The sequence below is a fragment of the Vanacampus margaritifer genome, chromosome 13, assembly GCF_051991255.1.
Source record: "Vanacampus margaritifer isolate UIUO_Vmar chromosome 13, RoL_Vmar_1.0, whole genome shotgun sequence".
NCBI classification, from domain to species: domain Eukaryota; kingdom Metazoa; phylum Chordata; class Actinopteri; order Syngnathiformes; family Syngnathidae; genus Vanacampus; species Vanacampus margaritifer.
In genome coordinates this window covers 4,069,724-4,141,812 of record NC_135444.1, presented here as the reverse complement: position 1 = coordinate 4,141,812, position 72,089 = coordinate 4,069,724, and the positions used below count along the sequence as shown (strand labels likewise).

The 72,089-nt window shown below is 40.0% G+C and overlaps 1 protein-coding gene and 3 non-coding genes across 9 annotated transcripts in view; all 4 read right to left on the bottom strand.

Annotated features, from left to right (window-relative positions):
* Positions 1 to 8,807, bottom strand: part of lrp8 (low density lipoprotein receptor-related protein 8, apolipoprotein e receptor) — a 189,316-nt gene extending 180,509 nt beyond the window's left edge. For all 6 annotated transcript variants that reach the window (XM_077583300.1, XM_077583305.1, XM_077583301.1 and 3 more), the window contains exons 1-2: positions 8,596 to 8,807; positions 7,825 to 7,950 (exon numbers count right to left, since the gene is read on the bottom strand). In XM_077583300.1, the coding sequence (XP_077439426.1) occupies positions 7,825 to 7,950; positions 8,596 to 8,662 (193 nt within the window). In that variant the 5' untranslated portion in view covers positions 8,663 to 8,807. The remainder of the gene's footprint in view (positions 1 to 7,824; positions 7,951 to 8,595) is intronic.
* Positions 8,808 to 41,117: 32,310 nt separating this feature from the next.
* trnak-cuu (transfer RNA lysine (anticodon CUU)) lies at positions 41,118 to 41,190 on the bottom strand. Its single transcript has one exon. It is a non-coding gene; the product is annotated as a tRNA-Lys (tRNA).
* Positions 41,191 to 42,672: 1,482 nt separating this feature from the next.
* On the bottom strand, positions 42,673 to 42,745 carry trnak-cuu (transfer RNA lysine (anticodon CUU)). The gene has a single exon. It is a non-coding gene; the product is annotated as a tRNA-Lys (tRNA).
* Positions 42,746 to 43,016: 271 nt separating this feature from the next.
* trnak-cuu (transfer RNA lysine (anticodon CUU)) lies at positions 43,017 to 43,089 on the bottom strand. Its single transcript has one exon. It is a non-coding gene; the product is annotated as a tRNA-Lys (tRNA).
* Positions 43,090 to 72,089: the final 29,000 nt, after the last annotated feature.

Below are 72,089 nucleotides of genomic sequence, written 5' to 3'. Positions count from 1 at the left end.
AGATCTACAAAGACACAATGTGTGACAAGGGTAAGTCATTAATTTATTGAACGAATATTGTATCATGCTATGATAGGTGAATTAACCAGTGTGCACCCCCCTCAGCTGGTGAAAAATAAGCACTTGCTAAAAAGAAACATAAGGAGGGCTAGAAAAGTCAAGTGCTCACCTTCTTGACCCACATGGAAATGTCATATATCTGTTTCTCCAGCTCTATTTTGTTTGACCCTAATGACAGCGGCTGTGACCAACCAGAGGTTCCTACTGCTTGTTTTGCTGAGAGTGACGATGGCATCAGCAAAAGGCAGACACAGGCAAGACGATTTGTCACCTATCTTTCACAGCCCATCTTTGGCCGCAAGAACATCACATCTTTCATCTTTATTCCTGCCTCACTGTGAGATGTTCACCCACTGTTTTTGCGCTACAATGACAGATTTTGCCCTCAAATGCACAACTTTCCAAAAACTAAAATTTCACACTATAAAACAGCCTTTAAGAATTCAAGGTAATCCGAACACAACCAAACTGTGTGAGAGGAAAAAGCCTAAAGTACAACAATTTTTTTACACAAAAAACAATGCTAGCGATACTCCCCACAAGAATGAACGTAGTTCTCTAGCTCATACTATTTGCTTTACTTGTATGCGACTTGTTTCGATAAGTGCTGACATGATATAATCGTATTTTATAGGTATAATCAAACGTCCTTACAATTAATGGCTGCATGATTATTCCCGAACGCCTTTTTAGGGAAATACATCAATAAATAATATGACATGTTTTTTTAAAGGCTCTCAAACAACAGTCTTGATGTGTCAATACAACATCTAAACACAAAATCAGAAACCATCAAATTGCATTTGAACATTACAACATTTCATTAGCACACACAGACACACACGCGAAGGTCATATGCTTGCTGCACCGCATATATCCACAGCACCAAGGCAGGACAGAGATGTGTGACAGATGCAATGATAGGGGCAAAAGCTACAAATTGGGCCTAAAATGAGCAAGAGAGCAGCCAATACACAGAGCGAGACAGAATTGCCCTAGGCCAGCACTGACCTCAGCTAAAATTACCCCACTGCTGCTTTGCACTGCTGCACCCAACACCTATTCAGCACACTGAATACTGTTTTGATAGTGTGTGATACTAGGTTTGACAAAGGTGATGCTCTCACGCATTGTGGGCTTTTCATCTGACAAAATGATTGCAGCAGGCGGCAAACAAATGACTGTATTCAATATTATGACATTTTGAGTACAAATGTAAAAATAATTTAGTCATTATGGAAATGCAAAATACTGTTTTATCATGTAGAATACTGGAATATCATGATACAACCAGCTAGAGCTTAACTGTGTGTGTGTGTGTGTGTGTGTGTGTGTGTATATATATATAAAAGACAAGAAAAAATAACATGTTTTCAAAGAAAATTGTACATCTAGTATTGCTTTTAATAAAAACATACAGTGAAATCATGATTAAATATTAATTTAAAAAATATACATCTAGTATTTATTTTAATAAAACATAAAGTGAAATCATACAATTTAAAGAATTTAATAGTTTTGCATCCTGATTAATGAATTGTGCAGCTCTTTCCGGCATATATGTCTTGGCAAACAGGGTGTGGAATAAAATAGACTCAGTGATATATATGAAAATGGTAGGCTGCAACATAAAAAAAAATGTATGTGGAGAATAAGAAATATATGCCAGTGAGTTGCACTGTTGTTCAAATATCTGTTACTTGAATGGCTACAAGTTACAACACAGTGACACTGATGCTATTCATTCACTTTCTAGATACAGTACACTGCAGCTGCAAACACTTTATAGTTCACACAGATTCAAAAACATGGGTGCGTACCCACAATATCAGCAAACATGAGTGCTCTCATTTGAGTATCCGTGTTTAACATTTTAGTTTCAATTTATCTAATTTAGTGCTAACACTCCCTGCCTTTTCTTTTAAGTATGTGTCCTTCTATGTAATTAATTTAGACACCGCCACTGTTTACTTTGATCTCTTGACCTCACACTTTTAAGTCTGACCTCAGCTGTGTTACAGAGGATTGTGTCTGTGTGTGCATGTGTCAGCATGACACTGACCCCCCTATCTTGCACACTTACATGTAGAGCGGCAGCATGAAATGTGTTGTGATGTCCCCTCCATGGGAAGCTAGTGTATGACGCTGCCCCCCTTTGACCTGCCCAGGCTCATTGTCATGCAGTTGCACACATTGACATAGCCACTAATCAGTGTACATGTATGGTGGCTACACACTATTCATTCTGTTCATCTTGCATACTACTTTTCTGCAACAAAACAGACTTGATTTGTTTTTTTTTATAATACATATGGCTGTTCCCACTATTGCACTCTTCTGCACGGAGAAGCCATTTTTAAACAGTAGAAGGGACACACAACACAATGAGCAAGTGTACATGTTATGAAGAGGACAGTCAGTACATGCTTTTATTTTTGAAGTTGTTTTTGGCAGCACGTAGTGGCGTGGTGGCTGACTTGACTCCTCTTCTTGACTGATGGCAGTTACGCCCAATTCACACTGACTGCGGAATGGACGGCATCGGCACAGACTGCAATAAGTGAAGTGTGCATCTCGGACCGCGCAGTGCATTGCGGGATTGTGGGCAATGGCGCAGATGGGATTTTGGAACTGGGGGGGGACATGGACTAAAACATGTTATATACTATATATAGGGATGCGATCAAAAAATGGGAAAGATCTTTCTTCACGAAGGGGTCAATTGAGGCTGGAAGCAGGTTTACAAGTGTACACTTACGTCTTCTCGAGCTTTGCAACAGTGTTTTTTTGGCCTATTAACTCCATTAGGACAGTTAAAAATGGCACCAAGTGCACCTGTTTTTTTCTGCACCTTTTGTCACTTATGGCTGAAAGCCGTTTAAACAATGCTTGCAAGCTTTAAGGTGTGCAGTTACACAAACACTTTCAGCACTCCATTCGCCGCTATTCAAATGACGGCTTTGTTTGGTAGCAAGTTTTTTTTTTTTAACTTGATTTTCACGCATGCACAAATGTAATGCACACTTCGCTTATTCACGCCGCACGCGTTGAGTGAGCTGTCCGTGTCCGGAAATCTGCACCCGCTAGACCACAAGATCATGGGGGTTCACGCTGGAGAGTTGAGTTAATGCAATAACAACCGTGTATATAGAGTCCTATTGGTAAACAATAGCCACACTTGCCTGTTGTCACATCAATATGCCTTTTGGACATTATTTCTGGGACTTCTACCATGGCTCTTTTACCATGGGTAAGTACGTTTTGTGTTTAAATAGTGTATTGTGTCATGTTTAATTTATTCTGGGCTTGTTTTTTGTCTTAAATGTCCAACTCATGTCATACTATGTAGTTAGCTAGTTTCCCTCCCCCCAGAAATGAGTTTGTAAACGGTTTTATTTTTAAATATACTGGATCTACCTTGATGCCGATGCTCGGCTTCCTGTCTGGCTGCTGTAATTTCTTCAGCCTCATAAAAATTTGCATGAAGCGTCTGTAAAAAAAAAGAAGGCTTGCGTTTCTGCATATTTGGCATATGCTTTATGACATGAAGGCTCGCAAAAATACACGGAATGAGAGGGATGGTATGTACTCACCCCAATGGACGTAAACGTGCTTCAGTCGGGGCTCAGACCATGTATTTATTGGATGCTTCGTGTCGTCGTGCAATTGCCACAAGGTGGGCATTGTCAAAGACAGGAATTGCAGATTAACGGAAGTGCCCAGGTCTGTTTATTGACATCACAAAGTGTTGCTATAATCATCAACATGTCAGCCTGAAATCATGTTCAATCCCTTATTAAGGGCGTTAAAAAACATCTAATTATAGTGACAATGTATAGTGTGGCACCTGTTGCCAGCATTAGCGGCCAGTAACTAGCAGCTAGCTGCTAAGCGAGAGTCCCCAGCTGTCGGACTACTTTTCAAAGGCAGTTTAATAGGCGATAATAACTCAGCACACTTTGATGCTGACAGCCTGACACAGTTGCCGTTCCTACTGATCAATTTTACTGAAATGTGCTGTTTTAGCCGGCAGAAACGTGACTGGTTCTAAAGCACGGACTTATATATGACTGGACTGTCAATAGGAACCTTGTGGCTGAAGCCAGAGGGTCGTTTGTCTTCTGATGTCACTTCGTCTAATAGCCCAAGATCTCATTAATGTTTCTCGAGATTAAAATACATTTTGCTACTATTCACAGTTTAAGATAAAAATGTTGATTTTCTAAAAATGAAATGCAATTTGTCATTCAATATTAAGTGAAATGTGTTATTTTCTCTTCAGAGTCTCTTCTGAATCCAACCGAATAAAATGGTTTCACTTTAAAATTGAACCGTCCTTGAATCATATCACACCCCACATCGAGATACATATCAAATCAACTTTTATTGGAGACATGAACACCCCTAATATATATGTATGACAACATTTTAACCACATTTATTTCAAACTATACAAAAGTACAGAAGTAAAGAGTTGGTATGAACAATACATAGATTGTTTTTCATTAGGGTTACGCATCGAATGAACAAATTCATTGCTAGTTAAGGACGGCCAAGTACCGATACCAATGTCCATTCTTATTGCTGGCTAAGTGCACTACATTGAGGTAAATGAGTTTTTATTTTAAAAAACTAATTCTGTATTTGATTTTTCTTTCTATTACTCTCTTAAAATGATACCCGATATTGCATTATTATTAAATTACTTGTGATCAGGAATGATTGATGTTCAACAGTTTCTCACAGTTATGTAGGAAGCAAGTGAAAATGAAAGCCAACACCAGGTTCAGATAGATGATTTTTACTGTGGCATGTGGGATTAGGCATGTTTAAATCCACTTAAATCTGCTGTCAAAATGATAAGGCCTCTTTTCTCTGTATTTCCCATTTCAAATATAGGTCATACATAGCTATACAGAGGAGGAAACTTGCCATGTGTTCACAAATGTTGAGCAGTGCTGTATTCACAACAAAGAAAGCACACACATACTCAAAAAGCCCCACTACCATCAACAGCGCTTTGCCGTCTCCCTGGGCAACAAGAGAGGAATCTACGAAGAGGCATGTTGAGAATGGAGCTGGAGGAGAAAGAGGAGAGCATGATCGAAAGCACAAAAGACATCCCAGACTTCAGCAAGTATCTGTGCGAGACTTCTCAGATGCTGCAGTTGGAGGGGGGCAGTTGCTACAGTACTACTGTAACATACAGTACATACTGTATCTGCACTGACTGGTCATGTCATTAGGTACACCTGCAAAATCTAACTAGATCCAGTCCCAGAGTAGAGTCAAACAATTTTGCCTTTAACAAAGTTAGATGCCCCATTTGAATCCATGTTAATGTCTAAGGTGTAATGTGTTAATGCACTGAAATAAAGTGTTACTTTTTAACCATTCTTACTTTATCTAATTTACCAAATAAGTGGTGCTACCTCATATATTTATCTGAAACGTGTTTAACAAGTTGAATTACATGTTTATGTTCAATGAAGCCCAGTTCAGAATTGTTAAATTCCACACGAAAGTAAACCCACAACAACAAAAAGGAAGCGTTATAATATTGTAAATAATAATTAAAAAAAATAATATTGTAAAGCAACTCAAATTGAGTCGGTATGTCCCAAATGTACATCATGATCACCCAGTAAGAGCACTGCGAGGCATTGTATTGTACATTTTCATTTTCAAACATAGTTCTCTTTTCAATCTGCCACCAGGACCATTCTCCAAAATGACTTTTTATTCACATGAGCTCTGTTTGACATCATCCTGTTTCTTCTGATCTAAACTTATTCAATCATTTCCCAGATCCTCCTCCTTTTCACTGAGCTTTGCCAGTGATATTAGTTTGCAGGGACGGTGCACAGTGGTGGCATCTGTTGGAAGAGCTGGCATAGCGCCAGCCACTAAGCATCGCTCTGGCAACCAGGCTCATGCTACTGGATTTATCCTTGACCAACCTATCAGCTGATGCTCATTCTGTGCATAGTCTCTCTTGGCAATTTGGCACGGCATTATTTCCCACAGGATATTCAAATATGGTAGGTGTTACAATACTCAAGGAATGAGGTGTTTAGTCCCAAGGGCACTAAAGAGAGCATAGTTTCTGTCAAGTGGGAGCAAGTATAGCATAAATATATAAAAATGAATTATACAACACAGCTAGTCGGTGCATAGGTAAAATGTAAATCCAGACCAGAAGACAGAGAAAGTGAAAGAGGAGCACAAAAGCAAAATATAACCACATGCAGCAAATTGTTAAAATTTAAGTACACTGTAAAGAAGAAAAAAAACAGTAAAGCTTTTTTTACTCAGAAATAGTAAGAATATTTTCCAAGGAGAGTTTTGAGTACATTTTATTAGTTTATATATATATATATATTCTACCACCTGAGCCATGCCACTCCTTCTGTATGATAGTATATAGGTGGTATCAGGTGGAATCCTCGTACCGCCATGAGCAGTTTTGGTCTCATTTTGGACACAAGAGCAATACAGTGTAGTGGTAAACAGAAAGAGTGGCATGGCTTAAGTGGTAGCATGTTTGTCTACCAAGCTGAAGGTCATGAGTTTGATCTTCAACGTTTACATAGCTTCTTCTTTGTTTTAAATAAACTAGTAAAATGTACTCAAAATTTTCCTTGTAAAATGTACTTAGAATTTCTGAGTGAAAAAAAAACGTTACTATTTTTTTCAAGTAAATATTACTCCCTATTTTTTTACAGTATATTTCAGTTTTGAGTAACTCTTTCTACCAATGTAATCACTCCTATCCGACTCATTATAAATCTAACAACGCTTCCTTTCAGCTATTGCCCACAAGACACTGAATAATCCCAATCAGCGTGTGAGTGAAAATGTCACAGCAATCATTTCTGAAAGTCCTACAACATTCAAAGCCAGCAACGATTGTGGGTATGCAAAGTGAGAGAACGGTTGTGGTGGTGCACAAGACAAGTGATGAATCAATTGGCCACTAATATAACCATTCAAGCAATTAGAGCCATGACACATTTATAAGCGATAATTACTCGTCTGGTTGTCCATGCAATTTGCTAAAGGCATTCAGAAGCAGTACGAGGGGAAATAATGTGCTTTGGTCTGTTTCCCACTTTTTCTTGAGGACATTTGATTGATCGATGACAATAAGGTTTTCTGTATTATTGTCAGCCAACACACTAAAGCAAAAGCAACCTTGAAACAAAAAACAGCCAGTTATACTACAACCAAATCTAAAGCAGAAATATTTGCATGGAAATGAATTACTCACCAGGCTATGTAATGGCATACTGTATACTACTTGATTTGCATTCTTAATCCTATTTTAGGTGAAAATTACAAACAGTCCTGCATAGCAGCTGCAAGATAAAAGTAGTAATACGTAATTGTCCTGGTGTGACCTAACAGGGGCAAAACCCAAATTTGCACAGGAGAAAACATTATAAGAATTAAGCAAATTCCTGAGGTCATATGACCTTTTGTCTTAGGTTTTCCAAGTCCTGCACATTGATGTCTGCATGAGATTCCAAAGGGGCCCAGCAAGAAAAGTAGCTTATTTTCAGCATAACTTATTTAACATATGCAAGGTACCACTTGATATCCCAGAGCAAAGTGCTTCATGCTAGAAAATCATTGTAGGAAGTATGGTGGAGCGACATATGAAATTGTTTGGAAGGCCAGGTCCAGATAATAATGAATGATGGTAACATACACAGCAAACAATAGCATGAATGTATTTTTGTAGCTATGCACTAGGCTACTTACGACAGTTCTCCTCGTCGCTGTTGTCCGAGCAGTCATCATCATCATCACATCTCCAAAGGGTTGGGATGCACCTTCCATTGTTGCACTTAAACTGCCCAGCTTCACACTGTGATTCCGAATGAATTCCTGTTTTAATAAAACAGGGAGTCAGCAACCTTTAATTTCAGCACTGTAATAATGAAAATTAAAAGTGTCATTTTATAATATTATAATTAGCAGTGGTTCGATTTAATGGAAAGATGTTTTCACAACACTATATTTACTAGGACTGTAAACGGTGTAGTTTCATTCCGATTTAAATACCTTGCATGCAATGCGGTCTAAAGTTTTAGTTTCCGTTTGGTTTACACAACTGTCACTTCTATATTACAGACGTTTTATTTAACTGCATTAATATTTCTGACTGATTTGTCTTTTTTGTTTTGTTCAGTTGTGTCAGTGGACTACTTTTGCAGCACATATTTGGAATACTTATTTTTGGCAGATCTTACTACCACAAATTGTGTTCCTGTGCAAAAAGACAAAACAGATTGCAGCCCATAATGACACACATCCTCCACACACACGCTGCATGTATAACACGTGCGATCTGTGCCCACTCGCTTGTGTAGGCTACATCTGCCCCCCAGCACATTGTCACCTCCTGTCACTATTGTGGTTCTGTTTCATTTGCATGTACTGGCAAGTGTTTTCCAAAACATGAGAATCACACGTCCTGGTATTCTTGCGATGCGAGATGCCACTCGCTCCCAATGAGGCACAGCGTCTTACCTTTCGCGCATTGGAGCTCCATAAGCAGCAAATGAAACAGCATCAGCTTTCCGACTTCTTTCCACATCTTTAAGTCCTCTGGTTGTTCATGCAATAGAAACCCCGCCGAGTGACCCCCGAAATGTCGCTTTGTCTGGTGTTAAAGCTTGCTCTATGTTCCTCAGCCTACGTAAATCTGACCCGCTCGGCTCCCTCCTCGGCTCCCTCCTCTCTGTCTCTCTCTGTCTCTCTCTGTCTCTCTCTCGCTCTCTCATTCTCTTCCTCTCTCTCTGCCTCCGTTTGGATCGGTGACGTTTATGGGCGGGATAGCTGAAGCTGAGGGTGGTGTGTGGTAATTGGCAGTTGGTCTAAAAACCAGCTTGGGAGGTAGTACCTCCTGGCACTGCTCAGTCACGATGAGAGCGACGCATCCCGATTCCCAACAGTTACTAACTTTGAATGGCTACCTTTTTAGTCAAATTCATCTTGCAGTATTTGTAGGTGAACAAGTTACAACACAGTGAACATTTCCAAGTTGGTGAAAGAAACAGAAGTGGGGGTTAAGTCCCGTTTATGTTGATTCAAATATGAAAAATTGGACAGTCACCGAACATGTAATTTTTGCTTTGCGAATTATTTTGGAAAACTGTTTCATGATGTCAAGTCTATGTCGTAACATCTGATTCACAGCTTTCTTCATCACAATAGGCAGCCACTGTAAAAAGCGTGCAACTCCACCCACCGCACATCCTCCATCTTAATTATTTGTCGAGTGAGCACATGGACTTGCATATGAATGTACATAAAATCCATGAATGAGCATCGCAAAGCAGAGCTCAGATAATTCTGTGTAGCGAACACATTAAAATCAGAACCAAATTTCATGTAGAAATTGCAACAGTTGCTCAGAAATCAACATATTTTTCACATTTTAGGCCTTTATTTACTTTTTTGATACAAAGAATATGTACAAACTGTACAGTCTACCGCAATACCGAACTGTACAGATATACCTATAACAGCACCATACAGGCTTGTCTACATATTGAAGAATATCCAACGTTTTGACTAGTCAATAGTCATTTTCAAGGTGTAATGGTTACAGAAGTAGAAAATTAAGAATTTATAATGAAAATAAAATAAGTTAAATTTTTAACGTATTCACTTCATTTTGATGATAAATTCTTCGTGTTCGTCAATACATATGGCTGTGGTGCTCTTCAAATTCAAAAACTCTGCTTTTTGGACTTGTTCAACTCTGCACCCTTTTTACCAATTATCGGACGGTCATTGAAAATTATATGACATAATGAATATTGAGCGCATTTTTTGAACAAGGATTGGTATATCGACATTATATTATGAGTATCATAAAATGACAGAATTAATGTAGCTCTGGCATGGACTGGAGGAGTACATACTGAAAGTAAGCCTCGTACAACTGCCCTTGGGTTTTGATAGACGTGAGTCAAGCAGTTTTCTTTGAACTAGTACGCACAAACAAATAATCATCAGGAAGTAAAGGGGAGGACAAAGAAACAACACATAATTCACAAAGTTGATACTTTCCCATTCCCTTAACGAGTGACCTTACAACACTTTCAGAGATATACAAACAAACATTATTTTGTATCTCCTCAAGATGAAACCTTTGAATTGGTGTTGATGGCAATCAGCAGATTCCATATCTTCAATTCAAGTCAAGTTTATTTATATAGCCCTTAATCACACAAGAGTTTCAAAGGGCTTCACATGCCCACAGTTGACAAATTCAACGACATCCCCTGATCGAACCACAAGAGGGCAGGGGAAAAACTAAAAAAAAACATCAGGGGAAAAATGAGAAACCTTGAGAAGGGATCGCAAATGTGGTAATCCCTCTTCCAGGATGATCAGACTGCAATGGATGCCGAATGGGCAACAATTTACATAGTTTGTGATACTAAACAATATTAACAAGAATAGTGTGAAAGTCCATTTAAGAAGTTGAAGCACTGGAAGAAGACATTGTTAATGCCTAAATGAATTCACATCTTCGAATCGCAAAAGAAAGAAACTAAAACACAAAAGAAAGAAACTAAAACTTAACCACAAAGTTATGCTCTCTCTCTTTTTTCTGGATTAGGAAAGCCATACATTTTGACATATGTTCCCATTCGTTCATTAATCGTAGTAGAGCAAACTTGGACAATTGATGTCTTTTTTTTTTTAATGATCCATCATTCATTGCATGTTTATTTGTCAAAATCTATCGCAATATGAATTTGAAATGAACATGGAAGCAAATCTTCTCTCAACAAAACAATATGGCCACCATGGAAATTGCCGAGGTTTGCCGGACTTACCCGAAGGCGCCTATTCACTGCTCATTATTTATTCTGTGGTAATCACTGGATGTCGGTTGGTTGGTTGATATCAGTGTTGGGAATAACGGCCTTAAACTAACTAGCATTAGGTAAATCCGTTTTTTTCTTCATAAACGGACTAATTAACTAATTATGCTCTCTATATTTGAAATGCCGTTATCTTTATTGTATGTAAAATGCTTTGCGTTACAATTCATTTATTAGTATCAAAGCTCGAAGTATGCTAAAAGACGTTGCGTAGTCGTGTTGCTTTTTTGCGGAAATGTTGGTCTGAAAATGTCATTTGCGCACAGTTAGAGGCACTGTTGTTATCGGGCCTCGTCACAATAGAAGTATCTCGACAGCTAAAATCTATAGTGACTTTAATTTTGGAGGTGCCGCGGAAAGCGTGTCACGACGTGACAGACGTGTCTTCCTTCTGGACGTGTCTTCCTTCCTTAAGGCTTATCATTTTAGCAATAGTCCATGTCCCTCACCTGAAAGTGATTCGGGTTTGACAACTTTGACATGAGTGACATTAATCAAAATAACAAGCACCATAACAACGATAAAGAACAAGATACCGGTGTTTGGTAAGTCATAGTGACACGCTCGCCTCGTGTAATTAATAGCGCCAACAATTGTATTTCTCCTTTTTCAAGTGTTAGACAGAAAGTGTTGAAATAAATATCCAGTCTCGGCAAATCACACTGCCGGAGGGGATGGAGTCGAGGTCTGTAGTAATTGGTGAACAGTTATATAACATTTGAATGTGATTGAGGCATGCCTAGAGTTAGGCAGTTTTCTGATGTAAATCAATCATTATACATGTCTTTAAATGTGTAGAATTATAAACTGAAGATATATCACCATACTCTTGAAAGTGTACAAAAGTTTTTCAGAGCGATCAAGTGGAAGCTGATGATTTCGAGGAGGAAATGGAGAAGTAGTTATGGCAATGATTTTGGCCAGGATAGCATTAAGCACTGTATATTTCATAGCATTAGCAATTTCTTTTGTATATTATTGATTATGTTAGCCTGCAACAATCATAAAAAATGCCCATGAAATCCTGGAGAGACTGGTTAGGACTGTCTACAAATTAGAAATTACCTGTAGATGACATATGTGCCACAAATCACCATATATAAAGTATTTATTTTATATTGTTGTAGTAAAAATAGTATAATAATACATCACCACTCAAAATGTAATGACTTATTATTATTATTATTATTACTATTATCATTATTATTATTATTATTATTAGGAGTAGTAGTCTTTATGGAGTGAGGCCTTTATGGAGTGAGGCATTTGTGTGACATAAATATTTGCAAAAATAAATTAAAACACCCTATATAGGCCTGGACATAATTTGAATTACTTGTAATATAATAATAATAATAATAATAATAATAATAATAATAATAATAATAATAATAATGGGTGGTACGGTGGGTGACTGGTTAGCGCGTCCGCCTCCCAGTGCAGAGGACGTGAGATCGAGTCCGAGGCTTCGGCCTTCCTGGGTGGAGTTTGCATGTTCTCCCCGTGCTTGCGTGGGTTTTCGCCATGTACTCCGGTTTCCTCCCACATTCCAAAGACATGCATGTCAGGTTAATTGAACACTCTAAAGTGTCCCGAGGTGTGATTGTTTGTGTGGATGGTTGTTCCCTGGATTGGCTGGCAACTATTTCAGGGTGTACCCCGCTTACTACCCGTGTTACGGTCTGTCACGGTGCAGAGTTGAGTCTGTCACGAATGCGGAGTGGAGGACCCAAATGCAGGGAGGCAGGAGAAACACGGCAGGAATGTAGGTTATACTGACATACTTTATTTTACAAAAAGCACTAACGGGGATACTGGTTAGCATTAAATAAACAAAGATCTGAAAAGATCCAAAATCAAAGTAACAAACAGAACACCAGAGGTGACAGCGACAAGCAACAATGATCCCACAAGGACTGACCAAACCCAGGGAACTAAATACGCACAAACTAACGAGATAACAAGACACACCTGGGGCAAGACACAAGTGGCTGAGGGCACGGATTGGTCAACACGAGGAAGGGCAGGACCACACACAAGACCAATAGAGACACACAACCAAAACCAGAGCCCCAGACATGACAGAACCCCTCCCTCAAGGGACGGATCCCAGACGTCCTAAACAAAAGTCAAACATGGTAGTGGGACCAGGACGAGAGCATAGGCGTAGAGGCCAGGGGCTGCAGCGGCATAGGCGAACGGGCCAGGGGCTGCAGCGGCACAGGCGAACGGGCCAGGGGCTGCAGCGGCACACAGGCAAACGGGCCAGGGGCTGCAGCGGCACACAGGTGAACGGGCCAGGGGCTGCAGCGGCACACAGGCGAACGGGCCAGGGGCTGCAGCGGCACAGGCGAACGGGCCAGGGGCTGCAGCGGTACACAGGCAAACGGGCCAGGGGCTGCAGCGGCACACAGGCAAACGGGCCAGGTGCTGCAGCGGCACACAGGCGACCGGGCCAGGGGCTGCAGCGGCACACAGGCGAACGGGCCAGGGGCTGCAGCGGCACAGGCGAACGGGCCAGGGGCTGCAGCGGCACACAGGCGAACGGGCCAGGGGCTGCAGCGGCACAGGCGAACGGGCCAGGGGTTGCAGCGGCACAGGCGAACGGGCCAGGGGCTGCAGCGGCACACAGGCGAACGGGCCAGGGGCTGCAGCGGCACACAGGTGAACGGCCCAGGGGCTGCAGCGGCACACAGGCGAACGGGCCAGAGGCTGCATCCCTGCGCCTACTTCTCTCGTCGGCTCAACCAGGCGGACCGCAACTACGATGTGGGCAACCGTGAGCTGCTAATCATCATTTTGGCGTTACAGGAGTGGAGGCACTGGCTGGAGGGTGCGGCTGAACCCTTCCAGATCTTCACGGACCACAAAAACTTGGCGTACCTACGGTCCGCTCAGAGACTCAATCCTCGTCAAGCACGCTGGGCCCTGTTCTTGACACGTTTTGATTATGTCATCACTGGGAGCTACTGCTAGCCTGTCTTCGGGCTATCATCCCCAATAAGTTGGGCAAACGGAGAGAGCTAACCAGGACTTGGAGGCGGCGCTCCGATGTGTGTGCCATCAGCATCCTTCCTCGTGGGCGTCCCACCTTCCATGGATCGAATACGCCCACAACACCCTCATTTGCTCTGCCACAGGTTTGTCCCCGTTCAACACAGCTTATGGCTATCAACCCCCATTGTTCCCTTCCCAGGAGGGCAAGGTTGCCATTCCCTCGGTCCATATCCACCTCCGCCGGGCTCGCAGGGTTTGGCAGGACGCCAGGAAAGCCCTGTGCCGCACAATGGACCGCAACAGGCGACTCGTGGACAGGCACCGGATCCCAGCGCTGTCCTACCAACTGGGACAGAATGCATGGCTCTCCACTCGGGACCTACAGTTAGCTGGGAGTTCCAAGAAGCTGGGGCCTCGGATTATCGGCCCGTTTGAAGTTGATTAAAATTGAAGTGATCAACCCTGTGGCAGTTCGGCTCAACTTGCCTCCCACTCTCAAGGTGCACCCAGTCTTCCACACATTCTTGCTCAAGCCTGTCTCTGCCAGCCCATTGTGTCCGCCGTCCGCGCCCCCACCGCCTCCCCTGGTCATCAACGGTCAGCCTGTTTACACGGTTAGGGCCATACTGGACTCTCGAAAGCGTGGCAGTGGGATGCAGTTTCTGGTTGACTGGGAGGGGTACGGTCTAGAGGACCACCAGTAGATCCCCCGCTCCTGGGTTCTGGACCAGTCGCTTATCCGAGACTTCCATTCGTCGCACCCTTCTCTGCTAGGTGGTCCGCCAGGGGGCGTTCGTTAGTTGGGGGGTACTGTCATGTTTAGTTTTCAGCTGTTTCTGTTTTCCCTTGCAGTTGCTGGGGAAACAGCTGGAGGGCGGATCCTGCCAAACAGACCTGCTGCCCATTAGGTCATCAGGCCAAAATAAAAGCCTGGCTGCAACAGAGAAGAGTGTCGGGTTATTACTCCGTGACGCTACTCACCAGACCTGACGTGATTCTGCTACCGTTCTAGCTGCAATCTTTCCGGGTGTTGTGGACACCACTAGTGTTTTGACTAGTAGCGTTTTTCCGTGGATCTACTTTGTATTCCACACTCCTCTCTGTTTTTCCGCCCTCTGGCGTGATCTTGTGTTTTCTTGTTTTTGATTAAAATTAAGTTACCTGCATCCCTGCCATAGCTCTCCTACCTTCCTGCATTTGGGTCCTCCACTGCGCAACCGTGACAACCCGAAGCCAGCTGGGATAGGCTCCAGCGCCCCCCGCGACCCTTATGAGGACAAGTGGTTTAGAAAATGGATGGATGGATGTTATTGGATGCCATTGGACAGTGCAGGTGTCACTGGCATTGGCACTGTGGTGTTTTTAGTGTGAAATGACTTTGAGGACTAAGCGGTTAAGAAAATGGATGGATGAATAATAATAATAATAATAATAATGATAATAAAAATCCAAATTATTTGATATATAAAGTAGTGAAAATAATTACTTTGCCTGGTAAGGAGTTTATGAAGTAATTCAATTACTGATGCAGTTACTTTTTAAAGCAAGTAATGAGTAACTATAACTAATTACTTTTTTATAGGAACGTTCCCAACACTGGTTGATATTGAGTTGATGTTTGAAATAAATAACAGAGCATGTGGTTGGTTTACAAGCTTTAAGAGAAAACCTTAAGTGGCAGAGCATATACCTTTACTTTTATAACTGCCAATATTCTTGCAGGCAATGAAATTACTAGATGCTCAGTGAATGAAAAGTAGGATATGAACTAAATTATGCCTGTACTGCAGCACTAACATTTTCAGGCAGTTTGGGCTTACTGCAGCTCAGCTACAGCTCAACACGGCTCATGTTTAAAAATTACTTAATCACGTGAATAATACATGTAGGCCTAACTATTGTGCAAATGTACATTTAACACCATGATATTTCCCCTATAGGAGACTGGGGACAGTTCTAACACATGTTGCTTGTAACACTTGCAATTGTTCCAATCAGAAGCAACTAAGGAATCACCTGATTCACATTGCACATGCTTGGTTTAGTCCAGGCCACCCCAGTCCTGGTCCTCGGGTGGCCGGAGACCTGCAGATTTGAGATATTTCTGCCCTCCAACACACCTGATTAATTTAATCAGCTCATCAGCAAAATCTGCAAAAGCCTGATAATGAATCATGTGTGTTGGAGGGCAGAAATAACTTATAAAACGGCTTTGTAGTTGAACCCAATAAACATCCATCCAGCCATCAATCCATCCATCCAGCCATCAATCCATCCAGCCAGCCAGCCAGCTATCCATCCATCCACTATCTGAACCATATCATGTTAATTATGTGTCCGTTTAGCTACATTACATTGAGATTGATTGGTGTAATGTTTTAGCTGTTGGCTCTAAACCAAGCTAGCTCATTGCTAATGCACCCAGGAACAGTTGTAACAAACTTGCCTGGAGTTAAGTTGCAACATTTATTAAATTGGACAATTTACTACAAGCTTAATTTGACTTGAATTGTATCAGTACAAATTCCAATTTTATTGGAAACACAATTGGCCATACTATCCAGCCACATTTGAGGGTGAGTTTGCACCTTCACAATTAAGTAACAGATCCTCCAGGTCTATATCTAGCAAATAAACAACCCAAGCCACCAACCAAGCTTTTGTCTGTCTACTACAATGAACTAAGCTAAAAAAATAAATAAAAAATGACTGTGTCTACTGAAGAAACACTGTCTGCTGAAACACTGTCTTAACTTTAGCTCAACTGTTGTGACCCTTACCAATAGCTACAGCAATAACTGACACACGTGTCAAGTTGACACTGGAAGGAGTGCAGAAAATGTGTTCTGGGAAGGTGAAAAATAAAATACGCTAACAAAATTTGTTGTAGCAAGTGTACAGTGGCACCTTCTGTACAATTGTATTTATATAAAGATTCATGTTAGTGTATTTTAAGTCCTATACTCTGTAGAACCAAAAACTATTGTGTTTAAATGTTTTGAACAAAATACATTTCACCCCAATGTATTTTACAACTGACCTGAACCATGTGGTCATTTGTAACATTTCACTCCTTGTATTTGAGATATTTAAGCCATGCATTTTCTGATTGTGTTGCCCAGGTTTTTTCCGTGCCATTTATGAGTTTGAACACCCAAGGTTAGAGACATAAATGCCATAAAAGTTTCAATTGTCCCCAGTCTCCCCAACATAATAAACAAAAAATGAAAAAATTAATGTGAAACAAAATGTGCAAATTCAAAAGGCATGTCTTGTGAACATTTCAATGTTAAGTTATGAGTGTTGTTACAGTTTGAGAGGAAATATAGACCCATTGTTCCATGATATAACATTTTAAATCAGTTTACACAATTAAATGTTTTACTATCATGTTGGGTAAGTGATGTTATTGGTATGGAAATGCTGCTATAATCATCCACAATATATGAAAATGATAGCATTTCAGTCCAGTGATGATTGTTTATTCTGTGGGATGAACCAGAAACAATATGTGCACAGCTGGTATTGGCCTACATCCTCCCTGTTTTGAGTTGAGCGCAATATGATTCATGCAGGCAAAAGTACCACACATGTATACTGTGTCATCTCTCATCCATCAAGCCCAGAGGAATACACCATTTGTGCTGTACCTTCAGTGCTGCCCCGGAGAAGCAATGAGCTCCAAATCAGAAGGTGAACTAGAGCAGAAGAGCAAGTTCGCTGTGCAGACTCAGTTGACAACTGCCAAATGTTAAAAGAAAGTCTACAGGTTTTTAGTTCAATTATTAAACTCTTGTACATTATCAGACAACACATATATAGGTCTTCTACATGTCAATAGTCTGATTCAACCCAGTATCCGACAGGTACAATAACATGAATAACTGTCTGGAAAAATTGTAATTATAAGACTTCTAAATTGGCTCCAGCCTGGATTCACATCTCTGAATTTCCAGATCATTGCATTCAGTAGCTAAGGCTCATGGGCATCAGTATTGAGAGCACATCTGCTACCCCAACACTACCATTCACATTTTGTGAGGATATGTCTTGCCTTTCAATATATTGTGGCATTTTGTAGAAAAAATGTAACAAGCGTAATTGACAGTTAAGTTAAGCTTTGACCTTTGGCATACAAAAAGCCATAAACATCTTGTGAATGCATGTGACTTCCCGTGTCATCACTGTGACCTTTCACTTGTATCAATCATGCCATTCTATTGTCTAAGTAGATGTTTGAACTAATGTTAATGAACCGCATCAATGAGTGGTATCTTTTGTATGTATGACTGTAGACAATTTAGAAGAGTAATCCGAAACAAATGATAATCTAGCTAACAATCAAGTGAGATTCAACAGCAGAGCAGTAAGAATGCAGTTGCAAACAGTCAACGTATTTCCACACTCACACTGTTTTAGACCCTCCGCCCCCCTTGAGGTCACTGCTGAAATTGTGTTCATCGGTCATCCCTGCATATTGCATTCATCTTGGCTGCAGGACAGTGAGCAAGTCAGACTGATACCGACAGACCTTTAAGTGATTACTTTTCACTCTGTCTCTTTATCTGCCTCTATTTGTCTCTGTTCTCCTCTAGATCTGTTTCTCCCGCATCTACTCCATCCACCCCTAACTCTTTCCTCTCAGGCGTGTGGCTTACTGTGTAGTGTTGTTGGCGAAAGGCAACACATCTGGTGGTCAGAAAATTATCTATCTTTTCTGCAGTGTTGCTCCGTGTAAATAGTGTATTGGCACAGCGCTTATGTGTGTGGACTGAACACTGCTCTGCCATTACAGCTTGTGACCCAAAAACCATGATTGCGGTCTTGTTGATAGCTGGCCACGTGCCTGGTGCAGTTGAAATGCACTGTATGAAATGTGGACATCATTATCAACATTCTCACAACAAAATATTTACAAATTATTATGTTATTTTCTATGTTTGTACCTTAGAGTATTTTATTTTTCAATTTATCGTTATTGAGTTTTGCATCTATCTGAGAAAATGAAATATCAGAATACATTTACAATGTTAAACATGCTTAATAAATGGCATTTACCAGTCAATACATTACACCTTGCCTTGGCAAAGCAGGTTCATATCTACTGTATCTTGGCCCTAATAATCAGTCTTGTATAAATTGCCAGAAAACAATACTTGAGTAAAAAGTACTTTCAGAAAATAGCTTTGGTTGCAGTTTAAGCCAACTTGTAGTGTATTACTTGAGTAAGCCTTCTACAACCCGTGAGTTTTTTTTTTTTTACTAGTCTTGTGGTATCTGAGCACTAAATGGGCTCTGCTCTTGAAGTGTGATAACTAAGTCAATTATGAATGTATTTTTACTTTTTACTTTACTTACTAAAAACCAACATATATATATTTTTTAATATATAAATATTAAAGGAAAAAAAGAATCAAATTGGAATATTTCATATGAAAAGGTTAATACAATATAGCAGCAGATTTTTTTGTGCATGCCTGTTTTTTTGTCAATGGTTTACAGTATATAAAAATATATATGATTAAAATGTTAATCAATGTGACAGAAAATGGGCATTTTATAAAGAAACATGGTATAAATCTCTCTTTCTCCCCCCATTTGCAATACAGTGGTCCCTCGCTACTTCCCGGATCACTTATAGTGAATTCACTATATCGCTGATTTGTATTTGGGTCACAAATTTATATATTATGGAGTTTATCTTGGATTGTACCTTGCTGTATCGCGGGTTTTTCAGAGATTATATATAACACAGCGTGTGATGCAGTAGATTAGTAGTATATGGTACTTTGTATGTTGTTTGTATGTAATTTTAACTTGCTTTGTATTTTATGGGGACTACAGATGGAAACTAGCATTGTGCTAAATCTGGTGCAGCCATCTTTTTAATGTTACTGCTAAAGCTGTCAAACGATTACATTTCTCAATCAGATGAATCAAATTTTATAATTTTAATTAATCACGATTAATCAATTAATTAAAAAGCCTTTTTTATCAACAATTTGGCCCGCCAAATTTAAAGAGCACCTGCTATGTGTCAATTCTTTCAACCTTTAATGTTATGAGGACGTATTTTTTATCCACTGCACAGTGCATACGCTCATCCTCCTCTTTTTCTAATCAGTTAATTACTTGCATAATTTGAAATTGGCGGAAAATTACCCCAATAGTTTGACATGTAAAAATATTCTGAATGTCATATGCAAACATTTATTAAATACTTTAGTTTAATGCATGTACAGTACTCAAACACAACCTGTGCTACCTTTAACGTAACCATCCGCTGTCCGCTAAAGGATCATCTGCGGTCAAAATTAATAGTGTGATTAATCTGCATAAATACATAATTTTTTGTGATTAATTAATTAGTTAACACTTTAACTTTGATAGGACTAGTTACTGCACACTGTTCTTTTAATAAACTAAACTCAAACGCAACTCAGATCATAACATACTGTACTGTTTAACAGGTTGGAAACTTGGGTATGACTAAATAACCTTGCCAGCAAGATGAATTCTCGTGGTATTTGTGAGTTCAGAAACTCCGGAGAATACATCTTGTACCACTCCCGCTGATACGTTTGCAGCCGATCTTTTTCCGATCGGACCAATCAGGCGTTGTTTAGGCAGGACAAAATGAATAAGCGCCGATGGTGGGGGGAAACAAACAAACCTAACAGACGAATGGATGCTGCAATTAATTATGTTCTCGCAGAATTACTCACCGTTTCCTTGTTGAATATGAACAGTGAGCATGTGCTTTTATCTGCTAAAGATGTTCAGTCCTAAAATAGTTAATGTCCTAGATGCAGGAAATTAGTTATTTTGTGAATATTGGAAGCTTTGAAACTTGTGGGGGTCATTCAAGGGTCAGTCCTTGGACCTCTTTTGTTCAGCCTAGTGTATATGCTCCCCTTGGGTCAAATTCTGCCAATGCTAATTAACATGGCTAAGCAGATATGCAGCTATATTTATCAATGTCCCTAAATGACAACAATTCAATTAAGGTTCAATGTCTAAAACTAATTAATGACTGGATGAACCAGAATTGTCTTCAACAAAACCAAAACAAAGCAACGAAGAGGATTGCTGTTAGTAAACACTTGGAGTCACCATTCCAAACACCAAGTCCAAAAACGTGGGTACTGATTAAGTCAGATCTAACCTGAGCTAGTCATATCAAATCAATCACTAAAACAGTCTTTAACAGCTGGAATACATATCCAGATTGAGGGGTTGCATGCTTCAAGCAGACCAGGAGAAGCTTATCCATGTACAGTAGTAAAGTGTGCGGACCCGCACATTAGACAGTTGCTTTGGGCTAGTATTACTTAAACTTAACTGTTTTCTGGGTGTATCTCGGATCCATGCGGGATCCAGTAGGTCTTCTGCAATATTTGCGGTGGCTGTGATGTAATTCAACCGAAGATTCATCAGAGAAATCCACCTTCTGCCCAGAAAACAGTTAAGTTTGGTGACGGAAAAATCATGGTCTGGGGTTACATCCAGTATGGGGCCTTCAAGAGATTTGCAGGGTGGAAGGCAATATCAATAGCCTAAAATATCAAGACGTATTGGCTATCTTTTACATTCCCAACCATAAAAGGGGTCAAATTTTGCAGCAGGATGGCCCTCCATCACATACTTCCATCTCTACATCAAAGTTCCTCAAGGCGAAGAAGATCAAGGTGCTCCAAGACTGGCCAGACATGAACATCATTGAGCATGTATGGGGTAGAATGAAAGAGGAAGCATGGAAGACCAAACCAAAGAATCTTGATGAACTCTGGGAGGCATGTAAGACTGCTTTCTTTGCTATTCCTGATTACTTGTATGAATCATTGCCGAACCGCATGGATGCAGTCCTTCAAGCTCATGGAAGTCATACAAGATATTAGATATGGATCTCACAGCACCACTACTTCACTATCTGATGTTATGTAACTTTTTTTTGTATTTGAAGTCAATTATTTGTTCCATTTTCACATGACTTTTTGTAGGTAACAAAACTTTTGTCTTGCCAAAATCTGACCTTTCTGTGTTCATTAAATGATCAAAATTTCTTCAGTGAAGCAAATTTATTTTTTTTATATTAAACATCATTTGGGAGGGTTTTAGCTTTTATATGAGCAATTTCCAAAACCAATGGGTTAATTAAAAGTCAGGTTATAAGCTGGTGTTTCTACAAAATGGATAAGCGACAAGACTTTTGTCAGGGACTGTATGTAGACGAAGCGCAGCACTTTCCAATACATAGCCACGAGATTAGGCTTAATTCTAATACCGCCCCTTACCGATCGTCTTGTCTTTCAGCGCTCGTAATACGCGTTCACGATGACGAAGGAGTTTCCCAATTATATAATTATATATAGACGCCGACCTCCCTAGTTTCTCCCTAACTACAGTCACGCCCCGTCTGCAACACAGGTGGAAGCAATGGCGGAAGCAATGGCGACACTAGGAAATAACAAAAAGCAGGAGACACATAAATGTAAGTATGTTGATATTTATGGAATGTCATACATAGTAATGATAGTGGTTTTATCGAATGTTCTATGCTTTGACAGAAATTGCGTGTTTTGGTAAACGCTCAGTATTGTCGCTTCTGTTACGTCGTTACGGATAGCATTGTACGTTTTTTTTTTTGTCTTTGCCCTAACTCAAAGAAGTAGAAGGGAGAGGAGAGAGATAAACAAGACAAAGGATCCAGGGTGAAGAGGGAGTAATGGGACTGGGGGTAAGCCTCGGCTGGTTGATGTGCAGACTTAGCCGTCATCTTGAAAAGGTGCCCCGGTGATCATCATAATTCTTTACCGACTTTGACACAAATGAGTTTGTTAGAAACATCAGACATGCAGTTATAATAACGGGTATCTGGGTAATAATCAGGGTTTCATATTTTTTTCATATGAAGATAATGCTTTTTCATTTTATAAAAGAGAAATCAGGGGAAAAAAACAGCAACAATAATAAACTTGACTTTATGTTAAATGTTTGTTTGTTTTTCTTGTCAGATTGAACAGCGTGGCCTCACCAGGAATAAAGCTCACCAAGCGTCACTGTTCCTAATGACTGCTTTAATTAACAGTATCCCTATCCTCAGGACGGGCATGACTATATTCTTGCACTTTGTGCTCTACAGTTTAGGCATCACATCATCAAACAATGTATGCTGATTTTAATATGTACAAAGTAGAAATGAATAACAAAGTTGGTAAGGGGAACGTATCCAATTAAAACCTTACATTTTATTTGTGAAATGTAGTGTAGTAAAGGTGCAGCCTTACATGGGCACTGCTGCCCTCAAATTTGTCCTGTACTATTCTAGCTAGTGATGCACCGAATATTCGGCCACCGAAAATTGTCGGCCGAAAATGGCAAAAATATGCCTTTTCGGCATTCGGCCAAGATAAAATTAAAGACAAAAGAAAATGGCCAAAAGAGAATGTTGTGGTGACGCAAGCAAAAAAACACTGCAAAGAAGCGTCTGCTTGAATTAATCACCAAACGTGGGGGTGAGTGTCCGCCTCGCTACAGGCAGCTTCATTGTGCGCACTGGAGAAGGTGAGGGTCGGGTCGCTTGGTAAACTGTCAAAAAAGAGAGCGCTGCAGAGTACGGCACTACAGGCAAGCCACTCTTCTCCTGCAGCGCATTCCATTTTTCCTTTTTAGCCCCTCGAGCGCTTCCACTTTTTCACTTGCATTCTGGTGGCCGTGCTAAATAATTTAGCTAATGATAGCACTATTGTTATCAACAGTTTTAAACAACTAAACACTTACCACTATCTCCGGGTGATCTGTACAGGACGACGTGTGTGACTTTGCAGTCCGTTCCCAAAGGCGATTGGCTGGTGCGGAGAAATGTATTTATTTTTTTATATGTTGGTGAATGTGCCGATTTTAAGTGGGCCTCACCGTGTCCCGCTCCAAATAGCCTACAAATGCGTCATCCGCACCGCACCGCACCGCACCGCACACATCCCTGCCCGCCGGTGTGAACTACTGTACATTGACCATAAATTGCAACCAAGAACCGCCAGAAAATGCTTAGTCACTCACCCCACGTTTGGTGTTTAATGTACCATTCGCCAACTGATGTCTGTAGTGTGGACGCATTTCAATTTATATTGTGCTTTGTAAAATTTTCCTGTTAAATAGGCCTAAATATTTTACAATAATATTATAATTCTAATTAATTATAATAAATGCAATGATAATTTTAAAAAATTGCCTTTTTTTTCTCAGCGTTACGGTTTTCAGCCAAGCATTTTTCATTTTCGGTTTCGGCCCCAAAAATTTATTTTGGTGCATCCCTAATTCTAACATACAGCCACTTAACACTCCCCATGCACAACCACAGTTTCTCTCTGGGTATCCTATCATAGGCTTTCTTTAGATCTACAAAGACACAACGCAGCAAATATGCATTTAATGATTACTTATTTATTTACTTTTGCAAAGATGAGTTGCAATCCCTTGAGCTACATTTTCACTAGTTAACAGTATTCTGTTTGATTTGGAGTATAGCGCTCAAGTCATGCTCAGCATATCCACATCTACAAGAGTGTTGTTGATTGATGACATCAGTTTGTATGGGAATTCAAATCAAACATGGCTGAAATGTAGTCATTTGCTTCCAGTTGACTGAAGACCTACTGAAGGACAGGTTTTCAGCTTTAAAGAGACATAATCACACATACACTAGAAATGATATCTCAAGACATAAACCTCATACATAATTCAAAAGTCAAATATTCCTCATGCTCTAGTAATCTGGTTAAATAATTTGGGATTACATAGCTTTAGCTGCACACCAGTCAAGGGGATCAGATCCTTGTCCATAAAATGCCCTCTGTTGTGTGGTACAAAGGGCATCTCAGACCTCCATGTATTTGCAGACGGATAATCTCTGACTGTCTTCAGCCATGAACACAAGCATGGTTCCATATCTGGGATTCTTTGTTAACAGCTAATAGGAATGTTTATTCCGCCCCCCAGGCCAAGATGCGACATTGATTCAGGCCGTTTAATGAGGAACCACACTGGGGTGCGGCCCATGATTGGTTACTAAAAGGGAAAGCCTGTATTTTTTAATTTGCCAAGTCAAACAAATTTCACATTCATGACATTTATTTACTACAGTTATTGAATGAAACACAACTATAAAACTTGCCAGAATATCTTTTTCCCTCTTCTATCTACCTCTAGTCTAAATTGAAGCCAATTTTCATACTGATGTGTTTGTCTGTTTGGAAAAGGCTTTGTGCCTTTTTACGATAGTTTCCCCATTACAGAGACACGTCTCCATAGTTTAGCCCTTTCCTTTCACCAATATCAGTATTCTTCCACCCTCAGGGTAAAGAGAGCAGCATTGCTTATTCACATTGGTCCTTTTGGGAGATTTAGATAGTCGAGAGGTAACCAGGAGACAGATAAAGCAGGAAGAGAAGAAGGAAAGTGAGAAAAGAAAGAGAAACCATTGGAAGAAGGCTGACAAAGGTGGAGTTGAACAGATACAAAGCAGCCAGAAAGGGCACTCCTCCTTCAGAGTCCTCAACCTTGTGATCCCCTGGGAAACTAGGGAGAGGTACTGAAGGGAGATATAGAGGCAAGTCAGATCATTAGGCAGAAAAGGGTGAAAGGTCACAGCAGGGAGCAGTGCGCAGATGGAGAGGAGAATATTATTTTATTGGTTGCCTTTCTATGAAAGCAAAGACACAAAACACAAAAACAATCCAGGAAGAGAAACTTCATTTAAATAAGGAGGCTACTAACCCTACTAAGCCTTTTTTTTTTTTGCAGTATTATCTCACAGCATTCACATTCACTAGGTTCATGATGACTATATGAATTTGAATGAACAATGTGTGTGTTACACTGAACCATGCTCAGTCAGCACTGCTCACTCTCTCACACCTCCACTATTCCCCACAGGGCACATCATAACATTATCCAGCGCAAAATGAAAATATCCTCATCTAAATGCAAATCGTAAACGGCATTTCCAATTATTTTCTCACTGTGTCTAATTTCCATTTACTCACTGGCATCTTTGTGACTTTTCACTTGCTTATACTGAACTTTCAACTGGCTATCAATAATTTTGGAACTCAAGAATACTGTGAGGTATATTAGCATATTTGAACCACAAACACACATAACTTGTCTGATTCCGAAATATGGTAACTTTAGTGTTTACACTCAGCGGACAATATGGATGCACAATGCAATGTGGATGTGATGTATGATTTCCTTTAGGATGAGCTGCTGCCCTTCATGCTCATTTTGTGTAGATACTATCAGAGAATAACAGTTTAATATGCATTTTTTTAGGCTGATGCCGATACCGATTTTTGGCAGAAAAAATACAGATTAATTGGCCGATTATTTTTAAACTATTTCCTTTTCAATGGGCGTCACTTGCGCAAAAACCTTCGCTATTAAGATTTACTCTGCTTTGAATGACAAGTCCAAAGTATGACCTTTTCAACAAATTTCATGAAGTATACAAGATTATTGTATAGATTTATGTGTCAATAATAAAACCATTATTATTTGTTTACATTTGCTGTACTGTATATGGGGCTGGAAAATAGCAATCAAGATTATTTGATTGAGATCGAAATCATGATTAAAACAATTTGTGATTTAAAAACTTAGTATTTATTCAACTATTAAAGCTGCTCAACTACCCAAAAGTGTCATCGTAGCGTCATGCCCATTCATCCCTGCACTTTGTTTTTGTCAAGTACAAATTATGTTGTAAATAATATATGAAATTCAAGCCTCTTGCATTTTTATTACTTTATTACTCTTGAAACTTACTGCGCTAACCTCGGGGATTGTATTTCGTGCCATGTCATGTGGAAATGTGTGTTAAGACAACAACAGCAAAATCCTTGGATGTTTGCATCCTTGAATTTTTGGAATTGAGGATTCTTTGAATCCTTGAAATATCAACTTTAAATATAACTTGAAAGGACAATGACAAAATAAAAATAAGAAAGTAAAATAAGAATAGAATATACTGTATTCAAATAATAGCAACTGAAAAAAACAATAAGAACAAATACTGACTGTTCCTGTGCTTTTTGACCTGTGAGTATGTGTTCCCACAGCATTTGTGTGTGAATTTTCGTTATTTGAAGGAAAAACTTTCTCGAAGTCGAATGGGATCCTCCCTTCGCTTTTAGCATTAGCGCTAGGCTAGCAATGTTTTAAAAACGAAGGATGTTTTGTATTTAAATATACAGTGGATGTTATTCTTATAGTTGTGTGTTTAGTTTTACAGTTAACTCCAACTGGGTTGTCATTAAACAGTTTAGAAGACGCTTGGGGGACAGCAGAATAACCAGAATGACATACACTACCCACTTGCTAGTTGTTAATGCTATGCGAGCAAAATGGTGCATACAGGATACTTTCACAGCGTTGGAAACTTTGGTTTTCTTTCATAACGTTTATAAAGTTTTAAGGGGAAAATAATTGTTTTGGCGGGTGTTTGAAGGGCAATAATCGGCCGATTATGATCGGCGGGCGATTAATCTGTCGAGCCCTAGTTTAATAAAATGGTTATTGTAGTTGACAATGGCGTATAAAGAATGGACTGTTTTCAATCATACAGCCCCCCTGTATAGGTATACTAAAGAACTTACTCTCATTTTACCACTTATAGCATGCCGTGTAAAATCAGTCTAAATGTAGCTAAAAGGGGCCAGAGGCCGGATGTCGTGGCACTAAAAGTGTCCAATGTTTCTTAACCCAACACACAGAGGATGACCAATTTGTTGTCTCTCAGTGGGGAATGCAGCAACATGTTAATGAAGTGAGATAAAAAAAAAAGTAGGCTATAAGGCCTTGTATTCAGACAAGCATTTAAATGGAATTAAGAACAAGAGGATAAAGACTGAAAATTAAGATCACTTCTAATCCTTAAGTCAAAGCAAAACAGCGCACCAGCAAGACAAACTTGTTTATTCAGGAGAGAAAAAAAAGAATGGTAGAAATAATGAATCTTTTTTCTATTTTAAATACCCGTATTGTACGTTTTCGAAAGAATAATTCATTGTATGTCTATAGGGAATATCAATTGCAGATTTTTCAAATGTCTTTATATGATAGAATTCCACTACCATGTTCTGTTGCACGTGTGCATCTATCATGAATTTGAATGTTGACTAATTGGTGTATTTCGTACGTCTGTATACAAGAGGGATTGGATCTCAGCTTCAGTTGATGTTAGAGGACAAGAACCAACACAGTGGTTGGTGTTCTCCACAGGGGTTATGATGATGTTACTCAAAAAAATAATAATAATATCCCCTTGGGATTTGTTGTAAGGATTTAGACAGCAAGAATGAGGTTCTGGTTTATTCTTCTGCTGAATCCATCATTTGCTAGCTGATAGGGGTCGGCATTAACCACCACATGTTGCCACTCCGGAGACCAACAAGGGGTGATTAAAATAGGTCAAGTGCGGCTTTGGCAAGATAGCCTTTGTCATCTCTTAAACCCTTTGAATGCCTTGAAGAAAAGAGCTTGGTGGAAGAAAGACACAAAAAGATGTCTCCTGTTTACCCATCTTTGTCATGTTGACTTTTAAAAGTACACATTCTTCAATAACAACCAAGATTTAACCAATCTTAGCAAAGCATCACATGATAGTTACAGTAATGTGCATGGTACGAGTCAGTGTCATTCTCTGTGCTCGTGTTGACACTTGAACTGATCTTTTCTCCATTATGATTTTGTCTTGGTTTGTGTTATCTGGAATTGTGTTTTTTCCTGCGTCTCCTCTTCTTAATTTCCCTGCCTATTATTCAATGTCGTTGCTGCTTCCCTTGTGCCAACAAACCAGCTCTCTCTAACCCAGGCTTCCTCACTCCTGCTCCTTGAGGGTCAGAGTCCTGCCAGTTTTAGATATTTCTGACCTCCAACACAGCAAATCAGGATTGTTATCAGTCTTCTGCATAGCTTGCTGATTATATGAATCAGCTGTGTTGGAGGACGGAAACATTTAAAACTTGCAGGATTACGGCCCTCTAGGACCAGGAGTGAGGAAGTCTGCTCTAACCACTCGTGTCTTCTCCATGTCATTTTGTCATTAGTCTTCTGTTCCTTCTTTCATTTCACTCAGGCTGTTTAGAATCATGCCCGATTCAGCTCCATATATAGTGAGTTTGCCACTTTGTAGTGCTATTTAATTCAAATTAGGGGTGTCAAAATTAGTGCGTTCATTTTGAGTTAATTTGAAGTACCTTTAAAGCCTGTAGCCTACTGGGGGAATTCCAGTCGCAAATGACCTCAACACAAATCAATATTACACCCGTAAAATAACGTTGTGTTTTTAACAGTACAGTACATCTGTAACGTGAGGGTTTGCTGATGGTCAATGTAACAGTCTTTATAAAATGAGAAATGGAGACGGATTTCTTTAGGAACAGCTATTTACTCGTCACACACGCAGCTACAGCTCAACACTTCCTGAATGCTCCTCAGCTAATAAACACTAACCAATCAGGAGCTAGCAAACTTTTGATAAATGCAAGTGAATTTGAACAGCAGATTCAACACGTCAATTTAGCTACTTATATGTGTATATATATATATATATATATATATATATATATATATACAAAAATGTCTAAATGTGTAAATAATAATTCTAGAAACATAAATGTATAAGTAAATATATATTTTAACAAATTACTTAAATCTTACTTATTTCTGAACTTTACACATTTTTAATTTTAACTCAAATTTATAATTATTATGAAATTACTGTGTCAATGACTAAAAGATGCAGTCATATTTCCATTACTTAAACAAAAAAATCCCCTTTCATGTTAACAAGAGTATGAAAATTAACCCTAAAAAAATATTTTATTGTACATTTTATTCTACATTCCGAACAGATATAAGATTTGTGATTACCGGTAATCGGGAGTTAACTATTGAAGTCATGTGATTAATTACAATTAAAAATTTTAATCGCCTGACATCCATAATTCAAATATATAATTACCGTAGTATAAGTCATCTCTTATATGGTGCCTTCAACGTATTCACACTGTATCTTAAAAAGTAGAGAACAATGGCCACTAAAAAAATCTGGTATATCCCATGATAGATTGCTTAAATACAGAACAATTATTTTCTATTTCAGGGGTATTGTTTGGTTCATAAATTCATAAAATATATTTAATATACGTATGTAGAGAAGTACATCATATCATGGATGGACCTAAAGTGATTTGTTTGCTTTAATTTTTTAAAATATGCTCAGGTAACAAGATGATTTTATTGTAATTTATTTATGTATTTAATATTCATCACGGACATGAACCAGCTGACGTTGATCCAGTATGTTGTAATTATGCAACAGCAATAATGTAATTAACGGTGTGCCAGAGTTGTGTTCAAAAACAATTTTTCATTTCACTGGGGAAATATTCATCCAGACGACTGACTTGCGGCAAATTCTATTCGCCGGCGTTGGGGGATGTAACGCCAGCTGACGTTCATCCTTCAGCCATTTCAATGCCGGGCTTAAAGAGCGTGTTGGCGACATGCCACGATTAATATTTATGGCCAGAGGGGTAGGGCGACAATCGAAAATTGACCGACTGTTTGGGAAATTCCCAATGGCCAGCCTACCCCTGCTGATGAGTCCAATAATAAAAACTACTAGACAGTGATTAGGGAGTAGAGAATGAGTCACTAATTCTGAACACAGCCTATATGGGTGTTGTTATAGGTTATGATGCTTGTTTTATGTTGTGTGTTGGTATCATGCGTTGTTCCTGCTCATAGCATCTGTTTTTTTGGACTTGCACTTCTTTTTATAATTTCTGAGTCTCTTCTTCAGTACTTTTCCCCCCCTCTAAGTATATACAGTACTGCTTTGAGATTCCGCTGCTCTTCAGTGCCTGCTTTCTGGTTGTGTCCACCTGCCTTTTGCCTTCATTCCAACACAACCCCCCTGTGAGTATGACTCGAAGTGCGCATTACGTTTGCACGTGCGTGAAAATCAAGTAAAAAAAAAAACTTGCTACCAAACAAAGCTGTCATTTGAATGGCGCCGAATGGAGTGCTGTAAGTGTTGGCGTAACTGCACGCCTTAAAGCTTGCAAGCATTGTTTAAACGACTTTCAGCCTTAACTCTTTGACTGCCAAAAACGTTAAATGACGTTTAGTAAAAACCTACGGAGGGCCGCCAAGGACGTTAAAAGACGTTCTCCAATTTTTTTTTTATTTTTTGGGGGGGAAACGGGTGGAGGAAAGCCTTTTCCAGCTGTGGTGAAAGTTTCAAGCAGATCTAGTTAGCCTAATGACTATTTTTGGCCCCTAGATAGCAGCAATGACTCTCTTTTGACAAGATTGGGTAGGCGTCAGTAGAAGACGTGAGGTGGAGCTAGAGGGGACAATGGCTGGGGAAGGGAAGAGAACATGGCGACCGGTTGCAAGCAGCTCACGCTTGAGCAGTTTTTTTCAAAGATGAAAAGCATCGACCAACGCTAAAGAGCACATTGATGACGACGATGATCATCATCGATGATGATGATGGTGACTCCGAGGTTGGAAGCATTGACGCGGCAGTAGAAGACGTGAGGCGGAGCTAGATGGCTGAAGAAGCGAACAATGGCGACCGGGTTGCAAGCAGCTCACACTTGGGAATTTTTTTCAAAGACGAAAGGCATCGACCAACGCTAAAGAGCACATTGATGACGACGATGATCATCTTTGATGATGATGATGGTGACTCCGAGGTTGACGCTGAAGTTGCAAGCGTTGACGCGGTGGCTATGACGACGTCATAAAGGGTCACCGGCTAGCGATGCTAACACCAGAAAACGCGGAGCACAACCGAGCACACTCAGGCGGACGTTCAATCGGACAACGAAGAGTGCCCCGAGTCCAATGCATATTCATCGGAGGAGTGGGTACAGTCTGCTACTTGCTATTCCCCGGAAAAAAAGGCCGTCAAGAAAGTGTAACGTCTGCACGCGAAAGGAGCCATCGCAAGTGAAACTAATCTGTTGTGCAAATCCTGCTGCGTCTCCTTGCACGCATGGGATCGTTACAAAAAGAAAAACTGCATTTGAAACATCCACATAATTGTAAATAGTACCACAGTTGCACACATTTTTAAATAGTTTGCGAAATTGTTTTGTCAAATTGTTACACTGTTGAATGGAAATAAACGTATTTTGCAACCAAACAACACTTTTTCATTGTTGGTGATAGCATTTTACAGAAGTAAAGCACTATTTAGGTGTTTGTGGCATCATTCATGGACAAAAAGAAGTGTACAATTCACTAGAGTGCATGAAATAACATCGTTTCACAAAAAGCTCTTTTTCTCCGCTTTTTGTTTCAAAACAGAGCATTTCGGTGAAACTAACCATTTTCTATTGTTGATTACTGAAGAACGGAATAAGGTAGAAATAAACTTTTTTTCTGATGAAAGATGAGAAATCAATCTTTCATTTGGTAGTATGTGTGTTTCCATAGTCCAAACACAACATTTTCTGTGGACCTTGAAAGATCAGTCAAAATGCTTAAATCGGCTGGCACTTGCGACATCCCGTTTCTGAAAACGTCTGGCAGTCAAATAGTTAAGAGACAAAACGACAGATGCGCTTTTTGCCATTCTTAACTGTCCTAATGTTTATGAGAAAACAGAAGTGTACGCTTGTAAACCTCTGTTCACTCTTCCTAATTTCCAGACAGAAAATAAAGATCCAAACAGACATATAAGAGGCTACAATGGACTTTTTAAAACACATTTATTTTGTCATTATACTGAAAAGGAGGGAACAGACTGAAGCATCACGAAGCTTGCAAGCGGACGTACGTGTAACCAAGCTAATGGTTGGAATGACAGTCATTTAAGAACCTGCTTTTAGCCCCTATTAACCCCTTCAGTGAAGAAAGCTCCTACCCGTCTCTTGATCGTGTCCCGGTGTTGTGTCCTCGGTCCAACTCCCGGTAAAGCGCACACATTCATTCAAACAATAAGCACTTAAATAGGCTTAACTGTCGTGTCCCGGCAGAGGGTAGTCAGTAACGACATGCTATTCATGTTTAAAATAGATTAAATATAAAACATCAACTTTTCAACGGTTTAAATGGTCCAAATCAGCGCTTCCCCCGTTAGACTCAAGTAGTTTTCAATGACAAGTTGGTAAGCAGGCTACCAGCCGGCCTACCCATAATGCATCGCGCTGTCGTCCTAGTCTTTGAGAAGTGAAGACATTTAATATTTTCAATTTGATGTTTTACTGTTTATTAATTTACTTATAGGCATATCAATGTGATATAATCATGAGTGTTTAATAGAATACAGTGGAATAATGATTTTGGAGCCTTTATTTTATCCTCTCACCCTCAAAGCTATTGAAGATAGGAATGTGCATGATGTTATTTAGAGCCTTTTGGCATTAGAGACTAAAAGTCTGGGGTTAGATCCTAATTGCATTTCTCCCCCAGTCAAGAAGGGGAACTGAATGTAAATGTCTGTTTACTAATAAGATTACACCTTTGTTCAACCTGGAATCAACATGTCTGTATGTAAACTTCTGCTTACTAATAACATCACGTCTGCTTGCTAATAACATCAACATTTGTTCACTAGGAGATGACATGTCTGCCCTCTGTCAATCAAGAGCCAGGAGGAGGAACCTTTTATCTTTTTTGTATAAATGAGTCGATGTTTTGTAAATTGTCACACACTTGGGGGAATCCACGTTGCATTCTGATGTGGTTGTCTTGACTGTGTCTTTAGAGGCCTCTAAATAAATTCTTGCAAGAAAACTTCTTCATCAGATCCTGAATACAATTATTTTGGACACGCAAAGATTACACTTAATATAGTAATTTAATATTCCTTCAAAATGGTGACCCCGACGTGATCTTCTTGAGACGTTTTTTCGACAGCTGTGATTGATCCTGAACACCGGATTTCTAAAGCGCAAAAATATTAACAAGGTGAGTGGACATTTTATCCACGTAGAGAAATTCTGGTTGTTTAGGATCAATACAGTTGCATTTCGTCTGTGCTAAGTTGTATTTGGGATCTGTGAACAAGTTAGGGGGGTTGTAGTAATATTTCTTACGGTGGGACGGAAATTCCTCGATTTTGAAAATTACTGCGACATTGAACCATGCATGGGAGTTTTTTCCGCGGTGGAATAGGTTGTGTTTTTTATTTTTTGTATGAATAAGCCGTCAGTATATGAACTACTGGGAGTGCGGAGTGGATTAGCCGCCTGTGTGGTAACAAGGTGTGTGCTGTGTGGAATTTCTAAACCGAGGGACATAATTCCTCGGTGTGTGTATGTTGTGTTAAATAAGAAGCCGGGAAAATATTAAGACGCGCATAGAAATGCCCCGTGTTTACGGAAGTGACGTCAAGTCGAAGCGCTTCGCCGTTTAAAACGGCATGTGACATTGAGTACCACGGAGGAATAGGCTGATTCTGTTGTTGTGGTGTTATAAGCAGCTAGTGGTGATCGCACTATGTGTTGCGGATGTGTGTTGTGAAATAAGCAGCTCGCGTTGATCACGCGTAGTGTTTGCTGAGCTAAACGCCCGTATGTCGCGTAGTTCGCTACGGTGCGTGGATTGATATAAGGAAGCCTGCCGTTTTTTCGGTTCAGAGCTGTGTGATATAGCCGCCCGTGAAGATCCGGATATATTTGTTGAAGTCGCGCAAAAGGTATTTAATATCTGTTTCGTTTTCGTCTTGTTTGTGTTTGTCTGAAAAAAAAAAAATAATAATAATTTTTTTTTTTTTTGGGGGGATTAATGAGAATATTTTTGATCTGTTATATCGTAGTATCATAAGTGAGACGTCACTGACTTTATAAATATTAAAAACGACTAATTAATACATATAATGGACGACATTTTTGATCAAGACTCCGGCTGGTTTGATTTGCATAAACCGGTCCATATTCTGAACCCTTTGCTGAGCGAACAGGTAAAGGCTGCAACGCTCGTGATGATTGAAGCGCTCCCACCACGCCAGAGAAGTAAGTCGAAAAATCTTTTATATGAATGGATGCGTACTAATTGTGATGATGGTTGGTTTCCATGTCTGGAGGCTAAGGTATGTTTGATTGCATTAATGGAATCCGTGGAGCTTGCGTGTGTGAGACAACGCCGGTTGTTGACTAACTCCGTGAAAAACACATCTATATTTTCTTCGAATGGAAGGAAAGTTAGACGACAATGTAAGGTCGTGGACCAAATGTTGGTCAACGCTAGAATGCTTGCTTTGGGCAGCTCTGTGAAAGTTGCTCGGAAAGCTGTGTTGAGCGAGTCCACGAGCCACGGCTCGGCTAACGGCAACGTGTTTGATGACCGCATGGCTGACGCTAAGTTAATGACTCCTCCAGCGTATGCGGAAGCCAGTGCGGTGGAGAATGTTTCTGGGTCATGTGACCTCAGCGTACCAGATGGACTTTTAGACAGTGCTTCTAATGAAATAGTGACTCGCTCTAAGTCAAGTTTGCAGGCACCCATGTTGACAAAAGTTGATCCGGCCACTGGAACTTCTGCTACTATATATAAGCCATTTCTGCCTACAGATCTGAGCGTGTTACTTCAAAGACTGCCGCCATTACAGGCGGGAGGACAGAATTGGCTGAGGTCTTTGCAGAGAGAGGTGGTAGGTCAGATTTTGACAGCGGGGGATGTGCGTGCATTGTTAACACAGGCGTGTCCCTTGTCTCAACTTGAGACCTTAATGTCTAATTCTGGGATGCCTTCTCTACTAAATGAGGAAGCGCTAGCACGTGAGAATTATTTATCACTTTTTGAAGTATTAGGTGAATTATTTCCGATTCCAGAAATTGTCATTTCGGATTTATTTTTTACTCAGAAAATTGATGAGGACGCTGCTACATTCATTGATCGGGCACTTGTCGAATTCTCCTTAAAGACTGGACACTTGCCAACCGATTCTGTATTGTATTCACAAATTTTTCGGTCTGCAATTCTAAAAGGAGCTCCAAAACCAATTGTGCAAGCTATGGAAAACAATCCGGACTTGCCAGGCGCCGAACATGTAAGGTGGTTGAGTCATCTTAAACATCATTTGAGAAGGTATGCAAAATATATCGTATCAAAAAATGAAAAACTTAAGAATACTGAATCACAATTGACAATGCTACAAGTACAAACTTTGAGAAAACAAGAGGAGGACTTTGTGAGTTCGGCTTCTGTGGACAGGTCATCCCCTAATGCTGTTGGATCAGATTTGATTATGTTTCAGAATAGGGCACCATATGGTCGGAATCGTTGCTATATTTGTGGAAGAACAGGCCACTGGGCAGACACTTGCCAGGAGGAATCAGTTGTCAGAAGCAGAGGTCGGCGTCAAAGAGGACGACAGAATGAAAGGCAGAGAGGCCGTGAGCTGCTGTTTTAAGAAGGTGGTGATTTGTACTGTTGTCTGTTAAAATTAAATTAAACTAGATAAAAAAGGACAGGGGGGTGTGATAAGTTTAGTCCTCTCTTCCATTGTCTCCATTTGGGAGACTTGTAGTCTGTTGTGTGTGTGAATAGCAGGGGTCTTCTAATACTAATCCGGTAAAATCAAATTGTTAAAATCAGATCTGTGTTTTTATAGTTGAATGAGTAATAAAACCAACTTTTAATATAGTTGAATGAGTAATAAAACCAAATTTTAATTGAAATAGACTTTTCATTTTTGATTTTTATATTTCCCCTGCATCTCTGATAACTTATTCGTAGGTGTGAAAATGATTTAACCTTTGTCTTTATCTGAGTCCCATTCTAGAAATTCGAAAGGACTTCCATCCAAGTGGCCAGGGTGACTGACAGCTGTCACATTTTCTTAAATTTGAGGTAACACGTAATGTCCCTAGCGGTGTGTGACACGACTTAGACTAACGCTACAACATAGTCTCTGTAGTAACGTTATGCTACTTTTCCTTACGGTAAAGCTTCATGCCACTTTTCCACATATTAAAATAGTTCACAAATGTGTAAAAGACATGTCTGACTGGCCCAAATTGGTAAGTCTGCTCGCTATGGCCGAGTCGTTTCCATTTACATTAGCACATGGCTAACAGAGCCGAAATCACAGCCCTTTCCAGAGAGAAGGGTTTGGCCTAGGCGTGGACTGGTTCCGCTATTTACATAAAAGTGACACGCCCCTAAAACAGGCAGTTTTGAACAGAGAGTTTTTTGGCTGATTTAGGGACAGCAAAAATATTAGATCCAATGTCAGTTTTGATGATTGCATACCATAGACATGTCTTTTACACATTTGAGAACTATTTTAGTATGTGGAAAAGTTGAATAATCTGAGACCTTTAAGTGTGAACCCAGGATTCTCTTTTGGTTACACTGCAAAATTGGTGAGCACTGAACATGCTTAACGTTTTACAGTGATTCTGGAATTTATGGTATTGAAAACATTTAACCATAAACAACTAATAGGTTTCTTTTAGTGAGTGCCATTATGTACTGACCCAAATTAGTATTGCTCTGCCTTTGTGGCGGTCTGCGTTCTACAGAGGGCCATTTTGGTTTGTTTGTTACTCCAACTGGGGCTCATACTCATGCCAGAAAAATCCTCATCCTTCACTGATAAAGTACGATTGAGAATCCCAAGATTAAGTCAAACCATAAATCCACCATACCTCCTCGTATCCATGTGGCATGGAATCAGCATTTTTGGTTGAAGTGACTTCATTGAGTTGGATATGAGGACGAAACTATATACGCTGTAGAAGCCTGGCTGAGCACCATACAAGCTATTCCCAAACTCATCTGCCTCTAAACAAACTTATTTAGCCCAAACATCAAGACCAATGTTACAGCTTGAACAGCAAATTCGCCCTACGATCTCCAACAACATATGTTCCTGTTTCTTGAATGGTTTGTTGCCAAAATTGGGTCGAAGGCATGTTCCTCATGGATTGCTTACATCACAGAGGAACCATTTGTTTCATTTAAAAAAAAGTCCCCGGATGACTGATTATTTTGGTTTGAAAAACGACGGCCATATGGTGTTTGTAGAGTGGAGAGAATCCCCCAAACACAAAGCATGGCAAGATGGAGGGTAAGATAGACTAGTTGATAATACAAAACCCCCCGATGCTGTTACTTGCAGGAACACATTTACAAGAGATTTCAGTCATATGTTAAAACTGTTTATATGATCTGACAGCACAGATTAATATTTGTAAAATAATATTTTGAAAAATAAACCATCTTATGCCTCAAATGCATTTTTAATTGTTATTTCCAAACTTGTCACGTTGTGATAAAACTGGCTAATCATGACTGTGGAGACAGAAAGCGCAACCAAATAATGTCAATCATTTTTCAATGCAGGCAACACACGCTCAGGGCCCTATTTTCATTGACAGGTGTTCGTGTGAGTGGCTTAAAAATGGGTGCAACTTCATTTTCGTGCTGTGGCAGGCCCACTATACCATATTTGAGAACACGCTATGCCTCACGGGGTGTGCCGGTGGACAGAGCTGGCAAGCCAACATCTCATCTAACAGGCGAAAGAAATTTGACTGTGCTCTGGGTAAAATTGCTCACATTCTGAGGAGCAGGTTCCTACAGTATAACGATTGATGTGAAGGTTAAGAAAATAGGTATGCACATTTTAAGAGTTTCTGAAAAACAAAAATACTAATTCTTAGTTGTAGTTTAGTTATTTATAACTTTTTAAATTGCAGTTGCAATGCATAATGCAGTCGGAGTTTCAAATTTTTGCGTACCTTATTTAGCCATGGCCTACATGAGAGACACAAAATAGTCAATATGTGCTAAGTATAAGCATTACATGATTAGTGTATGTGCGGAAAGTACAACACCTACATTACAGTAAGTCATGGAACAGAACACACAAAAGCGGGCGACTGGCGTTAAAAACCGGGAGAAGTCTGAAGAGGAGTCAAGCTTCTTTTAGTTGAGAGTTCTTTGGTGGCTGTAAAGTCCGAGATGCACACTCTCTTCCACAGACAGCACACACAAAAGTAGATGTACGTTTCAATATTTCCAGATGTGAGATACGATCCTGCCATTTTACTTTCAGTATGGGCTGTAAGTATTTTATGTCAAAGGCTTCAAGTCGTTTAAGATGGAGACTGTAAAGTGTCCATATTTCACAGGCAGCCGTACAAAAGTTTGGATAGGCACACTGCTTGATAGACTGCAACCTTTGTTCTGATGTGCAAGCTGCTTTTTTTTTTTGAAGACTCGCTCCCTGATTTAGGAATATGGGAGGACATTGCACCCGTTTATTCTCACGAATCTTATACTTAAGCTGTATGTATCCTCGATTTTCATGAAACATTTCACTGCCAAATAACCCCCCAGTCTCCAGGCCTGAGATTTAGCCAGTCAGGTTAAGGAGCCAGCCGGGCTGCTAACATGACAAAAAAACATTTTCAAGGTAGACCGACCCTTTGATAAGAAATATGGTCATTTTTTCAAGTCGTATCGTCACAAAACTGAAAATAATACAGGGTTCTACGTTAAGCCTTTTTGGGTGGTGGCTCGAGAAATTGTGGAGGCCATGCCACAACCAGCAGTGTCCCTGTATATCGCTGGCTTGGTCCGATACCCCACATATCATAATTTGGTCAAGTTAATAATTTTTAAATAAAATGTATACTATTAGCCATTAGTCGGTCACACGTGTGTGTTATTTTTGACAAATTATTCATCAATAAGATAACTATAATAAGTAATAAAAGAAAATAATGATTCCTATAGTAATAATAAACGATAAGTGAAAAATATTATATATTATACTATATTAAAAGTGTTGATTTAATCACATCTGTTTATGAAATGTGTCAGGCCATTTGTATTTTCAACTCCAGATTATATGTACAGCCTGTAGAATACACAATACAATTAATTTTAAGTAAAGTAAAGTAACACATTAATAAAATGAAAGAAAAATATCTAGTGCCAATAACAAGTCCCATTTAAATTATGAGGTAGTATAAGGTTTTTCAAGGCAAGTGCAAGGAATTAAATTACATTCGATACAAGAGTGAGTGCTTCAAGTATTTTTAGGAGTACAGAACTCATGAAAATCATGGTCTTTGAGCAGTGCTAACTGCTAACGGTGCCATCTTCTCCACCAAATTAACGTGGTTTTATAGCGCGTGCTGTCATGAGTCTGTATGTACTCTCCAACTCGCAATAATTTTCAGGTCGCCATCCAGGCGATTGGTAATGTAAACTGAGTTCCCTCTATACGGTTTTTAGTCGCCATTAGCAAGCTGGCGAACGCTAAAGTTCAGTCCTGATTCTCTGAAAAGCTTATCTTTACTTGGGTCAGGCAGGTGCTGGAGCCTATCCCTGCTGTCTTTGCGTGAGACGCAGAGTAACCCTGAACTGGTCGCCAGCCAGCTGCAGGGTACAAACAGACAAACAACCATCTACATTCGCATTCACATCTATGGGCCATTGAGCGTGTTCAATCAACCTGCCATGCATATTTTTAGAATGCGGGAGGAAACCGCTCAGAAAGAACATGCAAACTCCACAAAGGAAAGCCGCAGGCTAGATTTGAACCCATGACTTCTGAAACTTCACAAACTCAACATGCAATTAATTTAAGGCTGTGTTCCCACTGCAGCTCAATTCCGATTTTTTTGCCCATATATGCGACACGTATCTGATTTTTTCATGCAGTGTGAAAAGTACAATTCAGGTTTTTTTTAAAGCCTCTTTCGTGTGTGGATATAAATATATGTATGCGATGCATCTGCGCTGTGAACACTCATCCGTAGACCTACACATCCGACTTTTAAGTAATCAAAAACCCAATATAAATCTTAACAATATGTCAATGTCGACTGGTTACACTGGTTCAAAGTCCTCCTGCGCTGTCGTCAATCGCTGTCATTTATTTAATAACTCCTGCGAATTTGCGTCAGCCATGAATTTGACTACCACCATTGACAACATCAAATAATGTTTAACCATTGAAGTACATATTAAAAATGCAAGAAAATATAAAGGTCTAAATAAGGCATGGATGATAGAGAATGCATGTAAAAAGAAAAAACATTTTATACAAAAGATTTATTAAATTGGGAACTATGACAAAGACTTGACAAAATATCCCACAAAACAAACTACCACCCAATGTAGGGCTCAATCCCACAACCCTGAGAGTAAGAGTCTAATGCTCTACCGACTGAGCTAACCAGGCTGTTACTGGTTAACTCTTTGACTGCCAGACGTTTTCAGAATAGGGATGCCGTGGGTGCCAGCCAATTTAAGCATTTTGACTGATCTTTCAAGGTCCACAGAAAATTTTGTGTTTGGACTATGGAAACACACATACTACCAAATGAAAGATTGGACTCTCATCTTTCATCAGAAAAAAAAGTTTGTTTCTTCCTTATTCCGTTTTTTAGTAATCAAAAATAGAAAATGGTTAGTTTCACCCAAATGCTCTGTTTTGAAACAAAATACAGAGAAATCAATCTTTTTGTGAAACGATATTATATCATTTCTAGTGAATTTGACACCTTTTTTTCCCATGAATGATGCCACAAACACCTAAACAGTGCTTTACTTCTTTAAAACACTACCACCAACAATGAAAAAGTGTTTTTTGATAGCAAAATACGTTTATTTACATTCAACAGTGTAACAATTTGGCAAAACAATTTCGCAAACTATTTACAAATGTGTGCAACTGTGGTACTATTTACAATTGTGTGGATGTTTCAAATACAGTTTTTCTTTTTGTAACACTCCCCTGCGTGCAAGGGGACGCAGCAGGATTTGCACAACAGATTAGTTTCACTGCGATTGCAGACGCTACACTTTTTTGCTGGCTTTTTTTTCCGGGGAATAGCAAGTATATACTGCAGTGTGTGTTTGGCCATGTTGCCATCAACTCTACTGTCAGGATCATGATACGGTGACATTACGGTGGTGTTACGTCTGGCTTCCTCATGTCCTTCAGTTCTTATACCGGCTGGTAAGAGATGTTCTGATCCATCTTATCCGCTCCATTCATGGTGGCATTGTAGTCCATAACCAGTGTCTTCTCCGTGATCAGACTGTACCCACTCCTCCGATGTCGTCCGATTGAACGTTCGCCTGAGCAGAAGTGCTCGGTTGTGCTCCGCGTTTTCCGGTGTTAGCATCGCTAGCCGGTGAGGCTTTATGACGTGATCATAGCCGCCGCGTCAACGCTTCCAACTTCGGCGTCAAACTCGGAGTCATCATCATCGTCATCATCAATCTGCTCTTTAGCACTGGTTGATGCTTCTCTTCTTTGAAAAAAACTATCAAGCGTGAGCTGCTTGCCACCGGTCGCCATTATGGCTTCCACAGCCATTGTCCCCTCAACACTCTAGCTCCGCCTCACGTCTTCTACTACTGACGCCTACCCGATCTTGTCCAAAGAGAGTCATCGCTGCCATCTAGGGGCCAAAAATAGTCATTATACTAACTAGATCTGCTTGATACTTTCAGCACAGCTGGCCAAGGCTTTCCTCCATCCGTTTCCCAAAAAAAACAAAAAAACTTGGTGAACGTATTTTAACGTCTTTGCCGCTCCTCCGTAGGATTTTACTAAACGTTATTTAACGTTTTTGGCAGTCAAAGAGTTAAGAAAGGTTTTTAAATATGTAGACAAAGCTATGACTAAAACGACAAATCCCACAAAACAACCTACTGCCCAATGTGGGTTACAAACCCACGACCCTGAGAATAAGAGTCTTATGCTCTACCGACTGAGCTAACCGGGCTTCTCCTGGTTCAGTACTGTTTTTAAATATGTAGATAAAGCTCTAAGAAGCAGTAAAATTGAACCTTTGACTACCACCATTGACAACATAATAGAATGTTTAACCATTGATGTACATATTAAAAATGCAAAAAAATATAAAGGTCTAAATAAGACATGGATGATGAAGGGGATAGAGAATGCATGTAAAAAGAAAAACATTTTATACAAAAGATTTGTTTAATTGAGAACTATGACAAAGACTAGACAAAATACCCCACAAAACAAACTACTGCCCAATGTGGCACTTGAACCCACGACCCTGAGATTAAGAGTCTAATGGTCTACCAACTGAGCTAACAGTGCTGCTACTGGTTCAGTACTGTTTTTGAATATGTAGACACATTTCTAAGAAGCAGTACATTTGAACATTTGATTACCACCTTTGACAACATAATGGAATGTTTAACCATTGAAGTACATATTAAAAATGCAAGAAAACAAAAAAGGTCTAAATAAGGCATGGATGACGAAGGGGACAGAGAATGCATGCAAAAAGAAAAAAAAATTATACAAAAGATTTATTAAATTGGGAACTATGACAAAGACTAGACAAAATATCCCACAAAACAAGCTATGGTGGGCCCAATGTGTGTCTCGAACCCACAACCCTGAGATTAGGAGACTAATGCTCTACTGACTGAGCTAAGAAGGCTTCTAGTGGTTTAGTACGGTTTTTAAATATGTAGACAAAGCTATAAGAAGCAGTAAAATTGAACATTTGACTACCACCATTGACAACATAAAAGAATGGTCGAATAAAATTCCAAGACATGTTACGAGGCCCACGAACCCCTTTCGTGTATATTCTGATGTATTTGATTAGCTAAGAGACCAAGAATTGGTCATACAACAAAATTATGTATTCGCTCTCCTTGCTTTAAAGGTAGAGCAGCACTCCCAGCTCTAGTGGTAGAAATGCGGTAATGCGCCCCCGGCCTTAATGGGTTAAACCAAACTTTTTCCTCTGAGGGCCACATAACATTTACATTCTCTGATGGGGGGCCAGAGTCAGTTTGTAAAAGAAAAAACAACGATTGCAGGGGCGCCTAAACGTAAACATTTTTTTCCAGAAAGCCACACAAAACAACCCTTAGCAACAACCACAACAACCCTTTCTGGGATCTTCACAGAAAAAAACTGAAAGAGTCTGGAAATAAATAAATAAATAAATAAACAACTCTCTCTGGCAGTCTGGGTTCTTCACAGGAAAAAAAAGTCTGGAAAAAATAAATACAAATCATATAACTCTCTGGGAGTGTGGGTTCTTCACAGATTTTTTGGGGAAATAAATAAATAAAAATCTAATAACTCTCTCAGCAAACTAAAGTCCATGGAAAATTTAATTCCTGTTGTGCTGTGCACAATCTTACCAGGTCAAAGTTCAACTTCTCAGAGCAGAACCTCTTACTTAAATTGACAAATATGCAGTCTCTTTCGGTTCCAGTAGGCTTCTAAGCACCGTTGGTTGCCGCTCTCTCATCAACTTCCCTGTGAAAATCACAAAGCAAGTAGACTGAGAAACAATTGATACAGCACCTACATAGCACAAACAATTTCACTACCATTATGGTTGTGGTGGTGGGTTTTTTGACAGTAGCTTTTATTGTATTTGTTTTATATTATGATACTAATAATAAAATATTTATTTTGTATACTGTGAATGTCAGGTAAGTTGAATGTCAGGTTCCATTCTTGTCACAGTCAAAGTCTCAAACACTGATGCAGATGTTCATCTGTCAATCTTGATCTCAACGGAGTTTTCAGAAGTTTAATGTGTGAAAAGGCTTGTTTGCAGATATACGTGCTGCCAAAAAGTGTGGACATCTTCATTGCATGTTGTTTTAAATTAGGGTACATGTTGTTTGGGAGGGAGGCATAGAAGTCAATGAGACTGGTGGGCTTCAATGCGTCTTTCAAAACATCACAATTGTGTAACTCGGCAAACTCAAACTTATAAGAAGGCTGGGCTTCATCGATGTCAGCAACAAAGGGGTTCTGGAAAAGACGAATGTAGTTCACGGAATCACACACCAAACTCCACCTTTAGCATTTTCAGTGCTTCCACACACTTTTGAGCTGGGAACGGGACCACTGGGTTCTCGTCTGAGAGGTTTTGGGTAGCAGGGAGATGGATGAAGTTATGCTTTTTAACTTGTTTCAAAAGCAGCGCTAGTTTCACCTCAAATGCTTTTATGTGAGAATACATGTCACAAATGAGTTTCCCCTGTCCTTGTAGCTGCAAGTTAAGGCTGTTCAGCTTTTCTGTCACATCTGTTAAAAATGCAAGGTGCCATTTCTATTCTGGGTCATTCAGCTCTGGGACAGTTTTATCTTTTGAACGAAGAAATGTATTAAATTCAGGTAGCAGCTCTTAAAAATGCCTGAAAACTCTGCCCCGGCTCAACCATCGGTCCTCTGTGTAGTACAGCACATCGTCGTGCGCAGACTCCAGTTCAGACAGGAATTGTTGGAACTGCCTGTGTATCTTTTAGCTTTGTTGAAGTTTATGCATGACACCACAACATTCATGACAGAATCCCACTTCAACACTTTGCAGCACAGTGATTGTTGATGAATCAAGCAGTGGACTTGTAGCGGGGTGGTGAGACCCTCTTCTTCCATTTTGCAGTTAATGCGTCCTATAAAACCCAGAGACGTGTCCACCATACTAGGAGCCCCGTCCGTCGTGATGCTGGCAAGCTTTGACCAGTCTAGGTCCAAATTTTCCATGGTTTGGCATACTTTTCCAAAAATATCCTCCCCCGTTGTAGTCCCTTTCAGACTTTGGAGGGCTGCCAGCTCCTCGCATATCTCAAAATTACAGCTAACTCCACAGATGAAGATAAGCAGCTGTGCGGTGTCCTGTACGTCTGTGCTTTCATCAAGCGCTAATATCTGGTATTGTTCAGGGGTGCGGAGCAAATGGGAAGGCGTGTTAGTATGCGGCCTGCGGGCCATAGTTTGGGGACCCATGGGATAAAGGGACTGAGCTGAAGGAAGGAACCACTTTGATTGGTGGCCAATCTTACACCCAGAGCGTCACAAACCACCTTTTTTTTTAATACGCCAGATAGTGTGGCGTCAGCAAAATCAGCACATCACAAATCTGCGCTTTCCTCTCGCCAGACTTGCATTAGTCATGAAAATAGAGGCCAAATTGTAATGCCCAACCCTGATTCCGATGCAGTTCTCAGGGTTTAAAGCAACATGAAATGTATCTTTGTTTTCTCATTGTTTCAATATTTTTCCTGTCTGTAATTCCCACTCTCAGTAATGACTAGGATATCAAAAGGCCAGAGTATTGTATCAACAATAATTTGTCTTATCTCATATGTAAAGTCAGCAGAGTGATAGAAATATAGAAATCACAACCTGAGGCACTGTTAAAAGGCGCTTGCTCACTCACTCGCTCGCTCGCGCACTCACTCACTCACTCGCTCGCTCGTGCACTCACTCACTCACTCACTCACTCACTCCTGGCAATGCAAAATACACACTCTGATTCCTTCTTACGTTAGTCAAACCTCCAGTTGCTGAAAGATTGCATGCAAACAGCGATGCACATTTATGACAATCATTGCACATCAGTGCAGATAAGAGCACTGAAGGGGATCGAATCAAAACAAGTTGGAACGGACTCTTGGCAAGTGCTGTGATCTTCCGAGATACTATTAGTGGCACCACTGCTGCCTTTTTTTTTTTACTTACTAGCGTTTAATCATGAAAATGCTGTAAACAAAGACACCAACCATGCTTATACTGTACTACTGGGGCAGCTTTGGCCAAGTGGTTAAGATCACCCATTAAGACCTCGGTTACTTGAAGGTCTTGTCACCACCAAAATCCCCTGGACACAAAGCTGTGGTGTCCTTGAGCATGATACGGATGCCTTGAACTGCTCCCTGGGTGCTTAAATACCCCCCTTGTACCCCCAAGTGTATAATAACATTGTGTACTTGCTATGTCCACTAATGTGATGGGTCAAATTTCATGTATGTACAGTATGCGTGCATACGATTTTTCTTCTACTGCCATATAAATGCAACAAGTTGTGTTTTTTATTGCAGTTTAAATAAACCATTGATTATGGCACAAAAAAAGTTTAAGATTATATAATTCTGATTGTTTCTTTATTCAGTCCCGAAGGCAGTGAGCTCAACTGAGGTAAGATGTGAAAAAAAGACATTTATCGGGCACATTAAACATGGTATATACATCAAAGCATATAACCCATCACATTGAGAAATCACTAAAAATGTTAGCAATACTAGTGTATCCATCCACCTTATTCTTGGGGTCGCTCAAGGAGAAACAATTATGGGAGTGACTTCTTGTAAGACACCGCAAGTAGCAGCACGCCATTTGTTACAATGGCTTTCATTTCCCGGAGCAGTTAAAGGATCCCCCCCCCCCCCACACACACACACACACACTTTTCCTCAATAATCTTTAGAGCTCATAGCATTTAAAAATGTCTTGCATGGCTTCGGAAATTGTTGGTGGTTGTGCTGACGACAACCAGACAAAGTCGAGTCTGTGGCTACAAGAGTGTTGAAGATGCATGAGATTGATATAGTTCCTAGCGCCTCACCGGGGATGAGGAAAACAAGCTGAAAATGTTAATTTTTCATTTAAACCCCACTATAAAGCCCATGGAGCAACACATACGTTTTTGAGGATGGTCGAAAGTCTGATATTTTTTAGTTGTTTTTTCCCAGTTCCGACCTGAAAGCGTTCTAGGCTAAAGTAAAAACCAAAATGGTGAATAGTGAGTTTTTTTATTTTGGTCATTGTAGAGTGACGTCACTTGTCGTCCGTCGGTGAAGTTGGGTCCTTTTTTTTTTCCGACTTCGCGAGTGGAATTTCCGAGTTTAAGGGGGTGTTCCCATAAACACTTCCTAATTTGATGTCGGAAAAGTCCAAATTCCGGCCATCCTCGAATGCAGCATTTGTGCATTCGTTATGACAAATCAAGGGATATTTGCCAGGTGCGACATTGAAAGCAGCGTTAGGCATGGTTTTTATGTGTATGGAGGACACAACTCTTAAATCAGTTGTCACAAGACATGACAACATGTAATTATTCTAGAAAAACAGCACACACATTTACGTACGTACTACAAAGTCACAGACTTGGTATGTTCTACAGTATATAAAGCCACATTGCGATACAAGTGTTGATATACATACCTTCTTGTTAATTTTTTTTTGTTCAAATTGATGTAGAAATGTCTGAAAATCCCGCTGTTTTCTCATCTGTCACTTTTTCATCACCACTGACTTTCCTGGCTTCTGTGAGAGGAGGACTGAAATTACCGTAATACTTTTTCTGTAAGGTGCAAGGTCTTAGCTTTCAGACAGCATTGGAATTTTTCAAATATCACAAACAGTGCCAGAGTTACGGTAATCCAAAATGCACCTAAGGAAATGTGCCGCTGCCCGCGCGCTCGGTAACAAAGTGTTCCACAGTAGCACAGGGAGCATTTTCAAACTACGGAATTTAAGAAATCAAATTAGCTTTTCGCATTCTTCCTAAAGAGCGGGACAAATTGTGTCCCGGAAGAGATTTTTATTTTCCCAGGACAGCTGGTAAAAAATTCTGGGAAAAACGGGATAGGTTGCACTGACAACTCTAATACATGGTGTAGAAGTAAAGGATTTTTCATTTCCATGACAGAGATGCAGTCCTGCATGTGGTGAACGTTTGTCAGCAAATTATAAAATACACATCTTGAGTATTAAACATACTTGGTGAAGGAAATCCCAGAAAGCTGAACACATCATGGCAGATTAATAGTTAGCTACCTTTTTGTGGACGGCACATTAAAGTAACACAATTGAACAATTGAGTACTTGGTCTAAAGCTCAAATCTAAATGCATACAGAATTTATTGAGCATGATGCAAATGACTGAAATGGGGCAATGTTTCCGCTGATGCAAACAACTGAATTAACAGTATGGGTGAGTATGTATGTTGGATGATTAGATGGATTGGTTTGTGGATGGATTGGTATGGTTGCTGGGTAGAAACACAGCTAGCATAAACGAGGATGTGCCAGTGTGTTTGTAACAATTGGCAGTGTTTAACACGCCATGTTAATACTTGGGCGGGCCACCACCCAAGTAGATTTCAAGAATTTTTTAAAAAATAAAATAATTTATATATATATATATATATATATAAAACATGTGTCACAACCAGATATACTGCATGTAACATCAGTTCCCCGTCACTCACTTGTAAATCATGAGGTGTCCTTGAGGATTTTGGTTGTCCAGAGTGTGATTGTTTGTTAGTGTCTTTACCATTGAGGTTATGCACAGTCCCATGGGTTCTGAACTTGTTGACCCATCTGTAGATCATTGAGTGGATAGGAAATTCACGACATCCGAACCGTTCTTTGAATTGCAATTTAGCTGCGTGGATAGACTTCAGCCGAAAATATAATAATATAATAATATTTCCTCAGTAGTCCATGGCATCTTAAAAGTCAAATTTGGTAGACTCTTAGAACATTAAATCTTGGTAAATCTGAAAAATAAAAATAATCGATTAATTATTTCTTAAGTAATTCAAGTTTAGATGATGACCGTTTTTTTTTTGGTGTCACCCTGTACTTCTCTGTATACATTTCCTGAAGCGTTTTGTATGAATAGCCGTTCTTTTGAAAAAATAAATAAAAGTGCAGCGAGTAGCACGCTAATTAGCATTAGCGAGTCCGACTGGAGTAGATCATTACGATTATTTGCACATCTATAAATTGAAGCAGAAATAATTGTCAAGCAAATCATTTTGGATCAAAAATCTTTCTAAATCGAAAATCGATTCTGAATCGAATCGCACACCCAAAAATTGGAATCGAATCGAATTGTGAGAAAATTGTCTATAGTTACTATAAGTTAAAATGCCCAATTTTTGTTCTACACAATCCTTTTTTAAATTAATTAATTATTTGTTATTGTTGTTATTTTGATTCCATTAATTGTCCATGTTTTGTGTGGGACAGTGTAATTGCATGAACGTGTGTTGGGGAAGCAGATTTCATCTCTACGCTGATGGGGATGAGCAATGGATTTAGCAGTGAGCCAGGGCGCTGATCCAAGCATCCACCCTCACTCACTCTCCATCAGCCCCAATCCCACCTCGACATCCTCCCCAAACATCAACCCCAGAATTGGGGCTTAAGAATTGCCTCATGAGATTCTCACGGAAATACTTCACAGCTCTCCGTGCATAGTCAATTGGATTCAATCTATTTTTACAAATATTTGGCTTGAATATCTTTGTATTGCAGTGGATTTAACCTTAAACTTTTATTAGGAATAATTTTTATTTTTACATTGTTGAATGCTATACTCGTCAGATTTATATCCGACATTTGTTTTTGTTTGAGTGTATTGTTGGTTTTTTCATCAATTTTTTCATCATTTTTGCACAATATGTTGACAATGGCATGCAAGTCTAGCGACAATTCAATGATAGTATTCCTTTCCTGCAAATAATTAAGGAAAGGTTACTTGCTGGTTGGTACAATAGATGAATCTACATTAAACTCTTTTACTCAGAACAAACATAAAGAGGGGAAAACTGCTAATTGGACTGCTTTCCTATTTAATACCAAACATACACTTAAGGTCAAACAGCTAAGTTGACACAGAACCAGGACATATGGTGCAGTTGGGAGTAGAAGAAAAGGAAGAACAGCATACATCAGAGGTGGGCAATCTCGGTCCTCGAGGGCCAGAGTCCTGCAGGTTTTGGAGGTTTCTCACTTCCAACACAAGCTGATTCCAATCAACAGGATCGTTATCAGGCTTATGCAGAGCTTGCTGATGAGCTGATCATATATCAGCTGTGTTGGAGAAGGGCAACATGCAAAACCTGCAGGACTCCGGCCCTCGATGCTCACCTCTGGCATACATGCTCACCAGTCACCTGCCAGCACCTGGAAAACACAAAAACACAAAACAAGAGTGACAGCACCACCCTCAGGCAGGGAGGGACAACAGCAAAAAAACGGAAACAAAAAAACAACAACAATGACCCATGGTACTATATTACTTTTGTGGTTTTAGTTAAACCACAATAGACCGAGAAGTTTTACAAGACAAATAAGAAATGAAAACACAGACTTCATAGTTTAAGCAGTTTGATGTTATTAAATAATGTAAGATTATTATAATAATGATGTTTGCTCAATGAATAAAATAATATTCTTAATAGCCACTTTTCAGGAGATCCCAACAAACAGCATATTTGATTAATTATTAACATTGCTTCCTCAAAGAGAACAAGCCATTTCCAACACTTTAGAGCAGGGGTGGGCACACTCAGTCCTCGAGGGCCGGAGTCCTTTTGTTTTGGATGTTTCCCTTCTCCAACACAGTTGATATAAGATCAGCTCATCAGCAAGCTCTGCATAAGCTTCGTAATGATCTTGTTGATTGGAATCAGCTGCAGCTTCCAAAACCTGCCAGACGCCAGCCCTTGAGGACTAAGTTTGCCCACCACTGCTTTAGAGTATGAAGCTATTTTTACAACGGATACACACACGCACACACATATATATATATATATATATATATATATATATATATATATATATATATATATATATATATATATATATATATATATATATATATAATGTATACAACAGACACTGCATTAGGCTTTATCGTATATTGCAGACGTCAGACCCTAAGTGGCAGACCTCAATCTTGAGTTTTTGAAGTGTTTCAGTGTCAAGCTCTGCATGCAAATTAGGATAAAAACAGAAACGTAGCATATCAAGATCACTGTCACTTTCATCATAATAGATGAAACTACTTGCCTCCAACTTTTTTTTCTTATATCCAAGCAATACAGAGACCAGAGCACGATGACAGACAGCAGTGGGTGGTTGATAAGGGAGACGAAAGTGGGAACGAATAGAAGAGGCAGGAAAAGAGGTCATAATATTTAGAGAGGTTGGGAATTTTCAGGAGAGGATGGTAGGAGGTAGTTTAAACGGTGACGCTAAACTACTCATAGGTATGAATTGTTATATTATTGACTAATGACTATTATAATAGTCTGTAGTATCTAACATCCTGAACTTTATAATTTGTCTAAAAGAATAAAGCTACAAAAAATTCCTTTCCAAGTGCTTGCTTGTTTGCATAGTGAAAACTATACCAGCGGCAACATTTGGACATATGCATAATGAGATGTAATCAAATGCAAATATGTTGATGCTCTCATGTACTGTAGCTATATAAGGCAACCACAAGATGTGAAAACTTTAGCATAATTCACAGCAAATTGCTAGCACAAAAAAAGACAGCAATACATGGTAGACAAATAAGATTGTTTAATCTACCTTACTGATTGCTATGACCTCATTTGGGTTAAATTCCTTGTGTTTGAGAGGATTAAAATCAATAAGGATCCTGCATTCACATTAAAATAATCTCTATAAATCTGAAGACAATTTCAGGGCTGTTACATGGCTAATGGCCAAGTAGTGTTATGGATTGAATCTAAATCCTGTCGCTTCCCACAGTCTAGCAGTACTTTCTGCAACAGCTATATTTTGAACATATTCAATTTCAATTGTTATACTATACTGAGTTTTCAATATTGCCCAAAAGTAATTTACTTTAATCACACGAATAGCTTCTATAGTTTTCCACAGAAAAGTATACATTCCATAAAACAAAATAATGATCATTTGCAAGAATATGGTATAGCATGGAAGGAGTCGAAAGATGGAAAAGGAAGAACAGAGACCAAAGTTGGAACTAGGACAGAAATAAAAATGACACACAAGAGGGAATCAAAGAGGAGGCTTAGAGAGCACAAGCCTGAGAGTCACTGTAATTGAAAACAGTGCGGGTCAGAGAGGGGAACAGAGTGAACCGATATGATGACAGGATCAGAGATTCACTGACAGATGCAAGAATGGTGGGCTTACACACGGATGTACCTGTATTGCATCCAAAAATATTACAGAAGATGTGTAACTTTGAGAGACACCAGCAGCTGTCACGGAATATTCTAGTTGATAGTTTTGCTGCAGTTCAAAATATCTATTAATTTGCCATCTTTTATTTGTGATGATTCATAATTTACTTTTCATGTATAAATTTTTTCTCTTTCTCTCCTGTTCCTTTCATCATCACATAGTTAAAAATAAATATTGGAAATTTTAATGACATCACCGTGTGTGTTTTTACCAACAACAATCTCATAAGAAGGATGCCGATGCTGTATATACCCACCATAAAATTCCACCCACCCATTTTCTACTGCTCGTCCTAGTGAAGCTGAAGTCTATCTCAGCTGACTGTGGGCAAAAAAGCAGACAAAACGCTGGATTGACACATCCAGTATGACCGCGCTTACATTCACTAAACATGTTTGTATGTACAAACCCAATTCCCAAAAAGTTGGGACACTAAACAAATTGTGAATAAAAACTGAATGCAATTATTTGGAAGTGCCAAATTTCAATATTTTGTTCAGAATAGAACATAGATGACAGGTCAAAAGTTTAAACTGAGAAAATTTATAATTTTAAGGGAAAAAATATGTTGATTGTGAACGTCTTTTGGACACTTAAAACATTTAAAATAGAACGTGTTTATACGTCTTTGGGAGTAAATGAGTTTTTAATTGAGTACGTGCAATCTTTTCATTTATGCCACAGTTGCATTGGCAGGCCACTTAGTTAAATACACAAATATAGTAATATGGTAACCCTTAACCCTTGATTCAAATGATGTACGAAAGTCTCCACAGTCCCATGAACTCAACCTAATTGCAGGGGCCATAGGACTAAGCTGTCCAAACCATCACACCAATTGAGGGTCCAGTATATCCTTTGACCATATCACTGGTGTCAGGCCAAAACATTGCGCCTCCAAAATCATCACTTTTCAGGGGGATCCCAAAAACGGCATGTTTGTTCAACCATTAACATTGCATCATCAAAGAGAGCAAGCCATTTGCAACACTTAAGATTGGTCAATAATTTGTGAAAATGACACACACGTGAGGACTGACCAAAAGTATAGATTTTTGAAAAAATATAAAATTTAACCAAATTGTGACAGATGCCAGTTATATGCTATTTGTATACATGTGAGTTCCAGAACCTTAAACGATCTGTGTTTGCTTGTCCTTTAATTTGCCATCCATCTGGATATGCAGAGCCAAATATGATTCCAGTCTATTGTGTGTAGACACACATTGTAGGCCTCATTAGCTATACGAGCATGCTGTAAACTGGCCACTCTCAATCTATAAATAATCATCTTCCTATATGCCCATTATGCTCTCGCACCTGCAAAACATTTAATTATGATCCTGAGCCAAAATTGCGATTGAACAAATTTCACAGTTTTGGCAAAAACTAAATAATTTTGAAAGAAATGCACACCAGCCACTTTAGACAAGCTTGATTGCACGCACAAGCAGATGTGGAAGCTGATCTACTTATTAGCATTGCATCTGAAAAAACATGCAAAATTGTCACAAAGGTCATTTTGCGCATTGTGGGAGGAGTACCTTATTTTCCCAACTATAGATAGTATTCACTGATGTCACGAGAACGCAAGTCGGCCCCTAATGGTGGGTCAACTTTACAGCGGATTACAGCTGTGTTTCTATTGTGTTTACACCGAATGTTCTTTTGTTATTGATGAATGACACCCCCAGCTTCCTCTAACGTTACTTGTAAGCAAGACGCATGCGGAAGATTCAGCTCGATACGATACGATATACTTTTATTTTCCCCGTGGGGAACTTTTTCCTAGACTCCGTCCAGCTGCAGTAGAAAGAGATAAAATTAAAATTAAATAAATAAGAAGTGCAGCAATAAGTAGAAGACTTCCCAGAAGTATACATGTGTAGAGAAGTACATTGCACAATACTTGCAGCGGTACACGTTGAAATGTTTGATTAGTGGAATTGATTGGGTTACAAATATTTGCCGATGTTACTACATGGCAACATATGCTTTGAGATAGGATGGCATCCAAAACACGGACGTTCTTGCATCTTCTGTACTTTTGGCTTTTATTGGTTACTATGTGCAATAATCTCAGGTTATTTTTAAGCAAAGTTAGCTAATTTCCCGACTTTGCTAGCTACTAGCGCTAGCATGTTACGACAAAAACAACAACAAAATTGCTGATTCATCACTTATTTTTGTACACGTTAACAACCATTTCAACTTTTGGGCTGCTGGGAAAAGAAAAATAAGAGACCTTAAGGAGGGTATTTGGAGAGAGCTCAAAATCGAAGAATCTTGACCACCAGTTCTATTTTTAGCCAGAGCTAGTCACGGCTAGCGACTCACATATATCACGATCACATTTTTGGTAAAAGCATTTTTAACATCTTACAATGACACTTACCTTAAAGGATCTTTGTGCATTTTGTCACTTTTTTACTCACGTCTGCCACCTCTGGCCCAACTGCAGCATCAGTGTCAGGCTCGTTCATGGTGCGCGTGTGAGTACGATCTTAAAGCGACAGCCACAGTTGACAAACGTAGACATGACTTCAAACAAGGTGAGAAAAACTCCACCCCTCCCCTCCCCAAAGAAACTGTGGAAAGTTTGGGTCCGTGCACTCTACTATAAAGGGAAAATAAAAACTGATAGGTGCAGTTAGAGTAAAACAGTCAGGGCTCTTTGTACTTATCTGGGCATTGATGGCGCATGCATGATGTAGAAAGAGCTTTAATCCTACCTTTTTAAATGGCACAATGCATCTTTAATCAAAATGGTCAGAACACACTTTTTCTTCTTCTTCTTTTCCTTTCGGCTTTTTCTTTCAGGTGTCGCCATCTAACCCTGTCCTCAGCATCCTCTGCTTTCACACTACCTTCATGTCCTCTTTAACTACATCCAAAAACCTCCTCTTTGGTCTTCCTCTAGACCTCCTGCCTGGCATTTGGAAACTCATCATCCTTCTGCCGATATACTCACTATCTCTCCTCTAGACATGTCCACACCACCTCAGTCTGGCCTCTCTGGCTTTATCTCCAAAGCCTCTAAACATGTGCTGTCCTTATGTACACATTTCGGATTGTATTTATCCTGGTCACTCCCAAAGAGAACCTCAGCATCTTCATCTCTGCCACCTCCAGCTCTGCCTCCTGTCTTTTCCTCAGTGGCACTGTCTCCAGACCATACAACATTACTGGTCTCACCACAGTTTTATAAACCTTTCATTTTAGCCGAAACTCTTCTATCACAGATCACACCTGACACTTTTCTCCACCCATTCCAGCCTGCCTGCAAGCACTTCATTTCCACACTCTCCATTGCTCTAGACTGTTGACCCTAAATACTTAAACTCCTCCACCTTATTGGTCTCTTCTCCCTGTAACCTCACTCTTCCACTTGGGTCCCTCCCATTCACACACAGATACTCTGTCTTGCTATGGCTAACCTTCATTCCCCTCCTTTCCAGGGCGAACCTCCATGTCTCTAGCTTTTCCTCCACCCGTTCCCTGCTCTCACTACAGATCACAATGTCATCAGCAAACATCATAGTCCATGGAGATTCGTGTCTAACCTCTTTTGTCTATCCTGTCCATTAACATAGCGAACAAGAAGGGGCTCATAGCTGATTCCTGATGTAGTCCCACTTCCACTTTGAACTCCTCCGTCATACCTACAGCACACCTCGCCACTGTCTTACAGCCCTCATACATGTCCTGCACCACTTGAACATACTTCTCTGCTACTCTAGACTTCCTCATACAAAACCACAGTTCCTCTCTGGGCACCGTTGTAAGCTTTCTCCAGATCTGCAAAGACACAATGCAGTTCCTTCTGACCTTCTCTGTACATCTCTATCAACATCCTCAAAGCAAATACTGCATCTGTGGTACTTTTTTGGCATGAAAGCATACTGCTGCTTAAAAAAGTTCACCTCTGCCCTCAGTCTAGCTTCAACTACTCTTTTCCATAGCTTCATTGTGTGGCTCATCAGCTTTATTCCTCTGTAGTTGCCACAACTCTGCACATCTCCCTTATTCTTAAAAATGGGCACCAGCACACTACTCCTCCATTCCTGTGGCATCTTCTCACTATCTAAGATCCTGTTGAACAACCCAGTCAGAAATTCTACTGCTACATCTCCTAGACACTTCCATACCTACACAGGTATATAATCAACACACTTTGGTAGACTTTGTCAGTTGGAAATCCTTTCAATTTATCTTTGCAAGTCCAGACACTTCTTTGTCCGTTCCCATTCAACATTCCATGGATCCGTGAACAGCACACAATCTGGGGCACATGACGTCATGTGAATACTATCTATAAAGCGCATCGGATTATGAGCCACGCCAAGCTGGTGTGTATTTTTTTCTTTTCTTTTTTTCCCCACATACTAGCCGCACCGGTCTATGAGCCACGGATACATGCCGTACGTTGTAAAACTAGATACTCAGGTGCGGGCGTTCGCACAGCGATATCTGCGGCAAAAAAACTAAACAATACATTACCCACAACGTCACAATGGCCGCAGGGGTCAGAGCGCATGGATAAAGTAGCGGCTTATAGTCCAGAAAATACAGTATATGCATATAGATAGATTTAGCACCTGGAATGTGATATATAAAAAGACAAATTGCACTTGTCTAATTTTTGGTCTTTATATAGTGCATCTAAAATGCAGGTGTAAACCAGGGACAAAGCGGTGCTAGCATAATGCAGGCAAAATGACAGATGGTAGGGAGAACTTCTCTGCTTGTGTACACATATTTTTGAACGGCCATCACAAATTGTTTAGTTAGCAATGTAATTTTGCCTTTGGACGTGGTTGATGTCTTTTCAGAGGTGAGAGTTGAAATTCTTTCTCCCAGACTTTACCAGAAAACCCTCACAATACGTTTGGGTCTGTCAGGTCGTAGCAGCATCTTATGAAGCCCCTAAGGTGACATAATAATTTGCGTTCCCCCACAAAAAACTTTGCGTTCTCTCGCATTCCTTGCATGCCCTCGCAAAAAAATAAATGAAAATGCATTCCCTTGCAAAGATTGCGTTCCCTCGCAATATTTGCGACCCCTCGCGAATGTTACACCATGGTGTGGTCTGTCTGTCTTTGAAGTCTGACTCATCTCGTTTCAGTTTTGCTTGCTTTTCCTTGTATGTTGTTATCCCTGATTGTTCCCACCTGTGCCTTGTTAACCCCAGCTGTTAGATAGTCCGCATCTCCCCTGTCATTTGCCGATGTGTTACCCTAGTGTACACAGCCGTGTTCCATTGTCCTTTTGTCTCGTCACGTGTGTGGTTTTGTTCCTGTTCTTACCTCCCTTATTGAAGTGCCTTTTGTTTGTCTCTGCCAGTGCCTTGTTTTTCCCCTCGTTTTTTTAGAGGTGATCTTTTGTTGAAAATAAAACCCTAGCCATTGTTTGGCCTTTTTCCTACTCTGCATCTGAGTCCTCCTTCCTCGGCCTCGTCTCAGGGAAAATCTTTACGATCCCTCATAAAGATTGTGTTGTCTTGCAAAGATTGCGTTCCCTCACAAAAGTGTTTGCGTTTCCTTGCAATAAATGCAAGATAATGCAAATTTTTTTGCGAGTGGACGCCTTTTTATTTATTTATTTATTTTTACGGATTTATGTACTTCCAGGTCAGTTTGGATACTGTAGCATCGAATGCGCGGATGAGAGGCGGCGGCACCATAGCATATATATATTTATTTATATATACATATATATATATATATATATATATATATATATATATATATATATATATATATATGTACTGCCAGGGTTGGGAGGGTACCATAATATTAAACTAATGTAACTAGAATACTTTTGGATTACTCCAATATTGAGTATACTCATGAAGACAAAATAAAAATAAATATCACCACAATATATATTCTATACAATGTGCCCCTGCTATTTTCGGGTGATAGGGAACCGGCAGCCTACAAATAGCAAAAATCCTTGTGTAATTAAAAAGCATGTAGGCTATTGATTGATTGATTGATTGATTGAAGGCCTTATCCTGTTATCGAACTGTCACAGAAAGTAACCACACCTCACAGTTAGATAGATAGATAGATAGATAGACAGATAGATGTATAGTCATCTAATAAGGATGACGATGTGTGACATCAACTGCAAAATGAACTTTTATCCCAGTCACAAGTTTAGCCGTGTATTTGTTGTGTATGATGTTTAAATAGTGAATTGGTGGGAGGAAGATTTGTTTGGAAGGTGTAACTCACATTATGGTTGTAGGCTAGCAGGCTAGCTAGCAAGAAGCTACAGCGCGTAGCATGCCGCTGGACTCTCAGCTCAAACGTTTTCGCTCCGAGTAAGTTCCAGTGAATACCGGTCGCCATTTCCTCCTCTCGTCCGTGAAGCTTTTTCAAACTGCCTGCGTGTGGAGGACACGACTAGTCAGTTCGTTTGTTACCACCTCCTCGACATGTAGCAACGGTCCCACTCGCGCGGGCGTGCACGCGTTCTCTCTCGCTCTGTCCTTCTCTCTCTCTCTCGCTCTGTCTCTCTCGCCCTCTTTCGCACTCTCTCCCATCATAGAAATTGGAATCCCTCGAAGTAATCCCCATTTTTAATAAATGTACCTGTAATTTGATTAAATAAATTCCTGTAACTGTTACATTTTTTTTGCAATCTGTTGACGTAACGGCGGTACATGCACTCCCCAAGCATGTATTCGGCAGTACATTTTCAAAATAAAATTCAATTAAGTTACCCACTGCTGTAGACGCTCCATCCTCGTCGCTTTTGGTCTCACCGAAGTTGAACTGGAAGTACATCAACTCAACACTTTTGCGTTGTCGCAATCATTGCAAGGGAACGCAAAGATTTTTGCGAGGGATTTTTTTCCCCCCTCACAGCTCCGTAGCATCTTCCCCAACCACTGAAGCCAACATTTCATCAGGTGCTGATCAGGTGACAGGTCTGCCCATCTCCGGTTTGCTGTTCAAATCTCATCACTGGCCTTCTTTTGTGGATTTTGCATGTTCTCTGTGTGCTTGTGAGGGTTTTCTACAGTTACTCAGCTGCCTCTCAAATTCCCAAAACATGAATGTTAGTTTGACTAAAGACCCTAAATTGTCCGTAGATTTAAATGTGACTGTGAAAAGCTGTTTGTCTTTATGTGCCCTGTGATTACCTGACAACTAATCCAGGGTGTACCCTACAGCTCGTTGGAAATTAGCTAATGAGGAAATGTGCTCATGAAAACGGATGGACAGTGAAGTAAAAACTTCTCTCTGCAGACAGCCACTGCAGCAGCAGCAGTCATCGTCTGCCAATATGAACAATACACCATATCTCCCACAGGGGGCTTGTAAGTCATTTTGAAAACCGGATTGATGACTGTGACTCTGACACGGCAACGCAGAAGGGGCCCAAACATCCTCACCTTTTAACCTTGTTACAACATAATGGCAGCTGTGAAACAATGAATCTGTAAAAGAATGATTGGAAGAAGACAAATGAAGCAGAAATCTCACAAATGCTTTTTCTCTCCATTCATTGCTGAGTTGATGCATAAAAAGCGCATACATAAAGTTGAAATGGTGATAAACAGATAAACTTTGTGGAAAAAAAGCAGACCAAAATGGAAAAGACTAAAGGTGCTGTAGGTGATGAACAATATTTGTTATACATACATCCATTTTGTAGACCACCTTAGCCTACTAAGGATCAAACTTCAGCAGAACTTCATTGCAGCCGACTGGACAAAAGACAGACTACACCCTGAATTGCTTGTCAGTCAACCACAGCGTAAAAAGAGGACGACCTTTCACACTCACATTCACAACATCACTTATTGCGGAATGAGCCACGCGGCATGTACAGGGGGCAGGCAACGTACCAATACGCCATCAGCCACATAAATAATATTTTAGACTCTGCAGAGCCCTTTCTCCACCAACAACACATTTGAGCATCTAAAATGAAGGTTCTAATTCAACTTCTGTCTTGAAGAACAGCAGGCAGCAACAGAAGTGATTAGTGAAGAGTACTTCTAGGCATTGCATATTCACAAAATAAAGAAAATCAACACTGAAGAGGCTGACTGCGCTTAATTAAATAGTCTGTTTTGGGAGGAAAAACATTAATTGACATCCTCCAGAGTGTTTTGTCAGTCTCACAGTAGAGACTAATCAACATAAGCTGCAGACAACAAACTATACAGATGCCAGAAAACTCCTGTAATTCATTCGAGGCGATGTGTGAATTTCTGCTAATGAGGGAACGTTTGTGAATGAAAATGTGCACAAGTTCAGCTTTGAATTAGAACACGCCCTGTGAGTGAAAACAAGTGCAGACTAACTAGAGCATTGAGTAAGGAACGAAACAGCAACTTCTTACAGTAGGCCAAAAAGTGCAACATAGGAAAAGAAAGTGCACATGTAAAATGTAGTTTATTTTAGTGCTATGATTCATATTCCAGTCACAGTAGGTGACTGTCAGCAGAAAACCTTTGCAAAAGTCATCCATTGTGATTTGAACAAATCTGTCCCCACTCAGCCCTAAAGCAGTCTCGGCTGCTAGGACATTCTCACTGGGTCTGTTTGTGCTGAAGCAGCAGTTACATTACCCTAAAACTTACTACAACTCATACATGGCAAAAATAGAAGACATCTTTCAAGTAAGTCAAATTTATTTAGTAGTTAGTTATGCAAGTGTTCTAATTCAGGGGATAAAAAATGCATTTGTGGCCTCACAAATGTTGTGTGAGATTACTCAGGTTAGATTTTAATCTTGGTAGTTGCACTTCAGTATTGATAATTTAAATGTGTTTAAATGACAGCCAAGTTTTTGTCTGTCATTTGTTACAGTGTGACACCTAAAAAAAAAAGATATTCAATAATGTCTACATACGGACAAGGGGAGTCATTTTGCGATCATTTTCACGTGACAGATGCATTAACGTGCCGTTATGCTATATGAAGATCCATGTCTACTGTATGCTCAAGTCGACGTTTGAAAATATAAAAGATAGAAGCGCTCACACAAACTTGAACCCTAGATCGCGAGATGCTGTGACTATCGTGAGACCTACAGCGAGACCGGGAATACCCAACATGGCGGCGCCCTGCTGCTAAAATAGAACAAGCTCTTATATGCTAAACCAAATCCGAAATTAACCACCAGAGAACTTGGCTTTTCTCTTCTTTAATCCGGCAGATTTGGAATACCACCCAGCGTGGAGGACCTTGAACGTTTCATCGACGGATATTTTTACAGCTGCGCGATGGAGGATCCTTCCTTCGAGAAAAAGAAGAAAAAATGACTCAGAGACGGACACGGACGATCTAACCACTACGGACGTTTCGGTCAGTATGCTGGACTCCATAAATAAAAAACTAGATGTCCTCTGCCTCATCCGCGAGGACATTAAAGAATTAAAGGTAAGTTTGGAATTCGTCAGCCAACAGGTAAGTGACCTCCAACGAGATAATGCCGAGTTGTGCTCTTCACTCGTGGCTGTTTCAGCCGAGTTGGAAATGATTAAATAGGAAAATAAATCACTAAAAGAAACGGTTTTGGATGTCCAATCCCGTAGCAATATCTCTTTTCACCGGGTACATCGGCTTGGAGCCCGTAGGGGAAACAAACCCCGTCCTATTATCGCTAAGTTTGAGCATTTTAAACAGAAATAATTTGTTAAAAGTAAAGGACAGGAGCTTAAAGGGACCTCTTTTGGAATGAATGACCAATTCCCGAGAGAGATTAATGAGCGGCGAAAGGTACTGTTTCCTATAATGAGACAAAATAGGCAGGAGGGTAAACGGACTACGATAGTCGTTGATAAGCTATACATCGATGGCCAACTATTCCGGAACCCCAACTCCACTCCCTGGCTGTTCTAATTGGCATTGGTGGAACTAAACTTTGTTTGATTATTAGATGTATACATATACTGTATATGTGGTTATAAAACCTAAAATATTAATACTCATTATGTTTAGGCTATATTACAAATATAACATTAATACATAACTATATCTAAAATATATTTAAACAAAAAATCGCGCTTAGGTTACCAGTTACTGGTGTATTGTTATATGCTTAATCTCCCGTTAATTTCCTTCACTTTCACCTCCCTCCCCATTTTTTCACTGTTATATTTACTTACACGTTACCTCATATTTTACACAAATTACATAAACCACCTAACCACTTTGATTCTATCCTATAACATGCCAATATTAACAAATAGCCTATACAGAAATATACACAGGACTGAGTCTATATTGTTCGTATGCATAAATTAGTTTCCTGATATGTTTGTGGCGCTCGCTCACAGGCAAAAAGAATAAAAAATTTAGACCATCTCTTAAAATTAAAAGCAGATATTTGTCTCCTTCAAGAAACCCACCTATAAAAATCAGAAGAAAAATTACTTATTGATAAGAATTTTTGTCAAGTGTACTCTGCTCCTTATAACAGTAGACAAAGAGGAGTCTGTATACTCATACATAAGAATTTATTTTTTACTATAAATAATACAGTACCAGACCCAGAGGGAAAATACATTATTATTCAGGTGACTATATTTTAAAAAAAATATATAAATTTGGTCATTTATATGCCCCTAATAATGATGATCCGGCCTTTTTTTCCCATGAATTTTTCTCTCAGCTGTTTGAGTTAGCAGCGAACTCTATTATTATTAATGGAGGAGACTTTAACACAGTCTTAAATCCATTAATCGATCGTTCTAATAATACAACATGTATTAGGCCATTACAATCTACTAAAGTAATAGGGGAATATATGGATGATTTTGGCCTCATCGACAGCTGGAGACTTATTAACCCAACTAAGAAGGAATTTACCTTCTTTTCCGCTGTGCACCGGTGTTTTTCAAGAATTGATTTTTTTCTTACAAATAACTCTATTGCTGATAAAACTGCTACAAAAATGCATCCCATTATTATTAGCGACCATGCACCAGTCTCCCTTGCCCTACAAGTTGATTATACCTTCAAACCACCCCCGACATGGCGTTTTAACATCTCACTGCTAAATGACGCAGTTTGACTAAATTATAAGAAGAGAGTGGGCAGACTTTTTGGAAATAAATGACTCTCCAGACTTATCTCCATCTCTTCTCTGGGAAGCTGGGAAAGCGGTAATTAGAGGTAAAATTATATCATATTCATCTTATAAAAAGAAGCAGGATCAAAAATTAGAAAAATTCTTGAAGATGAAATTAAACAACTGACGGATGAGTACACAATAAACCCAAATAACCAAATATGGACTGACTTACAAAATACAAAATACAGTTAGACGATATGCTATCTAAAAAGACAGAGTTTATAATTCAACAATTGAGATACAACAACTTTGAATATAATAACAAATCAGGTCAATTTCTTTCAAACCAACTTCAACGCAATCGGGAAAAATCTCTTATAACGGCTATTAAAGGGACAACTGGTGAATGCACACAATCACCAGAAAAAAATAATCACATTTTTTACAACTATTATCGCCATCTATACTCCTCAGTTAACTACTGAATATAAAGATATGTTAGATGTGCCATTTACTATAAACGAGCTGTACAGTGATCTAGATAGTATGCCTAATGGCAGAGCACCTGATCGGATGGATTACCGGCTATATTTTTTAAGCACTTTTGGTTAATGCTTGCTCCACTATTCTTAAGAGTAGTAACAGAAATTAAAACTAATGGTTACATACGCCCACACAAGAATACAGCAGCAATTAAACTTTTATTAAAGCCAGAAAAAGACCCCACCCTTCCATCAAGTTACCGTCCTATTTCACTAATTAACTCTGATATTAAAATTATCGCTAAGGCTTTGGCATCTAGACTAGAAACAGTAATCTCGACAATCATTCATAGCGACCAAACAGGCTTTATTAAAGGTCGTCACTCTACTAATATTTGGAGGGTCTTTAACCTTATTAGCATGTCACAGCGGCATGATAAAAAGGCAGTTATTATATCATTGGATGCAGAAAAAGCGCTCGACAAAGTTAACTGGTCCTTCCTCTTTGCTGTTTTAAATAAATGTGGCTTTGGGAAGTCATTTATTCACTGGGTGTCAGTATTATATGATTCTCCTAAAGCTACAGTTACTACTAATAGGATTATATCTCAGAGTTTTACTCTACAGAGAGGCACAAGACAGGGATGTCCACTGTCCCCTTTATTATTTGCAATATTTATTGAGCCGCTTGCATTAGCTATACGCCAGGAAAGAAGGATTCAAGGAATTCACTCTGGGGTAACAGAACACAAAATTAATCTATATGACGATGATATTTTACTTTATTTAGAAAAGCCGGCTATTTTGTTAGGGGAAGTATTTAACTTTATAACTAAATTCTCACATTTATCAGATTATTCCATTAACTGGACAAAATCAACACTACTACCTATTACAGAAAATTCATGGAACCCTGCAAGCCAGGACCCACACTACTCATTTCCTATAGGTAATTTAAAATACTTAGGCATAAAAATCTCACCTAAATTAACTGATTTAATTCATTTAAACTTTTCTCCACTTCTGGATAACATTCATAGTGACTTGGAACGCTGGAATAATCTTCCTATTTCTCTAATAGGACGAATAGCCACCATTAAAATGAAAGTCTTACCCAAAATATACTATTTTTTCTCAATGATTCAATTTAAACCTACGGCTAACTGGTTCCAGTTGTTGGACTCGGCCGTTACAACATTTTACTGGAATAAAAAAAAAAGTGAAGATTAGTCTATCTACTCTTCAGAAAAGTAAATCCAAAGGAGGTCTAGAGGCACCAAATGTTATGCACTACTATATAGCTAACCAGCTACAATATATCATTCTATGGGCACAACCCAACAGAGATACTAACTGTTGGCTGGAACTAAAACAGAAGGATTGTAATAACCTCATACTTTTAGATTTACTCTTTATTACAACATCGATTAAGCGACACAATTGTTTTGAAAACCCAATGATTTCCGCCACCCTGACTGCCTGGTGGAAGGCACAAGAAATTACAAAAGCCCAAGTGGAGCCCTGCAGGCTTTCTCCCTATGGCATAACCCTGACTTTCAACTTAACAACCAATCGTTTTATTTAGTTGTGTGGGAGCAGAAAGGAATTACACATCTCCACCATCTTTTCTCAGATAATATGTTAATATCATATACACCCTTGCTCCAAAAATACAAAATAAAAAAAACGACTGTTTTAGCTAAAGATATTACCAAGCTTTTTCCGACAACAACAAAAAAAACTCTCAAAAATATATAAGTTACTTTCGTATACTGATAAAAATGTCTTTACCCATCTCGAAATGAGAGACAGACTTGTCTATAGCTCCGGAATCTGACTTTTGGATTCAAGTTTGTGAAAACGTATTTGTAATGACAAAACACACACATTTACAACTTATCCAATATAAAATTATTCATAGAACATACTCTACTCGATATATGATGAAGAAAATGGGACTCTCAGACTCCGACATTTGTCTCCAGTGTTTACAAAACACTACAGACACTTATTTTAATGTTTTATGGTTATGCACTCCAGTTATGTATTTCTGGACTAAAGTCTTAGAAAAACTTTCCGCTATCTCGGACTGTAGGATACCTTTATCTCCAAACTTGTGTTTGCTAGGTGACCTAACAACAACTGACTTACCACGTAAACAATTTCAATCTACACTTGTAGCCCTTACTATCGCGAAAAAAACAATTCTTGTTAACTGGAAAAATAAACAAATTCTCAGTATCGACCAATGGTCTAACCTCCTCATAAATCACATTTTACAGGGATGTGATTTGACCAAAGTGAAATTATCTGAAAATTTAGCCGGGGGTCTGGGGGCCGCTGGCGCCCAGCTAGGTCCAGGGCAGTGCCCTGGTGGGGGGACAAGGGTTAGGGTTAGGGTTAGGGTTAGGGTTAGGGTTAGGGTTTAGGGTTAGGGTTAGGGTTAGGGTTAGGGTTAGGGTTAGGGTTAACCTAACCCGGAGCTCATGGGTTTTCCGTGTTTTTAAGTACTTTCAATGCACTCACATGACAAAGAAATAGACAAAACAACAGCATAAATTTTCAATGTATATTGAACTATCCCATATAAAATGGCAGCTTTAGTCAACTCAAAATCAGTCACATTCAAAAACATTGGACTGCCTTTGCTTTTAAAAACTATCACTGAAAATATCATCATATCTAACTAATGTGATTACTAAGTTAACACAAATAATGTTGAAGAGTTCAAATTTCATGAACAAATAATTGTATCATGACCAAATGAAAAGTAACTCATATTAGAGCATACCACAAATGTCTTTGTTATAGCAGAAGATGTTATCTGTCGGAGTCATGTGCATACACAATGAACTACTAAAAAAAAAAAAAAAAAATCGGAATTTTTTTTTTGGGGGGGGGGGGGAGATAAAAAAAAGCGGAATTCCGCGAATTAGCGGAAAAATCACATCCCTGATTTTAATAGAAAAAATATCTGCCGCAAATAAAAAACAAATATCAAAATTTATAGAAACATGGTTTACGTTAGAATCTTTTAACCTAAATCTGGTTACTTAATTCTGCCTGTTAGCGAGAGCCACCACATCGCGATAACTTACTTTGCTGTTTCTGTATTTGGCAATTTGTAACTAATAGTTGTGTTTTTATAGTCAGGAACCCAGACTGGTTGCTGGTTGCTGCCAGGAGGATCGAGCAGACTACATCAAATGACACCTTACAGTCACCAACTCCTCAAGATTCACTTCCAATGGGCACTAAGGGTTAATGTTCGGAATCACTGCATGCCAGTGGGTTAACTCTATAGCTTCTGTCCCCCCTGGCTGAGCGTGGGCGGCTCTCCCCCTCTGTTGGCTGCTGGGTGGCGGCTGCGTCTCGGCCGTTCCCTGGGTGTCTTGGGGGGTGCTGCGTGGGCCAGTGGGGTGCCTGGCGGGCCTGCCGTGCCCCGTCCTGCTGCGTTGGGTTGGGGGTGCGGGCCGTGTTGGGGTGGGGGCGCTGGCCGTGTTGGGGTGGGGGGCGCTCCTGGCTCCTGGGTTCGCTCTCCGGCCGGTAGCTCCCCTCTTTGGTGGAGGTTTTCATGCATGCCATATCCACCACACCAGCATCTTCGAAATTCAAACACAATCTGCTTCTTCCTCTGGTCGTTGAATCGGTGGAGGCTGATGTCTGTGGATCTCATTCTGCTTCATCTATCCTTCCTTCCTTTCCTCAGTCTCTCCTTTGGTCTCTAGAGGTTTCTTTTAATTTGTTGGAATTTAGATGTTTCTTGGGTTGGTGAAAGACTCTGGTTGGTAACCTGGTGGGTAGTAGGTAATGTCTGGTCGGTGCTGGATTTCACTTTCCTTTCTTTTCTTTGATCCTTCCTCGGGTCTCCTGACAACCTCACGACTCTAGCTGGATTCTGAAATATTCGGTTTAGGTGAACGGTATGGGATTTTTAATAGGTTTTAGGTGAACTAATAAGTACACACTCACACGCACGCATACGCACGCACACACACACATACACATGCCTATACTCATGCACATACAAAATAAAAAAAAATAAAAAAGATATAAAAGATGATCGTACCAATAATTTGTATTTTTTGGACATTAAATAAATGAACGAATTACGTCGTCGTCATCCTCTTGGCTCTCTACAGTTTAATGGCGCTGAATGAGGAAAACGCTGTTGGACCTCCTTGGTCCAACCTTGCTTTCTGATAATGCCATCTTTCTTGTAACTGTAACTATACTGCCGTGTTCTTGGCGTAAATCCATTGCCATGTGTGGTAAATCAGGCGCAAAATTTGCTCTCAGTTATCAAACTTTGTGGCCGTGTTTGCACTGATATATCATTAGAGCAGGGGTGCTCAAGTTTGGTCCTCGAGAGCCCCTATCCAGCCTGTTTTCTATGTTTCTCTCCACTAACACACCTGATTCATGATCAGGATCGTTATCAGGCTTCTGCAAAGCTTGCTGATTAGCTGATCATTAGATTCAGCTGTGCTGTAGGAGGGAAACATGGAAAATAGGCTGGATAGGGGCTCTCGAGGACCGAACTTGAGCACCCCTGCATTAAAGCATTATCCTTAGTGAATAGGATGTTAACAGGGAGCAAGCTGCGAGTGCAATATTTAGCGCGCTTAGGGGACGCAGTGCATTCTTAGTGGATTTGGCCCTGAGTGTTTGACTGTAAAAAGCACTGTCTGTATAATTATTTAGCATTTTTTAGTGATTGTTGCGCACAGAACCACTTTTTGCTATGGGCAATGCGGGCGATCTCCCAGGGCACAACCTATGTGAGGGTGCATGGGCACTCTTAGAAAAAAAAATCTGAACCAATGTCACGGTTCCGGTTGGCAAGTGCAGAAATGAGAGAATGAGTGATTTGGTAGTTTTTATTGGAGCAGGGATGGAGCGCCTGGAGGAGGGTTGTGGTCCGTTGTGCGCTGAGAGCTGGGTCTGGGAGGCAAGGCGTGTGCAGCGTTCGAGGAGTGCGGGCAAGGTGTCAGGCTGGAAAAAAGGACGGAAATGCAAGTCAGGATAGATCATCAAAGGCTAACGTTAAATTCCAAGAAGTGGCTGGATGTACGAACTCATTGAGGAGTTGTGACGATCTGGCGGTGTGGTGGAGTCTGAGGCCATCTTAAGTAATGTAGGTGATTGTGATTGTCATATTTGTGCTCTCAGACTGTGCCCTGTGTATTGCGACTTTATTTGATTTATCCGCACATGTTTCGTCCAGGGACTCATGGGGGGGGCTCACCTCGCGAACCAAGTCTCCCACATCCATCTCGCTATGGAGGTGAGCCCGGGCTGTGCGGTGAATTCATTCAACACTACTCTTTAATTTTTGACCAACAACCCTTTAACTATTCTAAAGATAATAGCAAAGTTGCGTTCATGATGAGTTTACTTACGGGAAAAGCAGCAACTTGGGCTATGGCGGTAAGCAATGCGAAACCAGTATTGCGCACTTCGTTTCCGGCTTTCCTTGCTGAATTCAAGCGAGTTTTTGATCATCCTGTCAAGAGCAAGGAGGCTGGAAGTAGACTGATTGATTATGCCGAAGGAGACCATTCTGTTGCGGACTACTCCATTGAATTCCGCATACTGGAAGCCAAAAGCAGTTCCGATGACAATGTTTTTTATAGTATTTTCCTCCGGGGCCTGGACCCGTGAGTAGAGGACAAGCTAGCTTTCAGGGAAGAAACAACTGATTTAGAAGGACTCATTGCTCTTGCCATAAAACTGGACAACCACTTAAGGGAGCGGTAGAGAGAACGTCGCATGGAGCATCCCAGGTACCCCTCACGTACCACCAGGATGGTCCCAAAGGATCCTGGAGGTGGTCCGGGGCTTGCGACATCTGTCACAGAGCCAGTGTGGAGAGACCAAGTTTCCGGAGAGGAGCCCATGCAGATTGGGGAAGGACGTCTCAGCCAGGCCGAGCGATTGTAACGCATCCAGACTTGGGCCTGCTTCTACTGCGGTCAACTAGGTCACCAAGTATCTTCATGCTCGATCAGACCTCCGCGCCGAGCTGTTCCTGCATCGGTTCTGAGAGAGCAACAACCGGTGGAGAACCAGTCAACTAGTTCCAGCACCGACCACCAGTGTGAGTACTATGAGGACGATACAGAAGTCTTCGATCTGGTTACAGACACTAATGCAAAAAGACTTGAACTGGCTGGGGAAGTAGAGGGTTTCGGCAGGTCATTGAGATAAATGCCCTAATCGATTTTGGGTCTGATGACTGTTTTATTGATCCAGGAGTTTTAGCGGCCCTTAACTGTCCTACCCTCCGACTTGGAAAACCTAGACGGGTGTTAGATGTTGATGGACGCCTTCTGCCTGAATAACCTGCATTACAGCTTAATCTAAAACTTTCTGGCAACCATAGTGAGACGCTTCTTGATTATGCCATCACAATCTGCCCCTGTCGTTTTAGGCCATCCATGGTTAAAGATGCATAATCCTGACATTAACTGGGACATCCTTACCATAAAGAAGTGGAGTGTGTTCTACCATTCCCACTGCCTGAAGTCCGTTGAGGACGTTAATCAACCATTAGACAAACCTTGTCTTGAGATCATTGAGTTAAATAACGTTCCTTCCGAGTATCATGACTTGAAAAAAAATATTCAGCTAAAACTGAGCCCAATCCTTGCCTCCACATCGTCCATATGACTGCGCTATAAACCTTGTCCCCGAATGCCCCATTACCAAATTAAACTACCAAATTAAATTACCAAACTGTACCAAGTGTCCCAACCCGAGCAGGAAGCGTTACACGAGTACATAACTAAGTCACTAGCTGCCAGTTTGCCATCTGCGTACAGAGGTGCTTCAATGGGGACATGCTTTGCGGGTCGCTTGCCACCCCGGAGTGAGACACACTCCTCATCGCTCAGAAGTTTTAGTGGCCTGGAATGCGGAGGGACATTGTCAAGTTCATCAGTGTCTGCTCAGTTTGTGCCTGCAGTAAGGCTTCCCATCAACCTATATAGCAGGGTTGCTACGACCTTTACCCATTCCGTCACGTCCGTGGTAAAATGTCTCATTGGCCTCCCTGGTTCCCGAGGCAACACATCGCCCTGCTTAAGCTGCCATCCGCCCTTGAAACTGCAAACTTGTTAACCTGTTTTCCGAGTCCACTGAATCCCCATAGACATCGTCTCGGACCGAGGCCCCCAATGTGTAATACAGTGTGTAAATGAAATTTTCTTCAGCCTTGGGAGCCACAGCAAGCCTTTCTTCGGGCTATCACCCACAAACAAATGGACAGACAGAAAAGGTCAATCAAGACTTGGAGGCCGCTCTTCGCTGTGTCTGTCACCGTCACCCTACCTCTTGGTCCACTAACTGTAAAGTTTGGTGGAGGACCCAAATGCAGGGAAGCATGGCAAGGAGGCAGAGGTGATGTACAAAAAAGGAATTTAATTATTCAAAACAAAAGCGAACTCCAAATGGCAATGAAACTAAACGTGGGGAGGACAACAAGGCAAAAAAAAAAAACTGGCACCATAACGGGAGGAAAACGACAATGAATCGACCCAGACCAGAGGGGAGACAAGAGAATAAATACACACTAATGACACAACAAGACACACATGGGGCAAGACACAAGTGGCTGATGGCACTGATTGGTTGATACGAGGAAGGGCAGGATTACACTTAACAAGACCAAGGGAGACACACATGGGGCAAGACACAAGTGGCTGAGGGCACTGATTGGTTGATACGAGGAAGGGCAGGATTACACTTAACAAGACCAAGGGAGACACACAA